Here is a 72,089-nt window from a genome sequence, read left to right on the forward strand (position 1 = left end):
ACTGGCTTAAACTGGGCACAGGCCCCTCTCCCCTCAGAGAACAAAGGATTTTGGGGTATAAGTATTGGGACCCTGAGCCCATGAAATTAGATCACTCCTGTTACTGACAAGAAGAAACCTCTGCTGAGGAGAAGGAACCTGAAGAAACTGAGGAGCGACTATTCCCAAGCTGAAGTGCTGCTTGGGGGATTGGCCTGCAGTGTTTGCCTAGCTGCCTAGAGAGGAGAAAGGATTTTGTGGATTTTACCTTTGCTTTTCAACTTGTGCTAAAAAGATCTCCAAGGTCCTGGAAGCGAGCTTACCCCCTGACCGAAGTCCCAGGACCTGTGGACTTCACCAGCCTTTGTGAATTGCTACTATTTCAGTGGCTACAGAGGCAGGGACCTGTGACCGACTCTCACGACCGGCCCGGTGTCCTGTTGGCACCGTACTGAGCAACGTCCACCTCGAACAACGCAAGCTCTGCGCTCACCGAGTCCGTATTGACGCTGTCAACGAGCCGTAGCCTGCACCACGACTGGAAGGACACCCAACATGCAATGCCTCGCTACACCGCATCGAACTGGTCTGACCGACGCGGTCACTGCTGCTGACTTCGAGTCCTGTGACCGCACCGGAGTTAGGCACTGCCTCGCACACTTCACGACGCACCGCCCGACTCGCACCGCCAGCTCCCGAACTCCAGCTCGAACGCCGCACTGTAAAGCTGGAAGCACCGCATCGAGCAACGTCCACCCCAAACAACGCAAGCTCTGAGCTCACCGACGCCGTCAACGAGCCGTAGCATGCACCGCGACGGAAGGGACACCGTGACCTGCAACGCTTTCTTTTCCTGCACCGCGACGATCACCGGAACCGGCACGCACATCTGTGCCGGACGCCCCAAGAAAAAGATACTGTGTTTGAGTCTGTCGACATTTGAGTGGGCCCGGACCGCCGCGGTCCGCTGGATTTGTTAGACTCTGTCTTCTCTCAGCATGCTGTAGCCGGACAAGGCTACCGACTCGCACAGAACTTTGATTCACACCGTTTTAACCAGAACTCTTGAAATTTGTTAGTACTGTGGATTCTTTTTGTTGTTTATTGGTCTTGTGGTAACTCTATATAAAGTATAACTTATTTTTGATACAAAACCTTGTGAGGTGTCCATTTGTAGTGTTGTCACTGGGTTACTGTATGTAGTCACAAACGCTTAACTTTCATCGCCTCTGAACTAGCCTTGACTGCTCGCGCCACGCCACCTAGAGGGTGAGCAGGGGTTATTTTAAGAGGGTAATTCCCTTGCCCTGACTAGAGGAGAGGGTCCCTTCTTGGCAGAAGTACCTACCTGTGTCAACCAGAGACCCCCAATTCTAACATTGGAAGTCAAGCGGAAAGCATTCCGAATTTGCATTTGTGACTCATGTACAGTGATTGGTGAACACTACTTATACCGCAGCCATGTATGTCTGATACTTGTTAGTGCCAAAATCTCCATTTTTTTAAAATCATGCCTGATCAGTCAGAATAGAAAAGGCAGCGTCCATTGCATCTGTTGACTGTGATTGGGAGGAAGAGAAACTAGAAAGCTTCACCAACAACCAGCTCAAGAGCTTCTGCAAAAAGTTTAAAATGTCAGTAGCTGGAATCACCAAAAAGGAGCAATACCACAAGGCGCTGAGGGCCTGGGTGGAAGCAAGGAATGACCCATGTGATTTGGGAGATTATGAGGATGCAGAGCAGCAGCTTGGTGAGCCACTGGGTCTTGAGAGGAGGGGTGCGCCCTCCCCAGTGGGTAGCAGTATGTCTGCCCGAGGTCTGTCCCCTGAAGAGTTGGCAGACAGAAAAGAAAACAGGATGCACGAATGGAGATGGCCAAGCTTAAATTAAATGGGCAATTGGAGCTAAAAGAAAGAAAATGGCTCTAGAAGTGGAGCTAGGGAGCAAGAAACTGGCTCTGGAAGAAAAGAGATTGCAATTGGAGCATGACCAAGTTTTGAGGGAGTTGGATCTGAAAGCCAGGAGCCTAGAGAGCACTTCCTCTCAAAGCAGCACACCGCCAGTGCATGGGGAAGGTAGAGTGTACATCCCCAAAGATGTGGTAAAGGAGTTTTTTAAGATTGATGATAGTGGGCAGTGGTTCAGAGCCTATGAGGTAGCCAAGTCTTCCCACCGGGTCCCTGAGAGAGATTGGGGAGCGGGGTTGTGGGTCAGGTTCCTTAGTGAGGGGCGGGACACACTGTTGGACTTGCCTTCTGAAGTCCATAACTCCTATATCCACATGAAAGAGGCACTCATGACTAGGTATGGTTTGCCCCTGAACTCTGTAGGCAGAGATGTTCAGGAAGTGCAAGAAGATAGATAGTACCTGGGTAGAGTATGTCACTTTCTTTTGCAGAGCATTGGATGGTTGGGTAAAGGGCAGCAAAGTTAATGATTTTCAAGGTCTCTTGGATTTGATTGCATGGTAGCACTTGTCTGATAATTGTTTTCCAGAGCTGCGTCAGCACCTGATTGATAGCAAGCTGACTAACCCTAGAAAGCTGGCTGAGGAGGCGGACCGCTGGGTCAGTACCAGGGTCCACAAGGGTCACATGGGAGACTCAGCCAAAGGTGGGCAGGGTCCCCAGCAAAAGAGTGGGGGGGACAAGGGTAAACAGAGGGAGTTCTGCAGAGGGCCCCAAAGTAATTCCCAAGGTAACCAAGTGAAGGGTTCCCAGCCTCCCCCTGAGAGAAAGCCAGTGGTCCCGACAGGTAATCCTGTTCCATAGGGACCCCTGAAATGTTACCGATGTGGGGACCTGGGTCATAAGGCGACTGATCCCAGGTGCCGCCTGTTTGGTAAACCAGCACCCACTGGTACTCCGCGCCGGCAGATTGCTAGTGTAGCCTTTGGGGAGGAGGTAGAAGTCCAAGGTGGGTGGGGGCCCGCAGAGATGTCCCTTGTCTCTTTAGGAGACTGTGAGGTGGTCCCAGAAAACCAACTGCCCAACATAACAAAGAAATATGGGCAGTGGGTGACCATCAATGGCCAAAAGGTGGAGGCTCTTAGAGACACAGGAGCCAGTGTGACAGCTGTCAGGTGTCACCTGGTGTCTCAAGAACAGGTTGTCCCACATACATTCTGCCGAGTTGTTAACGCCGACAACACAGAGAGTTATTGTCCAATGGTTCAGGTTCCCTTTGAGTGGGGGCGGGGGGTCCCTGGTACTCTTCAGGTATCTGTGAGGCCCGACCTGCCTGTTGACTGTTTGTTGGGGAACGATTTGGAGAGCTCACCTTGGGAGAAGGTGGAGAAGAGTACTCACCTGAGGATGGTGGGTCTGCCTGACTGGGCGTACGTGACCACCTGGTCAATGGCAGCCAGTAGGGGTGCTTAAGAGGACCTGGAGCCTGAGAGGGAGGCCCAGGAATCTGCCTTAGAGAGAAGTGGCAGGGGTCACGGGAAACCGGCCCCTGAAGTTCCCACGGCCCAGGAGGAGGTAGACCCTGAGGGGGATGCCCTGGAGCCTACTGGGGAACAAGTAGCTGAACTGGGGGACCTGCCTGAGCTGACCCATTGGCAGCAAGAAGGAGGACCCTCCAGGGAGGAATTCTGCAGGGAGCAGAGAGAATGCCCTTCTCTTGAGGGCTTGCGGCAGCAGGCTGCAAACCAGGCAGCAGGTGATCAGTCTGGGTCACATTGTATCTATTGGGAGAATGGCCTCCTGTATAGTGAGCCCAAGGTTGCTGAGCCTGGGTCAGCCTGTGTGCTGGTGGTAGCCCAGAGTTTCAGAGCCTTCCTACTGGGACTGGCTCATGATGTGTAATTGGCAGGACTTTTGGGGCAGGACAAGACCTTTGAGAGGCTTGTCACGCACTTTCATTGGCCCCAAATGCGCAAGGGTGGGAGGAAGCAGAAGGCTCCTCTCCAACCATTCCCTGTGGTCAGTACCCCCTTTGAGCGGGTGGGGATTGACATTGTGGGGCCACTGGACCCGAAGACAGCCATGGGCAACAGGTACATCCTGGTCTTGGTGGACCATGCCACCCGGTACCCGGAAGCCATACCTTTGAGGACAGTGACGGCCCCCATGGTGGGACGAGCACTGATGGGAATTTTCTCACGAGTAGGATTCCCTCAAGAGGTTGTGTCTGACCGGGGCACCAACTTCATTTCTAAGTATGTGAAGTCCCTGTGGCAGGAGTGTGGGGTAACCTACAAGTTCAGCACTGCTTACCACCCCCAAGGAAATGGGTTGGTTGAAAGGTTCAACCGAACCCCGAAGGGCATGATTATGGGTCTTGAGGAACCCATGAGGTGTAAGTGGGACGTCCTCTTACCATGGCTGTTGTTTGCATACCAGGAGGAGCCACAGAAATCTCTAGGGTTCAGTCCCTATGAGCTTCTCTGTGGACACCCGGTCAGAGGACCTCTGAGTCTGGTCAAGGAAGGCTGGGAGCAATCTCCCAGGAAACCTCCCCAGGATGTATATAGCTACATGCTGGCCTTCAGGAACCAGACTAGGCGTTTCAGGCAACTCGCTGAGGTGAATCTGGAAGCCAGCCAGGAGGAGATGAAGCGGTGGTACGATCAGAATGCCACTCTGGTAGGGCTTCAACCTGGCCAGAAAGTGTGTGTTCATGGCCCCAGTGGAGCCCTGCATGCTCCAAGATAAGTGGACCGGACCAATTGAGGTTCTGGAGCGCAAGAGTCCAGTTACCTGCTTGGTGGACTTGCGGTCTCCCAGGAACCCCTTGAGGGTCCTGCATGTCAACTGCCTTAAGCCCCACTTAGAGAGATCTGAAGTGGGCATGCTCTTGGTGACAGATGCTGGAATGGAAGAGGAGACTGAGCCTCTTCCTGACCTCCTGTCAGCCTCAGAGCAAGATGGGTCAGTGGATGGTGTTAACCTCTCTTCCACCCTGACCCCTGAGCAACAGAATGACTGCCGCCAGTTGCTGGGACAGTTTTCTGATCTACTCTCCCTGGTACTTAGTATCACAGATTGGTGTTTCCATGATGTGGATGCAGGATACAGCTTACCTGTGAAGCACAAGTTTTACAGGGTAACTGACAGGGTGAGGGCTTGCATCAAAGAGGTGGTCTCAAAGATGCTTGCACTTGCGGTGATTGAGTCCTCCAGCAGTCCTTCGGCCAGCCCTGTGGTCCTGGTCCCGAAGGCTGCAGCGCCGACACCCGAACTCCGGTTCTGTGTGGACTACCGAGGGCTCAATCCGGTCATGAAGACCGACGCTGAGCTGATGAGCTCATTGATCGGTTAGGGGCTGCACAGTACCTCAGCACTTTTGACTTGGCGTCTGGGTATTGGCAGATCACCTTGACTGATGGGGCAAAGGAGAGGTCAGCATTCTCCACACCAGATGGGCATTTCCAGTTCTGTGCTATGCCCTTTAGGATGAAGAATGCCCCTGACACCTTTCAGAGGTTGGTCAACCTGGTGTTGGTTGGACTGGATGAGTTCAGTGCCGCCTACCTGGATGACATTGCAGTGTTCAGTGTCATTTGAGAAGAACATCTGTACCACCTCTGGGAAGTGTTGTTGGCACTGCGGAAGGCAGGCCTCACAATCAAGGTGAGTAGGTGCCAGATCGGGCAGGGTTCTGTGGTGTACTTGGGACACCAAGTTGGGAGCGGCCAGGTGGTGCCCCTACAACCCAAAATTTAAACCATCCTGGCTTGGGAACCCCCCAAAACCCAGACCGAGGTGAGGGCCTTCTTAGGACTCACCGGGTACTACAGGAGGTTTATCAAGGGGTATGGCCCTCCTGACAGAGCTGACTTCCAAGAAGCAGCCCAAGAAAGTGATTTGGACTGACACCTGTCAGAAATCTTTTGAGGCCCTGAAAGCTGCCATGTGCATGGCGCCCGTGTTCCTGGCACCCAACTTCTCCAAAGAGTTCATCGTTCAAACAGACGCTTCAGAGCATGGTGTGGGGGCTGTTTTGTCACAAATGAATGAGGAGGGCATATATCAACCTATAGCCTTCATCAGTAGGAGCTTACTTCCACGGGAACAGAGGTGGAGTGCTATTGAGCGTGAGGCATTTGCTGTGGTCTGGGCACTGAAGAAGCTGAGACCATACCTGTTTGGGACTCACTTAAGGGTTCAGACAGACCACAGGCCCCTCAGATGGTTGATGCAGATGCAGGTGAGAATCCAAAGCTGTTAAGGTGGTCCATTTCCCTACAGGGTATGGACTTTACGGTGGAACACCGCCCTGGTACAGAACACGCCAGCGCTGATGGTCTGTCCAGATTTTTCCACCTTAGTGATGAGAACTCCCAGGAGGTATGGTTATCCCCACATTTCAGCTGAAGGGGACACTTGTTAGACCTGGCACCATTGGTGTGGGTCTCCCTTCCATTTTTGCTGTTGCCTCATGTTGCCTCATGTGTTTTTCTGGTGTTAGATGCTTTGGGCACTGTGCCACTGCTGTCCAGTGCCACAGTGTGAGTGCTCCCTACTGTAAATTGATGTATTGATTAGTGGTTCCATGATTGGATATTTGCTATACTTGTCAGACCCTAGTACAGTGCACTGAGTGTGCCCAGGGCGTAAATCCAAATGCTGCTAGAGGGCTTGCAGCAATGGTTTTGCCACCCACAGAAGCAGCCTTGTAGAATGTGTCTAAGGTCTGCCATTGCAGAGCCTCCGTGCAGTCTGGTACTGTCATGCTGACTGGGCAAGTGCACCCACTTGCCAGTCCCTAAACCTGCCCATGTCTTCATATTAGTCACCCCTATAGTAGGCCCAAGGGCAGGGTGCATTGTAAGCATAAGGTAGGACAAGCCCTGATGTGTGTGGCATGTCCTAATAGTGAATAACAGCCATTTTCGTTTTTCACTATTGCAAGGCTACCTGTTCCCCATAGGATAGAATGGGCTGCTGGATTGTTACATGTTTATAATCCTAGCAGACTCAGGGAACATGGTAGAAATTCGAGTTTAGTAGCCTGGACTCAGAATAATAAAATGCATCTTTTAGTAAAGTTTATTTTAATATTCTGTGTTTGCAAATACCACTTTTAGAAAGTAGGTATTTGCTTGCCTGACCATTTGAGCCTGCCTCTGCTAGGTTGTGGATTCCTTGTCTGGGTTTGTGTGTGACAGGACTGGGGAATTCCAGGAGACAGGCTGGGGCTGCCCGGTGGTGAATAGGGAGATCTGCACCCAAGATGGGAAGGAGGAGCTGCACCTGGGACCTGAATAGGGCTGGGCCTTCCCTCTACAATGCTGGCTCCACCCCCTGTGATGTGTCTGATGTCTCTGCCCTGCACACTGAAAGAAGAGAAGGAAGACTGTCAACAAAGTGATCCTGGCCTGTACTTGCCTTCCACAATTCTGGCTCCACCTCCTGTGGGGCGTCTGATGTGCCTGCCCAGTGCTGTGTAAGGAAAGGAGTAGTCTGGTAAACAGAGTGCTTCAAAACTGGCTTGAACTGGGCACCGGCACCTCTCCCCTCAGAGAACAAAGGATTTGGGGGTATAAGTATTGGGACCCTGAGCCCATGAAACTAGATCACTCCTGGAACTGACAAGAAGAAACCTCTGCTGAGGAGAAGGAACCTGAAGAAACTGAGGAGAGACTATTCCCAAGCTGAAGTGCTGCTTTGGGGGATTGGCCTGCAGTGGTTGCCTGGCTGCCTAGAGAGGAGAAAGGACTTTGTGGATTTTACCTTTGCTTTTCAACTTGTGCTAAAAAGATCTCCAAGGGCTTGGAAGAGAGCTTGCCCCCTGACCGAAGTCCCAGGACCAGTGGACTTCACCAGCCTTTGTGAATTGCTACTATTCAAGTGTCTACAGAGGCAGGGAGCTGTGACCGACTCTCACGACCGGCCCGGTGTCCTGTTGGCACCGCACTGAGCAACGTCCGCCTCGAACAACGCAAGCTCTGCGCTCACCGACTTCGTCTCGACGCCGTCAACAAGCCGTTGCCTGCACCGCGACTGGAAGGACACCGCAACATGCAACGCCTCGCTACACCGAATCAAACTGGTCTGACCGACGTGGTCACTGCTGCTGACTTCGAGTCCTGTGACCGCACCAGAGTTAGGCACCGCCTCGCACACTTAACGGCGCACCGCCCGACTTGCACCGCTGTCCGGACTGACTGACGCCAGCTCCCGAACTCTGGCTCGAACGCCGCACCGTTAAGCTAGAAGCACCGCAACGAGCCACGTCCATCCCGAACAACGCAAGCTCTGAGCTCACCGACGCTGTCAACGAGCCGTAGCCTGCACCGCGATGGAAGGAACACCGTGATCTGCAACGCTTTCTTTTCCTGCACCGCGACGATCACCGGAACCGGCTCACACATCCGTGCCGGCCGCCCCAAGGAAAAGATACTGTGTTTGAGTCTGTCGACATTTGAGTGGGCCCGGACCGCTGCGGTCCGCTGGATTTGTTAGACTCTGTGTTCTTTCAGCACGCTGTAGCCGGACAAGGCTACCGACTCGCGCAGAACTTTGATTCACACCGTTTTAACCAGAACTCTTGAAATTTGATTGTACTGTGGATTCTTTTTGTTGTTTATTGGTCTTGTGGCAACTCAATATAAAGTATAACTTATTGTTGATACAAAACATTGTGTGGTGTCCATTTGTAGTGTTGTCACTGGGTTACTGTATGAAGTCACAAATGCTTAACTCACATCGCCTCTGAACTAGAATTGACTGCTCACGCCACGCCACCTAGAGTGTGAGCAGGGGTTATTTTAAGAGGGTGATTCCCTTGCCCTGACTAGAGAAGAGGGTCCCTGCTTGGCACAAGTACCTACCTGCGCCAACCAGAGACCCCCAATTCTAACAGTTGTTTAGCCAGTTGACAAAGGCTAATACTGTGTCTGAATCACCTTTCCATATTAAAAGAACATCGTCTATATATCGCTTCAACAGCATGATGTGTGCATAATAGGGGTTTCTTTCATGTTTGATGCATTCCATTTCTAGATTCAATATATATAAACCTGCTACACTAGGAACAAAAATGCTTTCCATGGAAGTCCCGTGGGTCTGTTGGTAGAGGATTCCCTCAAATTCAAAGAAGTTTTTTGTCAGGGCAAGTGCAGCACATTCCAAAATGAATTCTTTCGGTGTTGTGTAGTGCCATTCTTCTTTTTCCAGAATTTGTCTAATTACTTCTAGTGTGTCGTCTCAGGGAAGGCTAGTGTATAGGCTTTCTACATCTAAGCTCATCAGCAAATGGTCCTGTTTGTTATACTCCAAGTCTTTGATTTGCGCCAAGAAGTCTTTTGTGTCTTTTATGTATGTTTGTGTTTTTTGTAGGATAGGTTTTAAAAAGTAATCGGAAATTTGTGATAATGGTTCTAGCAGTGACCCAATTCCAGACACTATAGGTCTTCCAAGAGGTGGGTCTCGGTTTTTATGGAATTTAGGAGGTAGGGTATAAAAATAGAGAGTTTTGGGGTTGGAGTTGCGTAAAAAGTCTCCCTCCTGTATACTAATCCAACCTTCTTGCGGTGCTTCTTCCACCGTGGTTGCAATTACTGTTGGGTCCTGGTTTAAGATCGTGTAATTTTGTTCATTGCTCAAGAGTCGTAGGCACTCTGTTCTATATGCCTTCATGGGTTGTAGCACAATACCACCCTCTTTGTCTGCTGGTTTGATTATTTTGTCTGTGTCATTTTGCAGTTCAGTGAGGGCAATTAATTATTTTTTGCTTTGATTTTGAAATGTCTTGAAATAGTTTGGGTCCATCTTTTCTATCTCTGAATATACAGCTTTTTTCAAAGGCCAGTTTTTCTACTGGAGTTGTGTGTGTCGGGGGAAAACAGTTAATTTCTTATGTAGCCCTGTGTCTGGGGTGGGTTCATCAGTATGATCCTGATTGTTTCTCTTAAAAGTCTGTAGTATCTTTGGGTCAAATGGTTGGCCCCAGAGAAGCATGTATTGTCTGTTTTGGGTGAAAGATGGTTGGTAGAAAGGTTGTGCGGGATAATTATACCCTTGCTAGGCTCATGTCCATGGTCTTCTCCTATTTATATTCCTATTACTCCATTTTAATTCTGTGTCACTGCCCCAGGCTTTTGAATCTGAGGTTCTGCTATCTGACGAATTATTGTCAGAATCATCTGAGTTGTAATTTGTCTGAATTTTGTAATCCGAGTTGGAGTACAGATATGTTTCACTAAAGGCGAATCATGTGACATCCTTCTGAAGTTTCTTTATTTTAGACTGGGTCAAACATTCTTTGTATTCATTCGCCTCTTTATTATTTTGTCCTGCCTTTTCCTAAATGCCTTTACTGTGGCCCTCATTTCCCCTTCGGTCATCTAGATTTCTACCAAGATCTTTTCTGATAATCCCTGTGCTGTTTTTATTATCAGTATTAACCAGTCTCTTGTAAATTGCCACGCTATCTGGAACCATTCTTTTGAAAAGATGGCATCTTCTAGGAATATTCTCGGTGCATTATTCACAATTAGGCCTTTTGGGGCCACATTGGTTCTCAGATATTCCGTCATTATGATACAGTGTAATATCACACGTATCGTATGTTTTTTCTTTTCTGTTAATGTGTCCCAATCATGAGTTTGGGCAATGGTTTGTGCCTCATTGATGTCGGTTGGAGTGATGGGCCAGCTAGAATTTGATTTACATCTTTGTCTGTGAATGTCAGTCTAATAATTTCCACCATGTTGTGTTTGTTATCATGTGCTTTTACCCAATCATTTGTTGTATAAAGTCAGTGTCAAGGTTTTTTGTGTGTGTATATTGTGTGGTATTTTTGATTCACATAAATAATAGGTCAGCTGGCATTTCCTGTCGATAGCGAGATATTAAGGGCAATTTAGTTTCTCTTTTATTTATTATAATGCTCCTGCAGCTGTATGCTGCCTTTAGACCTTTTAACTTTGTAAGTAGTAAGGGGACTGAACCTATACAGATGAAGCCATCCGGTAGGCTGGTTTAGTTAGTTCTTCTCCCTCTGCTGCAAAATCAGCCATGATGAATTTTGGAGAAATGGTGCTCTCTGGGAGAAAATAAGGGCACACTTTGGAGGATGTGGTTGTAGAATTAAAAGCCTTTTTAAGGGTTCACTGATGCACCTGGTCCTTAAACCAACAAAGAAGAGACTGGCACGGAAGCTGGAATATCAAAATAACAAGTTTATTAACCTCACATGAGGGAGACTGCACCCATACGGTACCCTCAGGCCACTGTATGAGACAGTCTAAGGAGTACAGAAACAAAGGGCCTTTTACATATTTTTGCTGCATAGTCAGCATGAGACCAAGGGGAGGTACTGACACATACAAGAATAGCTGTTGGCTAATATGGGTATAAAAAATTGCTTGCTCAACAAAGTGGGAGGGGAGGCATTTCTCTTTACATCAGTAAAAACAACCCGACAGTTATACACTAAAAGTAGGTGCATTCTACCTGCAAGGCCTTTCTGAGCATGTGCAAGGCTCTGGCTCAGTGCTAAAGGAGTTAATTGTAACTGATGACTCAAGCAGAATACAAGGGCAGGCAATAGTGAAGAGGGAGTTGTGTTTTTCTGGTGTTAGATGCTTTGGGCACGGTGCCACTGCTGTCCAGTGCCACAGTGTGAGTGCTCCCTACTGTAAATTGATGTATTGATTAGTGGTTCCATGATTGGATATTTGCTATACTTGTCAGACCCTAGTACAGTGCACTGAGTGTGCCCAGGGCGTAAATCCAAATGCTGCTAGAGGGCTTGCAGCAATGGTTTTGCCACCCACAGAAGCAGCCTTGTAGAATGTGTCTAAGGTCTGCCATTGCTGGGCCTCCGTGCAGTCTGGTACTGTCATCCTGACTGGGCAAGAAGAATACAAGGGCAGGCAATAGTGAAGAGGGAGAAGCACATGGCAAGCACATGGCTAACTGAAATGGCTGCCAGAAAACAAAATGGCTGCAGCTGATGCTAACAGCCATTGCAGCTAGTTTCCACATGGTTAAACCCTGCTGTGATGCCCTGCACCTCGTTGTACAGGAGTGACCTCCTGCTTGACCCAGAGAACTTGGGATAAGTATCTGAGAGGGACAGATCCTCTCAGATCTGAAGCTTGAAACTTGAGAGAAGAAGGGTCCCTGCTGAGGAGTTTGATTTGCCTCAAACAGACCTGAAAGCTACGGGTTAACAGACCCCACCTGCACCATCACCACCAAGAAAACCCAGTCTGGAGGACTACCATTGGATTTGTAAGGGTTTGGTCCCAAGTGGGTTGTGGGAACTGAAGTCCCAAACTTTCAAAGACCGTATTGGAGATTCCAGACCCTTGAAGTACGTTTTGGACACTTGGGGCCCCTTTGGAGAACTTCAGGAAGAAGTTCCAGAAGTTTGGAGCAACTTTGGAAAAAAGCTCCAGAAGTGGACCTCCTCGACCTGGCCTGCCAAGCCAGTGACCCTCAACTGCGAGCCAGTCTTCCATCCAGGTGTGTCCAGCTGAAAAGCTCCATAGATCCGACTACCAAAGTTTGATGGGGAGTAGGTGGAAACGGAAGCCGGCGAACCCTCACCGAAGCCGGCACGGTGAAGAGCAGTGAGGGACCCCTGAAGAAAAAGCTCTGTAAAAGTTTCTAAGTCCAAACCTAGAAAAGGTGCCCGGGGCCAACCACGAGAGCCAAGTTGCCCACCTTCAACCATGAGCCCGCCTGGATCCCTGGTTTGTCTCACTGGAAAGCTCCAGAGGTCGGACTTCCATAAGTTTGACCAGGAACTTGTCACAAGGCAAGCCGGTGAACCCTCACCAAATACGGATTGGCTGAGAGCTTCGAGGGACCCTGGGAAGAAAAGATCCAGAAAAGTTTCTAAGTCAAAGTAAAAACTTTGATTGGTCTAGCTTGAATAGATGTCCCAAAAGGCTCCAAAGGTTTCTATGTGTTACATAGTGCAATATCTTTAAAAAATCCCAGCCCTATACTGTGGTAGTGGCTTTATTGCCCCTACTAATAATTCACTTTACAACACCGTGCTATTCTTCTTTCTATGTTAAAATCTGCTACTGAAAGTGCAAATGAGTGGTGATTAGATGTGCATTCTGGTCTGGTTGAGATTCACAAGGGAAATTGAAAATTGTGTTGGAACCACTGAAACATGGCTAAGTTCAATAAAAAGATTGCTGCCCATCCTATTAGTCCAATTATAATCTAAACTAGTACCGCAGTCACCTTATTTGAGCAATTAATGGCTGATACAGTCAAATGCTTAAAAAATCAGGGCAAATTAGCTTTAAAGATGGAGGGCCTCTGAAGGATTACTCTGAAAGGTAACTATCTATTGAAATAAACCAGTTAATCCACAAACAATATATACTCTTCTCTCCAGAACGTGAAAAGAAAATCTTGCTCCTGGATGGGGTGGGAAAGGTCTTTATAATGAGCATTTGCAACATTTAGGGCCAGATGCATCATGCATTTTGCTCCTCGCAAACGGGCCGATTCGCAGAACCAGCCGTTTGCAATCGCAGTAACTGCATTTATGATGCAGCAAAACCAGATTTTGTGATTCGGTAACCTGTAACTGAATCGCAAAATGGGTTTGCTATTTGGAAGGGGCGTGTTTAGAGCGTCCCTTCCAAATAGAGAATCCTAACGGTATGCATGAATGTTTTGTGACCGTGAATTCGGTCGCAAAACATTCGCATTTTACCACCTACTTCAAGTAGGTGGTAACTCATTCGCAAATGGGAAGGGGTCCCCAAGGAATTTATGAATTTAAATTAGTGAATTTATTTATTTAAAGTTTAGTATAGCGCGAACATGACCCAAGTAGGTATCAGAGCGCTTCACATACGGTTGAGGGAGAAACAGCTAAGGGAGAAAAATCAAGGTAACAGTGGGACAATATACAACAAGGGCAAAGCTGACATTATGGTGGACAGAGGAAGAAGAACGAAAAGTAGGCAATATACATCAGGGCCAAAAATGACAATATGGCAGGCGACAATGGGTCGCAACAAATGATATGTATTAAGTAAGATAGAGGCAAGAGGAGAAAAGCTTCTAGTTCAGCGCACTGATTATTAGTAGAGCTTTAACTTCCCTTTTGAAGGGCAAGTGTAGAGGGAATAAGTCTTGTTTCCACTGGATGGAGTTCCAGATTCTCGGGGCGAAGCCAGAGAATGTACGATTGTAGGTTTTAAGCTTATTAAATTTCTTTGGCTTGAGCAGCAGTTTGCTGGTGCTCCTTGTGGTCCGGGAATGGTTGTATAATCATTTTTTAAGAGCAGGCAGTGGTCTCACGGGCTACTGCCTGCAATAAAAAAAAATGAAGTGAAAACTTTTCATTTTTGTTTTTGAAACGCATCCTGTTTTCCTTTAAGGAAAACGGGCTGCATTTAATAAAAAAAAAAAATTGCTTCATCCATGTGATTTTAGCGATTCCTAGAGGGTATCCAATTGCGACCTACCTCATTAATATTCATGAGGTAGGTCATTTGCGATCCCCTAGGAATTGCTAAAAGTGCTAAACACACTTTCATGCATGTCGTTTTGCGATTTCCTAATTGCGAATCGCAAAGATTCGCAATTTGGAAATAGCAAAACAGGGCCTTCATACATCTGGCCCTTAGACATTTGGTCATAGGAATCAAACATAATTTCTCTGGACAATCTGGCTTTAGAGATGATTGGTCAGTTATTCAATGGTTCTACAATTCCTAGTTGACAAATGTATATATAGCAGGGAAAATGTAATTTTTATTGACAGCTTTCATTGATTTTTCCCACTAAATTAGATTCTGTAGACAGACCAGTGCTATGGCTGAAGCTGTCTGCTCTACGGATTCCAAGAGAGTTATTGTAACTTTTTGTGTCTTTGCAGTATTCTAGGTGGTGTAAGGCTAGAAAGGGTCAATAATTATATCTATTTGGGTAGACCCATCTCTGATAATTTAAAGTATATGTTGTACTTCACATATCTTTGCAATAAGGCATTTGCTCATGCACACTCCTCACATATCTTGTATTTGTCCATGGGAAGAAGCCCTTTTGACCGCCTAACTCAAGTTAGTATAACAAAAATTCTACCTACACTAACTTATGCTTTACAGCATACCCCCTTTGGAGTTTGATCATTTTCAAATAGGAGTGAAGTGAAGATATTATGTTCAATACGTTTTTCCTTTGCCAATACAGTTAATAAATCTTGAATTTGGAATAATGGGTACATTTGTGCAGTCTGTAGCTAATATAATTAAATGGGATTATTAACTGCTATGGGGCAATATGGCCGCTGACTTGGGGCAAGATGGCCGCTGACTGATTGCAGCAAGAAGTCGCAGTTCTCCCTCCATCCTCCTAAGCCTTGATTATGCTATAAGTGCTGGAATGCTGGAGATCCCCAACCTAGGTAATTATCCGATAGCTGCATGGATTCGTGTTTTTTTTAATCTTCGGTGGATGCTGCGGATCACTGCAAATTTGAAGTACTGGCTCCCTCAGCAGTGGCAGCGGCTTAGAGGCAAGGACAGCATGGCACCTAGGGGGCCCAAGCAGCTGAAAGACGCTGATGTCCAGAAGGAGCAGCAGGTCAATGCTAGCAGCAAGGAGTCACTGAAAGATCCAGCAGCCTCTAACCAGCGCTGTTCAATGTAGCCACGGAGAAGCATCACTAAGAATCTAGAAGACCCACGAGGCAATGGCGGCTGTGGGCCGGCGACGATTAGCGGTGGAAAAGATATGAACGGAGCTATTCGTAAGTCGGCATCAGAAAAGTGTGGCGAAGATGTGGATAAATCTAAGGACCCCAAGGAACCTGTTCTACGGCAACCTACCTTGCAGTAATCCTTTTCCGCGAAGGCACCGGAGACAGCAGTGATCAACTCTGGAGCTGCAGCGTCGGAGGTCGCTGGAAGTGCGGTTGCTGGGCAACAAGCGGAAGTGGAGATGCAGGCAATTCCCAGCGAGAAGCAAGGCAGTTCGAGCGCTGTCTCTGTGGGGCCAACAGCCGATGTTCAGGACATACAGAGGATGGAAAAAGGCAAGTCTCCCAGTGGGAACACGATCACGATCTTGGCTGAAAGCAGAGTGAATGACAGTAGTGGTGCTAAACTCGAGCAAATTGCTGGTGCCGCTTTGGGGGCCGCTGGGGGTGCAGAAAGTTTGTCAAGTAACAAACTGACTGGGCTTGGGAAAATTCCCTCTGTGGTTCCTGCTGTGTTTGGACAGGATGGGGCGCAGGACAGGCTCACGTGTTAATACAAGACAGAGGGATTCCTGGTACCCCGGATGGGGAATGCTTTTTCTCTCTCAATGATGATACAGACTCCTTGCTATCAAGCGAGGGAAGCTTGGTTAGCAGTCCGATTCGGACTCTGCAGTAAGTTCGTCAGTTCAGAAGGCACCTGCGTCTCATAGGGGCTTTCAGCGGAAAAGAAGATCAAAGTCAAAATCAAAACCCTCTCTCAGTCCTTTAGACGCAGGGGCAAATAGGAAACTTTGCTGGGACTACTCTGCGACCTCACAGCTTTATCAAAAGGGTATGGTAGCTGACTCACAACTGGTCCAGGCCAATCTAAGTAGCCAGCCTCAGGCCACTTCACTGGATCTTCGGTACACCACCCTGAAGCAAATGCAGGGTGAAGCTAAATCAGAGAGCCGGAGAGCCAAGCAAGCGGCAAAGAAACTCCAGAGCTCCATGAGAAAGATGAATAAATTGTATGACGAGATGGCAGATAGGGTCACTCATGTTGAAGAAAGAACCGGGAGGCTGGAAGACGATGTCAGTAGATGGTAATCATTCAAGGAGGCACAGGAGAAGATGGCAGAGGACGTCCAATGGAAATTGGAGGATTTTGAGAACCGTCAAAGACGAAATAACATAAGACTCTTGGGGGTTGCGGAAGGGGCCGAAGGGCAGGATGTCAGGTCATGCCTTATCAATCTGTTTAAGGGGGCTTTTCCCGAGTTAACATCCTGGGGTGGCAGAGTGAAGTTCAGAGAGCACACCGCTTCCCACTGACTAAAAAAAAATCCTATGGCCCATCTCAGGTTGTAAAACCTCGGGCAATCCTTGTCTATGTCGGCAATTTTCTCTTAAAACAGGAGATTATGGAGAAGGCAAAACCAGAGGTTAGACGTACATTTGATGGGGTCACCTTCTTTGCCGGCCTGGATTTCTGCCATGCCACGGTAGAAAGAAGGTGGATGCTTGGACAGTTGATCACTCCCCTCCCGACTTTAGGTCATGAGGCATACCTATTGTATCCGGCAAGGCTTAAGATCATTGTTAAAGGGCATGTGAGAATTTTATTTTCTGAGATCAAGGCCCAACAGCATCTCGCAGAACTAAAGGAGCAGATCGAGGATAGGAGGGGAAGTTCTGTTGTGTCTTCTGTTGTTTTTGCTTTTTCTGGTAGATATGTTCTAGATAGAGAGGATCTTCCCTAGGAATTATTAGTATTATGGGTCACAAAGGGTGGAAGTTCTGGGAGGAGGAAGGGTTGCGACAGCTGCAGTCTAAGCTGTCACACATAGGTCATGAGTGACCTATTTGCCTGTAGGGGGGTGAGGGGACTGGGGGGTAGTTTTAACAGGGGGTTGGGGTGGGGGTGGGACGGGGGTTCACACCGCACAGCACAGCACCAAGTTTGCGATTGTTGAGCAGTCATATGAGGTGTATCAGTGAAAGAATGAAACATTTTTCACAGGAGATGAGTAAATTACGTAGTGATATATTGGCTATCTGGATGGGACAGGTATATGATGTATTCTAAATGAGTATAAGAATTGTTTCCCTTAATGTGTGCGGGTTGAATGACCATATGAAAAGACAGCATGTCGCGACTGCCCTGAGATTAATGCGGTTGGATTTTGTATGTCTCCAAGAGACACACATAGAAGGGACAAGGGCTTATTTAATGGAGCAGATGGGGTTTAGTCTACTTGCACACTCGAGACAGTGGACTAAGACCAGAGGGGTGGCTATTATTAAAAAAAAGGGATGTTAAGGTTTAAAGAAAGAAGGAAGATCAATGGGGAAGATGGGTGTTGGTGCAATGTATAATAAATGATCAAGTAGTTACTATAGGGTCGGTATACGGATCAACTGAAGATGATCCGGATGTTTTTGGATTTCGAGACTCAGAGGTGGCTTCCTGGCCCGAGCTGGTCATCTTGGGCGGTGATTTTAATATAAATGGAGTAGGGGGTCTGGGTACAGAGTATGGGCAGCGTTATGGAGGATGTAAGAAAAAAACATGCTGTGCAATACTTAATATTGCATAACTCCTGAACTGATGCATTGGCACGGCTGAATCCACTAGATGATGGAATTACCTATTATTCTGCTCCACCTAAGGTCTGTGTCAGATTGGATTATTTCTTCATACCAAACTCTCTATTGTCAGAAAGTCAAATAGAGAAGTTTCCTCACTTGGTCTCTGACCATAAGCCACTTGTTTTGTAGTGTAGTTCCTATTATCCCAATAGGCTCTGCGCATTGGAATAATACCTTCAATAGTATAGGCCTAGACCAGACGTTAACTAGGTCTACTACTGTCGATATTAGACTTAAAGTTTTGGGGTGGCCAGCTAGCTCAGAGTTCACTAGAAACTTTCTCGAATAGGCAAGGAGGAGTTGAACCTCCCTGGATAGACAAGAAGGGATTTAGTTTCTGACAACCATAGAACATGACAACTTTGCTCTCCCCTAATCAAGAGTGTATCTCGAGAGTCGTGTGAACAAAAGGCAATTTATTTTACTCAGTCAGTACGTGCATTCTTAGTCTCATCAGATTGTAGAGAAAAGGAAGAGACAGGCGTGTTCAATAAAAGATGTTATTTATTGATCAGTCTCTTTTCTCATACAAGAGAAATGGATCGATATTATTGCAATACTTATGGTTAAGTAAAGTGCATACATTAAAAGCAGAAGTATAAAATAATACTGTAAAAACATTGATATGGTTTCTAAGCCATATGAAGGTTTAAAATGAATAAGATATATTACATACACATATACATTTGACTAATCGTACTCAACTGGTGTTTCTAACTACGCCTACCCCGTGTACCTGACCTAAGTCTAATGCGTGGGCGGGAATAGAAAGTTACAGTTTAAGTTAAGTTTGTTTTGCCAAGTGACTGACTAAAGAATTCTCTGTGAGGGGTTATTCAGTTCTGTACCTGGAATCTAGGATGGATGAGGGATGGTATCTCTCGTCTCTGGTCTCGATATTCCAGGCTGCCTGCGAGGGCTACCCGGAAGCGCCGGTGCTGGATTTCTCTGCAGGAGAAAAACGGCTTCTCGTTCTCAGCGCGTCAGGAAGGCGGGGCTGCGCCAGCGGGGTCTGCTCTGCTTCGGCAAGTCTGGCTGCTCCGATCTCGTCACCACCGCGTGTGTTTGCATAGGGCAATATCGGTAATATTTATACCTTTAAGGTGCCGAGATTGACGTAAGGATGGACATAGATACGTCAATAAGGATGTCATACGACCAGGTCGTTAGCACATTCTTTTGCTGAAGTTCTCGGTGAAATCAAAACAATGGCCGCAGGGTTTTTCCCAGGTTGTCATAGGTTTGATTTGTTTTGAGAACTCCGTATGCCTTATCAGGGGCTGGAGGAATATCGCTTGTCTAATTAGATGGCAAGCGTTATGACCTAATCAGATAACACGTTCCTGTGCCGTAGTGTGGCTTTATCAGATAACGGTTCCTGCATCATGGGGGTTTTCTGCCTCATGGGATGGCTGCTAGTTAACTTGTTAGTTTGTTAACCAGAATAGGGTCAGGAATAGGGGGATCGATACAGAACCTATAGGAATACATCACACCCACTCCACGCTAACTATGGACATATTTACTAATCTATGCATAGTAAAACATACTGTAGAGTATCGTGTATACCTTACCACCCCAAAATACATAAATGCATTTTGAAATTACCAAATATACAGAAAAAAAGCATTTACATGTATCGTATGCACTCAACCTGTGAAATAATACTAAAGTAATCACGCATTTGTATACATTATTGCTAAATGGTATATGAGAATTTACACATGAAATGGCTCTTAATACAGAAAAAAATTCGAGACCATTCCATCACAGAATAAAATAATTATGAACATACCAGCGGGCAGCTAATGTCTATAAGCTGTCTAAAATTTAGAAATTTTAGTTCTCTAAGAATAGTTCTTACTTTAAGCAGAAGATAGTGTCCCGAAAAATATGCAAAAATATTTTGGGGCTGCTGAAAAAATCGCTGTCCGTGAACTGGAGGGAAAAATGTTCATGGTATTTTGCTATTCTAGTTGAAGGCCAAATTCAGGGAACGCCGTGTACGAGCTTGCTCAAAAGTCTCTATTTCTGCTCTGGTGAGAACATCATATCATTTAGACTCTCGAAAAAGTTGTCAACAGCTTCCTGGGAGAGTTCCACTAACTCGGAAATAGGTGTAACCATGCATTCGTGCGCATGATTGTCTCCATTGACATTCTGATTTGGATTGCTGACAGAAGGTCGTACCTGATCGATGCTGCTTTCATCTTGAACTTCACTACCCCTTAATCGTAGTGGTGAAGCTTCCACGAATGCCGTCATCAGGATTGGTAGCCGTTGAGGGCAGCACAAAGCATGAGCCTTTGTTGGACTCAACAATGTTTCTGCATCCATTGGCGCATCCGATTGTAGCGTCAGACAGGTGTCTAACACGCATTCTTCTCCACATAGCAGGCACCTTAATACAGGTAAAACACATCGATGCCACATTGGTCGAAATGAAAGAAACCAAGTCATGTTCAGGTCTCTAAGCCGGGATAGTCCCAGGATTTTTGATATCCGGTCCCGGTATCCAATGGCTAGGATTGTTTCTTCCCTTGTCGCAGGTGTTTTGTCTGTGACATGGTTTGCCATAACGAAATATAAGGACTAAGAATAGGATTCCTGCAATTAGTCCTAAAATGAGGGGAAGTCCGCCAAAAATCGAATGGACGAAATCTGGAAAAATACCCAGTATGGCTTTGAATGGTGTTAATGCCATCGAAAATACTGTCTTAAATACTTTTGAGACTCCACTGGTATCAGAAATATTTAAGATTTCATTCAGGATTTCTGCGAAATGTATGGGGGAATTAGTCGATAACAATGAATGTATCTCTGCAGTCGTCCTTGCGACTAGGAGATCATACGTTTCTTTTGATGACGTGAGTCTGGTCGGCGTCTGAAGAAGCACTGTTTTCATTCTGCTTAAAGTATCTATTCGAATAGAAGTAATTTTCAAGTTGGGCCATGCCCTGGCCTCCCTGTCTGGAAAGGAGCTGGGGAACAATAAGCGTCCACAGCACTTGACCTTCGCAGTCGTAGTTACGAGATAAGGAGTCCCGGGCATAAGACTACAGCATCTGTGGTCCACAATTAGAATGTAACTCCCATTATAGAGTCTTTGAAAGAATGGTTCTATCTCTGTCGCAGGTGTGCCTAGCTGGTGACATGAAAGGTTATTTGAGTTCCCTTCACAGGCTTCATGCAAACTAATTCCGTTACACAGAAGTGTACCGCTTAGTGACATCGCACAATTATTGCCACTAAGAAACAGTTTCTGTCCTTTATTACTGACACATGCATGTGAATAGGGCAGGTTCCATGTTGTTTTAATGTACCCCTTTCCCAATTTTTCGTACATGCCAGCCTGTATATATTTTTGGCAGTATTGAAACCTGAAGGTTGATATTGGAATATTAATTATCCCATGTATTATCCATTCACTGACAGGTCGTTCTGACATTGTCACTGGTAATCTTTCGAATTTCTCAATGCTCAGGATTGTATAATCAGCACCCTTCTGGGCCATACTGATTTGTTTATCAGTAAGGTTAAAGATATTGAAAAGTGACGTTGTGTTGATTAAACGCCAAGGCACATAGCCTGAACGCAGGTTTTGTAACGTCCAGCCAAGCTGTACAATAGAACGCAATTGAGACTGACCGTGTTGTAACAACAGTAAGTCTTGCGATATTATGTCGATTGTTGAAGACACAATGCTGTCCAGAGAAAAAATTCTGGAGGACAGAGTCATTAACCCATTGTCCACTACAGAAAGTGATTTTTCCAAATTAATATGGTCAATTTCCCGTATCCTTTCTGCTGTCTCAATTTGAGTAACCTTCCAGGCCTCATTGTATGCTGCATATACAGAGGCTGCTATGAAACGTTTCTGACGCTGTTCGCGCGGTCCCATAATGAAATCACGCAAGTCAGCACCATCAGTAAGTAAAGTTAGGTGTTGCTTAATTTCTGCCAGTGTGGAAGTCTGTAGCCATTGAAGGCATAATTTGCCCACACTGTAGGTGGTTAATATCCCTGGGTGATGTCTTTGGGGATATCTAGGGTCTGGCCTGGTCATTTTGAACCCCTGTGTTTTGTTCAGGAATCTGTCTTGACAGTTATTAGTATCTGTGGGCCAGATCAACCACTTTTTCCAATCAGGATGTGTTCTGTTTTGGTTTAATACATAATTTACGTCTATCTCCTCATCTGTAGAGCTATTGCTGTTCATTGTTGGTTTTGGAATAGACGGTTTATTTAAGTCTTTGATTTTGGCTAAGCCAAGACAGGTAGTTTGTTGAACAGTGTCATTTAAAAATATAATTTGTTCTGGGATCATGCAGGCTCTAAACAAAGATTCTATAAAGCAGTTTACAAATTGAAGGGCGTCAAAAAGAAGACTTTTGGTCGTAAACTATGGTTACCAATTGATAATTGGATTTAAATTGTATGATGATTGTTTTTTTTTTCCTGTAAAGCATTATGATGGTTTCCTCACTTTGTTTTATCCTTGTATGTATTACCTCTGCCAGAAAATAATAAAAAATATTTAAAAAAAACAAAACAAAGATTCTATACCCTGTACTTGCCATTCTTATGTGCCCCAAACACTTTTCAATTCAACATTTTTGTCCCAATAATCAAAACCAAAAGTATTCATTTGTTTAAAGAATGAGTCTGAATATATCAATTTTGTGTTGGTTATCATGGTCTTTGTCCCTGTCTTATTTGACAATTTGAAATAAAATGTTTCAGCATTACTTATGTTAAAACCTGAAAAGTATGAATATTTGTCATAAACGGTTCTTGAGCTTCCTTTTGGAGGGGTTGCACAATGTTCCCATTGATTATAATTTAAAACATTTCTAGGTTGTGCAGATCTATGTAAAAAATGGTTACCATAGTGGTTGTAGCAATACATACTATCATAATTTGTAGAACCCTGCAAATAATCATGTTTGGTAAATTTAGCAGACATCACTAAGTCAGACATCATATTGTTTATACTTTCAAAGTCCCAATCATCAGCAAATGTGCTTGGTTTTACGAAGTCACTCAATGAGATTTTAATTTGGTGTGGATATTTCAGGATTTCAACCGGACCATAGATTTCGTAGTCAGTGTTGTCCCATGCTACCCCACCCGGTATAGGATTGGCTGTGAAGTTGACTGAAGAAAGTTCTCTTTTCTCGACGTGTGAAGATGTGTGTGGTTTGAGGATCAAGTTGATTTTCTGACTTGCTGTGTCCATTTTAGCATATTTTCCCTCAATGAAGCGTCCCAAAGTTAGTATCATGATGAGCCAAAGTATGAGGATAAATGCACCAAAACCCACCCAAAATTCAATCCATGGAGAAATCAGATATGTTTCTTTCAGTTGTTTCAAAAGTTCTTTAGCTTTATCTTTAAAGGTTTTTGATGATGGCTGTGTTTTTGATTCAGTGAAGCCTTCGGAGGAATCATCGAAGTTTATGAAGTAGCCGGATGCAGTTCTGTCAATTGTTCCAATTGCTTCAGGATTACTGTTTCTTGCATAGTCGTTTGTTACTTCATTATAGGTTGGTGTGTCTCTGCTAAATGTTTTTATTTGGGTGTTCAGAGGTCTAAGTTCCATTGCATTGTTGCATAGTCCTTGTTGTTCTTCTGTAGGCGTTTCGAATGTGATTAGCCTCTTTGTTAGGACCTCTGTACTGGTAGCGAACCTTGGTGTTCTGCTACTTATGGGGAGTCCACTTGGCCTACTATTTGTTATCGGCCACATGATTGTGGTTTTACCAGGTCGATGGATACAACTCGGTTCTCCTTTTTACCAGCAAGCGGCGGTAGTACTACTGATCTTGTCCCGTTGACAGACAAGACAGGAACTGCTTTTCTGTAAGAAAGCCCAAATTCCTTCTTTACCGCGATCTTTTCTCTGACTAGATCCCCGACTTTTGGAATCCAGACAGGTCTTGCTGGGACAGGTGGTGGTTCTTCAGTGGTTGTTGGCTGCTGTTACAACTTTATGTTGCTCAGGTTTTTTCTTGTTTCGTTTAAGTCCTGTAAAATAGCCAAACGATCTTTGATATCAATGCTTTTTTCCTTTACCACTGAAGTCTGACTGTCAAGGTCAGAGATTAACATCCTAGTTCCAAATAATAATTCGTACGGACTGAATCCCTTCAGAGAATTTCTTGGCAGGTTATTTAGACTACGTTGGACACTTATTAGATGTTTGACCCACCCAGCTCCCGAACCTAATATCCTTTCCGTTATAGATTGCTTTATGCCTTGGTTTTTTCTTTACACCATCCCGTATCCCTCAGGAAGGAAGTGAGAAGATTCCCGCTGTGCTATGCTCATTTGGCCATGTTTCCCCTCAGGCTGGAGGGCTAGAGTGAAAACAATGGTCAAACGTAGCATGCTCTTAGCGTATATGCCATTTAGACTCGCAAATCTTTGTATAACAGTCCAGACGTCAGCCGAGTGCTGGTGATCTACATTATAAGTGGAAACTAGCCTGTATATGTTAATCGCAAGCCTTGCTTTTTACTGTTGATTTTTTCTGGAGTGAAACGACACGGTATTACACCGTTTCTCTCACCACTGCGATTCCTGTTGCAGTTTGGGCACTTTTTTACAAACATGGTGTGATGCAGGCTCATGCCTGGCCACCAGTACCTTGATTGTAATTCTTCCAGAGAATCTTTTAGTTTGAGGTGTCTGAGACCCTCGCCCATATGTGCGTCTGCGATTAACAAGTTTCTCCTGTCCATGTTTGGAATCACTCTATCCCCCACTCCAGGGATTCGAGCAAATGGGACGGAGTTTGCATCGATTATGTATGTATAATTGAGTGGATAGTTGATCGGTAGCGCTGAGCAGTCGCCTTTTGATGACGTTTTCACTGCCAGCACTGTTTCACCGTCAATATACTTCACTGTACGCTTTTTTCGAACTACGGAAGCCGATTTAGTTGCTACCGCTGTGGCTGTCTCAGCCAATGAATTCCCTGCAACGTGAACGCCATCACGCTGATGACTCAGTAAATGTGTGTCACGTGAGTCTTTGGTAGTTCTTTTTGTAAAAGAGCTATTTGTTCCCAGAGCAGTTTCTGCTTTATTGTTGCATCTGTGTCATCTTTGTAACCGTTTTGAATCCATGTCTGCAAATCGTTGTTATATGATTTGACGCAGTAATATGAATCGGACACTATAAGTGTCGGGAATTCGCGATCCGCATTATCTAGCGCCATTTTTAATGATATTATTTCAGTCTGTTGTTCTGAATTAGTTTCTACTGAGTGTGTTTTTGTTAATAGGGGTTTTAGTTTACCTCCGCGCCACACTTCTTTTGTTATCTCACATGTGGGATTATATGCCTTTTCTCCCCAAACGGAGGGTTGAGCATGTCCGTCTGTATAGATTACACAAGCGTATTGTCGTAAGGGCAGAATGTCGATTGGCAGAGGGAATGTTCTTTCATATTCTAGATTTTTTTGTTCCTCTAGTTCTGGATCAAAGTAGTAGTATACTTTGTCCTTTGTAATGGAATTCACCCATTGTATCCATTCCGGATTCAATGTTGGTGTTGGTAAATTACACGGTGTTGTTAATGCCTCAAAGGCTGATTCTGCTGTTCTGACTGTGATACGTCTACCGTCAGCTTGATCCTTTTCTCTAGCTATTGCGGTTTGAACTGCATGAACAATTTTTTCTTTAATGCTGAATTTCTGTTCAGCTTCTGTGTACAAGTGTGATTTGAATGCAATTGGTACCTTTTCTCCCTCATTAGAGGTCAGGTATGTGAATCCGCATCTTCCTGGGATTACTCGAATCACAAGATTGCGTGTGTTATCACGTGTTTCTAATTTTGTTTTAATTAGCATGTCTGTTTGTAAGGATCTCAGAATTTCTGTGTGTATTTGAGTCCAATTGGTTCTTTTAAAATCTGGTTTTATTAGATCTTAAAGGGGTTTGACCCTTTCTGCGTGATTTGCAATATATGTTCTTCCGAAATTTAGGAAGCCTAGAATTGACTGTAGGTTTTTTAGTGTTCTAGGTGCTTGGAGTACGGCACATTTCTCTAGAAAATTGTCAGCCAGGCTTTTGCCTTCACTTGATAATTCATATCCTAAGAACAGGACTGTCAGATGGGCAATTCTGGATTTTTTAAAGTTGAATTTGTAACCCTCTGCTGCGAACCCAAGTATTATGGTGTTCACTCTCTTCAAGTGAGTCTCCAAGTCATCATCTGTTAAGTATATGTCGTCGATATACGATAATGCTTCGTCATCATATGTTTGTAGTAATTCTGTTACTCTCGCTGAGAATACTCCCGGGCTGGTCTTGTACCCCTGGGCTAACCGACAGAATTGTTTTTGAGTGCCATTTATTGAGAATGCAGACAAATATCTGCTCTCTGGTGCTATGTTTTGACAAAAGAATCCATTAGAGATGTCTAATGTTGTTTTGTATTTTTTGCGCACTATGTTATTCATTAGTGCAGCACTATGCGAGTTTTGCACTGCAAAAGTTTTGCAACATGAGTTAAGGTGTCGGTAATCCAAAACTAGACGATATGAATTGTCTGGTTTGGAGACCGGAAACAAAGGGTTGTTCATTTGTGAGATGCAAGTTTCAATCACCCCCTGGTATTCTAGCTGATCTAGGATTTCTTTTACCTGTTTTTTAGCTTCTTGCTTAATTGGGTACTGCCTCTGTGCAGTAGGTTGTGATTTTAACTGGATTTTGTGAGGAGGAGAGTCCTCATCCCATCCTACGTGATTTTTATATAAAGCAGGAGCTAGGGCTACTGCCCACTTTCTAGCAAGTGTGTATTTTTTATGAATTGGGATGTGATTTGAGAAGGCAGGCATAATTATTTCTTCGCCATGAGGGCAATCCCTGACAAACTCTGGTGGCCAGTCTTTTTCAGCTAGAAGGATGTCATAGCCCTTGGAGAGATTATCCCAAAATAGTCCCCTTATTTTTCTAGTCTTATCCCCCTCTATACGTAAAGTTATTTCATATATTTTGTGAGGTTTGCTAACTCTGGTGTCTGCAGTTTCCACTTGAAGATATTCATTCGTGTCCACTGTCTCCAGATGATTCATAAGGACTTTGCGAGCTATGCTCACTTCTGCTGCGCTGTCTAGCATTGTCTGAGCCCATTCTCCGTTTTTCAGTTGTGTCCTCAGTATTCTCGGCATTGTTAACTACCTTGATACTGGCTACCTTCTTTTTTGGAAATTGTAATTTCTTTTTTAGCTGAGCAGGTTCCTTGTCTTTGGACTTGGCGTGCTCTTCTCTTTGTTCTGATCGTCCTCTTCTTTCCGATTTCTGCGAGGAAGTCTGAAAAGATTGAGAGGGACGTGTATCAATGTCTTGATATCTATCAGGCTTCTTTATATTATCCCTATTTCTAAGGTTATATCTTTTCCCAGAGGGGTCACTCTGGGGTGACCTGTGTCTTTGGTTCGGAGATTTTTCTCTTCGCCTAGGAGACCTTCCTCTGGACTGGAATTTCTTTTCTTTAGGATTGGATTGTTTGTTTCCATCCCAGCTCTTTTTTTGTGATGTTGAGTTATTATTAAAAAATATTTTTTCAGGACTTTCAATCAGTTGTGGTTTTACTGGTATTCCACCTAAACTATCTCTACCTAGTTCCTCATAGGATTTTTCTATGATTCTGGCAATTTCAGCTGGTTGGTCTGCTATATCTGTCTCTTTTAACCTCTGGCGGATCGCCACGTTTGCTGCTTCTCCCTTTATGTTGGCTAATAATATAGCCGAGACCTGCTTGAAGTCTTTTAGTAATTTCATACCAAGAGTTAAAGCGGGTTCTGGACCATATTCGTCTTGAATTTGTTTTAGCACATCTGGTATTACCGAAATGGATGGAACACCGTGCGTTTTTGTGTAGATGGAAGCAAAGACTGTACCCCAAGTGTCACAGTCCTCAATGTGTGGTGCGATTCCCATTGGAAGACAAATAGTCAGAATCCTGTGTTTTTCTAACGGGGTGGTGTCTGGAAACACAGCCTCTATTTGGGTGATTTTTTGTGCTAACCAGAATGGTATTTGTTCCCGTTTAGCTGGTACTTTACCTAGGCAGGATTGTATGTTCTGTGGTGTAATTTTATTTGTGTTCCCCTGGTGAGGGGTCAGCTGTGGAATTTTAATTGCTGGCTGAATTGTTGAAGTCCGCATCACATATTGGACTAATTGTCTATGTATCTTTATTAATTGTTTTAGTTGTACTAAAAGATCTGCTGCAGGCATTCTTTCGAACTCTGGATGTGGTGTGTATCCGGCTAGGACCGGCCACGTTGCTCCTGGTCTACCTAAAGGACCGAGCCTGGTGATGTGATTATTGTGTTTTAGGGCGCCATTAAATAAGAGCAGGTGCTCTTGAAATTTAAGTGGTACTTCCACCTCCTCGAAAGGAGTATAATCTTCAGGAGGTTCCTCTGTTTTGTAATAGTGGAAGTACTTTGTTACAGCATTTGCTGCTGGAAAATGTATCCATGAATAGTATACCTCTGTCTGCCGATATTCGTGTGCCTCAATTACGAATATGACTGTACCACCTCTAGGTGTCAGTCCATTTTCTATAAGTTTTAAGGTTATAGATTTCCTTTTGATGACCGGGATGAGTATTATATCCTGGTCTGCTTCTTGCAGTGCAGTATCAGCTGCTGCGAGTTCAGTTGCTAATCTAACTGCCTCTCTTTCATCATCACTGTCTACCATTTTACCGACAGGATGGTTACTTTGTTTGTTTGCAGATCAGGTTTCTTATGGAAACAAAGATTAGATGCACAATATTTTGGAACGGTTTATCCTTCAACGTTGACTAAACCAAGTACCATACATAGGAGTTTCCTCCTGCGAGGTTTGGCGGATATTACCTTTCACCCACTCCAGACGTCTTTGGAGTATTATGGGAAAAAGGGGTCTGAGTGAGAAAGCACGACTGAGTTACTCTAAATGTCTTACGTTAGCTTTATCGCCCTTCCAAACGCGTTGGGCGCCATGTAGTGTAGTTCCTATTATCCCAATAGGCTCTGCGCATTGGAATAATACCTTCAATAGTATAGGCCTAGACCAGACGTTAACTAGGTCTACTACTGTCGATATTAGACTTAAAGTTTTGGGTTTGCCAGCTAGCTCAGAGTTCACTAGAAACTTTCTCGAATAGGCAAGGAGGAGTTGAACCTCCCTGGATAGACAAGAAGGGATTTAGTTTCTGACAACCATAGAACATGACAACTTTGCTCTCCCCTAATCAAGAGTGTATCTCGAGAGTCGTGTGAACAAAAGGCAATTTATTTTACTCAGTCAGTATGTGCATTCTTAGTCTCATCAGATTGTAGAGAAAAGGAAGAGACGGGCGTGTTCAATAAAAGATGTTATTTATTGATCAGTCTCTTTTCTCATACAAGAGAAATGGATCGATATTATTGCAATACTTATGGTTAAGTAAAGTGCATACATTAAAAGCAGAAGTATAAAATAATACTGTAAAAACATTGATATGGTTTCTAAGCCATATGAAGGTTTAAAATGAATAAGATATATTACATACACATATACATTTGACTAATCGTACTCAACTGGTGTTTCTAACTACGCCTACCCCGTGTACCTGACCTAAGTCTAATGCGTGGGCGGGAATAGAAAGTTACAGTTTAAGTTAAGTTTGTTTTGCCAAGTGACTGACTAAAGAATTCTCTGTGAGGGGTTATTCAGTTCTGTACCTGGAATCTAGGATGGATGAGGGATGGTATCTCTCGTCTCTGGTCTCGATATTCCAGGCTGCCTGCGAGGGCTACCCGGAAGCGCCGGTGCTGGATTTCTCTGCAGGAGAAAAACGGCTTCTCGTTCTCAGCGCGTCAGGAAGGCGGGGCTGCGCCAGCGGGGTCTGCTCTGCTCTGGGCTTCGGCAAGTCTGGCTGCTCCGATCTCGTCACCACCGCGTGTGTTTGCATAGGGCAATATCGGTAATATTTATACCTTTAAGGTGCCGAGATTGACGTAAGGATGGACATAGATACGTCAATAAGGATGTCATACGACCAGGTCGTTAGCACATTCTTTTGCTGAAGTTCTCAGTGAAATCAAAACAATGGCCGCAGGGTTTTTCCCAGGTTGTCATAGGTTTGATTTGTTTTGAGAACTCCGTATGCCTTATCAGGGGCTGGAGGAATATCGCTTGTCTAATTAGATGGCAAGCGTTATGACCTAATCAGATAACACGTTCCTGTGCCGTAGTGTGGCTTTATCAGATAACGGTTCCTGCATCATGGGGGTTTTCTGCCTCATGGGATGGCTGCTAGTTAACTTGTTAGTTTGTTAACCAGAATAGGGTCAGGAATAGGGGGATCGATACAGAACCTATAGGAATACATCACAGTTTTAACCTTGAAATTGGCAGGAGGGTGCAAACATGGACTTTTGAAAGAAGGCTGCTCGTGGACGATGGGTACCTTAAACACATGAACGATTGGATATCAACTTTCTGGGAGAATAACCATAGTAGTACTTCCTCAGGGGTAATCTGTGATGCTTTTAAAGGTGGCATTTGTGGCGAAACATTAAGTTATAATCTGCATAGACAAAAACAAGAAGAGGTTAGAGTTAATAGGTTGGTCAAAGCAGTCTCGGAGGCAGAGGAAGACTCAGCACTTTTAAAAATGTTGCGTACTAAAGCAGAGGTGAATGAGGGCTTTGCTATCAAGGCAGCTGTGAGCTACTTAACAAAAATGGAGCAATGCCATGAACTAAGTGAGCGAGTGGGACATACCCTTGCGGTTCGCACAAAACAGAGAGCGGCTTCGTGGGAAATCAAAGACATATCAGATGGCAAAGGAGGTACAGTCGTTGATGCTGAGGGTGTTAGGGAGGTATTTAGACAGTTTGTTGCTAAACTGTACAGTGAGGATCAGCCAGGGGACCCACTAGATATCCAATGGTACCTAGGGGATGCTGCTGCTCCTCAGCTCTCCGAAGGAGACAGGGAGGTGCTTTATGCACCTCTCAACCTGGAGGAGATCACAGCAGCACTTAACAGTCTTCCTTCAGGTAAGGCGGCGGGACCTGACCAGGATCAGCTTGGAAACTCTGAGCCGGATTCTTGGGCAGGTGCTGACATCGTTGCGATCCCTAAAAAAGGGAAATCAACTATGGAACAGGGATCATTCAGACCTAGTACCCTTATGAACTCGGATGTCAAGATCTTCTCTGAGGCGTTGGCTCTCAAACTGTGTGAGATTATAGGGCAATTGGTTAGTCCTACCCAACATGGTTTTATTCCCGGGAGGGGTACTACACAACACATCAGTAAGTTTATTACCCTATTTGATGCCATGGAAGTCTCAGGAGACCCCAAGCCGGTTATGTTTCTGGATGCAGAAAAAGCATTCGATTGGGTCTCCTTGGACTTTCTCTGGACAGCTTTAACTTGGGCTGGTATTGGGGAAGTGTTCATCAGGGCAGTTCAGGCACTTTATCAATCCCCTACAGCTTGGCTTTGACTCAACGGAGGGTATACCTCGTCAGTGCAGATCAAACGGGGCACTCGACAAGTGTGCCCATGTTCACCTTTATTTGCGGCATACATGGATCCGTTGATCCGCAGACTGGAAGCAAATGATCAGATCCTACCAATTAGGGCTCAGGGCCAATTTTTCAAAACTCTGGTTTATGCAGAGGATGTTGCGATAGTGACTCCTTCTCCTGTTACTGCTATCCCGGAAGATGAAAAGGAGGCTGCGATATTTGGTCGTATCTCAGGCTATGCATTAAATGGTCCAAAGACACAGATTATTAAGAATAGCCAGGTTGTATGCCTTGATATACAGGTGGTTAATTCTGCTGTGTATTGGGGGATTAGCATTTCAGCAGATCTGGATAAAATTGTGGAGCACAATATTGAACCTATAATGGCTAAAAGTAAGAAAGATCTTGATAGAATCCACAACCTTCATCTCTCTCTGGTTGGGAGCGCTAATGTTGCGAAAATAATAATTTTGCCTAAATTCCTTTATTTATTTAGGACAATCCAACGTATCTTTGGAGGCAAATGGTTTGTTGCAATTGAGCACCTAATTAGTAGATTTATTAGGGCACAAGGGAAGACCAGGAGATCCCTTTGTTTTATAACTCTCCGTAAGGACAGGGGAGGATGGGTGGTTTCGATTTTAAGTTGTATTATTGTGCAGCGGCCTTCCAGTACATGTGTGGGCTGATGGGGGGAGATACCTCAGACCCGCAGGTTAAGATAGGCTCGACAAATATATACGCAATACTTATTGGTGAGAATGCAGAAAACAGCTTTTTGAAATATACTGACCCGAGGTATTTTAAAAGAACTAGGTTTAAGACACTTACGGCAGCTTATAAAATTTGGGCGGCATTCTGCAAAAAACTGGGTCTGGGAAGATTTAACGCCTATACTCGGATTGATAGGAATTCTTCTCTCCCGGCAGAAATATGCGCAGATTCGGTTATGGCGGATTGGGGGCGATGGGGGATTTGGAGAGTGGGTGATCTAATGGGGGCTAACGGAGTCCTCCAGTTCACTGATATCCAGGAGAGGTATGGCGTGGCTAGTAAAAATGTTTGTAAGTTCTTACAAGTTCAGAGTTATCTAATAAATAAACAGGGAGGATCTGCTGGGTTTGGGAAAAATAGGATTTTGGATGTAATCGAGGGTGGGGCAGAGTGCTCCATTAGAAGGTTCTACTCAGAGCTGTCCGCCTTAAAAAGTGACGACCTGGAAAAACATGGAATGAAATGGGCAGATAAGCTTCAGGTGGACCAGAATTGTTTTCAGGACTCTCTTGAGTTGGGGCGGACTATACTCTGCTCGGCAACATTGCAGGCCCAACACTACAAAACTATATACTCCCTGTACCATACACCCGCTAGGATTGCTCAGTGGCGGGGGGGACGGCAGGAATTACCTGTCCTCGGTGTAATAGCAACGAAGCGGATATCATTCATGTCTTTGCATTATTTCCTCAACTACAGGTGCTGCATAGAGTCATTGAATCCTTTCTAGGTCAAACTCTAAGAATTAATGTTGCCCTTACGCCAGCATGGATCATTCTCAGGGTAGGTAGGTACAACGAGCAAAGTCGTTTGCATTATTTTTTGTTTATGGCCATGTCAGTTTTAAGAATCTGTGTGGCAACAGCCTGGCTGGATAAGGTAGCCCCAACCTTCCATCAATGGTTGGCTAGACTGTATCGGTGTATAATCTGGAAAAAGGGATTTATGATAGGAAGGGGAAAAAAGGTAGAATGCTTCGAAAACGCATTTGGGATCCTATTACGAGGTGGAAGGAGGATGTCTGAAAACAAATTCTCTTTGAATTTATGTTTTTCTTTGTGATTAATGACTGTTTTTGTACACCTCGGATAAGTGACTGTGCTATATGTAAAATCATTTGATTTATTGTTCGGAAATAGATTAAAAAAAAGGATTATTAACTGCTGCATGCTCCTACTCCTTCTCTGTGATCCATTCTTAGGGCAGAAATAATGCAAGATTCCACACATATTTAGGGGCATTTTATCCAATACAACGCATTCCTGTCCACTTCCCTTGTGCCTGTGCTGTTTGGCAGCCTAGTGTCAGCAAAGGTGCCTGTGTTGTCGGCAGGAGGATTTTTGTGCAGGAAAGGACACCTCCTTGGACCATGAACAAAATGTTGGCACTTTGGCATTGAGAAAGGTCACAGAAAGATCTTTCACTGCGACTCACCACTGATCTGTTATATGTACGCACATCCTGCGCTGGAAATAAAAATTCACAGAAGATGGAATATGCCTGCTGAGATTGCCTGATATGGTATTTGACACCCTCTGAATGTGAATCCCAGACACTGACAATAGTCTAGGCTCCACCCAATGAAACAGTGTGCTTGCAATCTTTGCCAGGGAAAAAAAAGACTTGCCCCTCCATCTTTTCACATAAGCCATTGCTGTAGCATTGTCTGTCCTTATTAGAACAACTGCCCCTTCAGATACGGAGAAAATGCCCTCAGTGACAATTGGACTGCTTCCAGTTCCCTCCAATTCAGCGGCGGCTCCTCCGCTAAGGCAGAAGAACGTCACCCCACAGGAAAAATAAAATGATAATAACGATGTTATTATTATTTTATTTTTCACTATTGTGCTCTGTAAATGTAAGGGTGGGGTGGGGCTGTGCTTCCCGCAAAGCAGGAGGGAAGAATGCTGGGACTCTCTTAAGTGCACATAAATGTTTGGCCGCCCGTCTTGGGCCGGCCAAAAAGCTCTGTGCACTTTGTATGTGCTCCACTGGCTATAAAGCACAGCCTAGGTGGAGAACATTCACAGCCTCCCAGTCCCTCTCTGAGCATCGAACAACAGCACTCAGACCAATCACAACGCTGCTGTAAGGCAGCGTGGTGATTGACTAGGGGAGTCTAGAAGCTAGGGTGCTTCCTGCTTTGTGGACCGAAGAGAGGACAGAGGAGAGGTGGCCACCAGAAAGGTAAGTGAATTTTTTTTTCTTTTTTTGTTTCCCTTTTCTTTTTTCTTTTTTTTTACCCCCCCCCCTCCCCCAACCGCACCTTAAAAACTACTGCTTGGTAGCAATCGCTACTGCTCCAATGCCATAAACTCCTCCTCTGAGAAGGGGACCTAGAACCCCTGATCTGATGTGCCCCCATCCACCCCCCCCCCGCCCAACAGACTGGCATCTGCTGTGATCATTCTGGGAGCGGGAAGGGAGAGAGTGATTCCTTTAAGGATATGCTCCTTTTTCAGCCACCAACCCAGGTCCTTCCTGACCTGAGGAGAGAGAGGAATCTGAAAAGACAGAGGTTGACAAATGGGAAAGCAATAAGCCAGGATGAGTGCCATCAACTTTTGTAAAGGAAAGTGAGCCCTGGAAACCAGAAACACTATCGCTGCCAAATTCCCCATAACCTTTTGCCAAATTGCTGCTTCCTGAATGGACTGGGATAAAAGATTCAAAATGCGGGATTGAATCTTGGTTACTCTCTTATCTTGCAAGGTGATCAACCCCAAATCTGCAGGAATCCTTGCCCCAATAAACTGACGGTCTTGTTCGAGCACAAGGTTGGATTTTCCCTGATTGATAAGAAAGCTCTGCCCTTGCAAAATGTAAAGTTCCTCCCCATGTGTTTGTAAGCGAAAGCATTTGTGGGATCAGGAACTAGCCAATTGTCCAGGTAGGAATGAAGAAATATCCCTTGACGGTGAGCCAACACCACCAAGGGGGCCAGAACCTTCGTAAACACCCTTAGGGCTGACTTCAGACTGAATGTAAATGTAAATGTAAATGTATTTCGATTTATATAGCGCACTAATCACCCAGGGGTCTCAAGGCGCTTGCTTAGGGAACCCGTCCTGGTATTCCCCTGTGAGATACCCGGCAGGGTATTCACAAGGTGAAAGCCAGGCATCCCGCCGCGAGGGGCCGTAGTGGAGATTAAGCAAGCTATTGCCCAGAGTCGCAGAGTGTGACCCCGTGAGTCGAGTAGGCACCGGAGTGAGAATTGTCGAGTCCGTGGAATTTTTGAGCCCGAGACCCGCCAAGGCGGGGAATCGAACCCTGGTCCACGGCTGATCTCAGCTTCCGGGTCTGCCGCCTCTAACCACTGAGCCACGCTTCTCCACCGAATGGCAATACTGTGAATTGAAAAATGATCTTCTATTGTCTTTTTACCTAGGAACATTCACGTAACTGGTTATTTGAGTGTGCTACCTCTGAAATCATGGGCCACATAGGGAGTGCCAAGAATTGCATTGGGAAACAAGGGGTTGCAGCTGTGACCCCTGTCTACCCCTAAATATGTCCATGCTCACAAATCCTGTATATACATTATTATCCTTTGACTAAGGCTTTACAACAGAAACTACATTCAAAAACTATTATAATTGCAATATCTGGTCATAGTTTGTAGCTAGTTCATACAACCTTTGATTGAAAGACAGTTGGCAGTGACTTTTGGGTTATATATCCAAAAAGTGATTTCTAGAAATCATTTGGCTAGTGGTTTTAAAGAACGGCAAACGTCAGCTAACAGTGATGTTTGAGGTTGTGTGTTCTAAAAGTTATTTCTGTAAATCATTGGTCTAGTGGTTGTGCAAATGGGTTGGAGGAGTGGAGATTGACTAATCACCTTATGTTAAATGAGCACAGAAATCCTAACTTTTCCGCTCATGTCTATCCATGAGCTAGACTTGTCGAACAAATAGGCTTCAGATTAATTTTCTATAATTAAAGTCTTTTACTGAATGTTGTAAAATGTATTTTAATTGTTAAATCAATTTATGTTTTTTAACAGAGATTATATGTTGTTTATAATTTAGGTTACCTCGTGGCTTTTCCTGAAGAAGGCGCTGGTCGCCGAAACACGCGTCGAGAATATACATTATTGTGCCACATTTTTATTTTATATTGTGTTTTTTATTCATTTATTCTTGTTTCTTGTATATGTTGTTGCATATGTATTGTATGCCCCTAGTAGGGTCATTTTTATTATTTGGCTTCATTAAACGACTGTTTTTAATAAGTTTTATGTACTTATGTAATGTCAATAAAATTGTAGTACCATATCTTTGAGAATGGTCTTTAGCCTTTAATCCTTTTCTTGAGACAAGCGATTGCAATTGCCTAGATATAAACTTACACACATGATTTTACCCTGACCTACGAATTTTCTATTCTTTATTGCTCAGGGGGCCTTTGTTTCATTCACTATTGTTACCCCTAAATTATGTCCATGCTCACAAATCCTGTATATACATTATTATCCTTTGACTAAGGCTTTACAACAGAAACTACATTCAAAAACTATTATAATTGCAATATCTGGTCATAGTTTGTAGCTAGTTCCTACAACCTTTGATTGAAAGCCAGTTGGCAGTGACTTTTGCGTCATATATCCAAAAAGTGATTTCTAGAAATCATTTGGCTAGTGGTTTTAAAGAACGGCAAACGTCAGCTAACAGTGATGTTTGAGGTCGTGTGTTCTAAAAGTTATTTCTGTAAATCATTGCTCGAGTGGTTGTGCAAATGGGTTGGAGGAGTGGAGATTGACTAATCAAGTGGGCACTCAACCCCTGCTGTGCATTGTACAGTCGAAGTTGAAGGCAGGGATTGGCAATTGGCCAACACCTATAACAAAACACCCATGGTGCTTTGCTATGAAAGGCCCAAGGCAGTGTGCAGTGAGTGTTTGCATTATGGGTTGGCATTTGGCCAAGCTCTGTGCCCAACTACACTTGCACACAACCACTGCTGCTCATGACAAAACACCATAGACAGAGTTGATTGGTTGCAAAACCTGGACTGCAACTAGGCCTTTGTCCAACCTGCCACATGCTCATCCTCTGAAGTGCACCGACAAAAGCCAGTGGCTGTGCACAATGTGGCTTAGCTTCAGAAGTTGGCTTTCATCCAGGTAACCTCCTTCACTCCCAATCTCCTCTTCACATGGTTGAAGGTCCTGTACAGCTGGGATTTTCCACAGGGCTTTCAACTAGGCCATGCACCCAACGTCCCACATGCTCACCACCCTGCAAAGGTTTATCATGGATCCTGCCCACAAACAGCTGTGTGCCCAAACTAAGGCTCTGGAGCAAACCTCCCAAAGGCCAAAACACCTCTATTCACTGCCTTCAGCTATGGCCAGGCCTTGGTACCAGCTCCTCAGTTACCACCTCTCCTGTGCTTAACCCTTGGCTGTGCATAGGTGGGTGAGATGCCGCATGTGCAAGGTCTGGCCCATGTAGGCATATGGTTTTGTTAATTGCTTTTGAGTTTGTAAACCCCAGCACCAGCCAGAGAGATTGCAACCCTCCATCATGTATGAGATCTTTAATCCCAGTTACCTTCTGTTGACCACAACATAAATACTGCATTTCTGTACTATTTAAGGAACTGTATCTCCCACACATTATCCTGGGGCAAGTGGGTCGTCTATGAAACCCTTTTTCACTTTCTTCCATTCTTTTTTCAAGATGTGGGGAGAGAGACCCATAATGTGTAATGGTGACAGCAAGGCAAATTCTTCTCTCTTAGTCAGCCAATCGCAGTGCTCAAATACACAGACATTAGCTGAGGTCTGCAGGCTAACATTGGATAACGGGAGAATATGTTCTCTCATACAGTCACATTCAATTATGTTTTCTAAAATTCAGTGTTGCTGACCATCTGCAGTCTGAAACTTGTAACCAGTCTGCAAACGAAAAAATATGGTAACAAAGTCCCTCTCTGATTGACAGCTCAAAGGCACCTAGCACCTAAAACAGATATGTCTGAACATCTTTACACCAAATCACAAAAACGTCCTATTTTGAGCAAAGTTCTAGTTTCAAGCCAGGTTTGGTGTAATTCTGCTCAGCACTTTTGCTGCAGCACTGATAGGACTGTCCTATCTTTTTATGTTCTGAGACTCTGCAGTCATAAAGATACTACTAGTAAAATACCTTTGCAAATAGCAAACAATCATAAACGCACGCAAAAGTGTATGTTTATCTTTGTGAATTAGGGCCTATGTGCATAGTATTTTGTTTGCAGCCAAGCCCTATTGTCAATTCACCAGGAGCCCCGCACCCTCTCTGCACCGCCTCCCACTCTGCATATTAAAGGTTGGAAGCACTGTCTGTCACAGGTCAGGCTCTTTGCACAATGAATGGTGTATGTATGTACATCTGCTAGGCTCAGCTATCGGACAAGTGCAGCAACTAAGGCAGGTGGCCTCTGAGCATTGCACCTAGTGTAATGAATTTTGAGGTATATTTCTAAGATTCAGGGCCAGATATACGACACATTTGCCGTTTGTGACCATTAAATGGCATTTTCTTATGTACCAACACTATTTTGCAAGTTGGTAACCTATTACTGATTCGCAAAATAGAGTTTGCAAGTCGCTATTATGAAGGGTGTAAAAGAGTGTAACGGGCGTCCCTTACCAATAGCGAGTCAGATTGGTATGTATGAATGTTTTGTGACTGGAAATGCAGTCGCAAACATTTGCAGATTACCTCCAATCACAAAATCGTGGTAATCTATTTGCAAAGGGGAAGGGGTCCCCAAGGGACCACTTCCCCTTTGTGAATGGGTGCGCCAATATTTTTACAGAGCAGGCAGTGGTCCCACGGACCACTTCCCGCTGTAAAGAAATTAAAAGAAAACTTTTCATTTTGATTTTTGAAATGCATCCTGTTTTGTTAGGGACAACAGGCTGCATTTTTTTAAAAGTGCTTTATTTAAAAGGGTTTCACAGACATTGTGGTCTGCTGACCCCAACAGGCCTCCATCCCTGTGAGTGCCGGACAATCCAATTGGTCCCAAATTGCGACCTGCCTCTTGAATATTAATGAGGCAGGTCCATTGCGACCCATTTGGGAATCTCAAACAGTGCCTGAGACACTGTTGTGCATCAGGTTTTGCGACTCGCAAATTGCGAGACACTAAAAATCCGAATTTGCAAGTTGGTAAACCTGACGGTTGTAGATGTGGCCCTCACCCCAGTGTTGGCACAACAAAAGTGACCTAAATTGATGCAAAATCTTTTTTTACTAATTTACTTTCCAGCGCAAAACTTTTTTTCTGCTGAAAAATCACTGGAAAGATAGCACTGCTTTGAATTACTTAGCTCCAAGGGGGCGTTCCATGGGTGGTGCATGGGCGTTCCCATGCAACCAACCAAGGTTTCTGACAGAAAACCCTATTTCCTAAAAAAAGTAGACAGGGTTTTGCATAAAAAAATAGTGCCCACTTCAACCAGGTGCTATCAAGGAGAAATGCTTTTATTTCACCTTTCTTTTCTGAATTTACATATGCGCTGCACTGTACAGGACACATTCAAGGTGGGGAAAGTTTCAAAGGTAGTCTAAGCATAGTATTTTGTACTGGGAGGGAAATCTTCCAGTGCAAAACCTATGCTAGACTCACACAGACACCCTTGCACTATGGTACAAAGGTATGTGCTTGGCTCACAGCAGCACATTTCTGCACCGGCGTTAGGGATAGGGGAGGAGAGTGCCATATTTCTGTAAATATGGCGCTCTCCTGCTTTCTTCTTCCAACGAAGTGCAGCATTTGTGGCTGCTGCACTATGCTGCCTGATAATGTAGTAAACATGTGCCATCATATAAAATAGAAATATATATTTGTATATTAATGAGCCCGTCGTTTCTCTGGTTTTGCTAAAAAACAAACGTATGCTTATTTTCGTATTTTTTAGCTCTTCAAAAACCTTTTTTAGTGTTCAATTGGTAATTTGTGGATGTGTGTGCTTTTCCAAAGGTGAACACATGAACATTTGCGTTTGGGACATAACAATGTATTGCAGGCATTGTGGACATTATTGTATCTGTAGGCAAATCATAAACAAATAAATGCCCACAACGAGAAATGCAAGACTTATTTTTGTATTTGTTGGTTCTTCTCCTTTTGTTTTCTCCCACTTCATTCTCTATGCAACCAGTTGTTCAGTGGTTTCTCTGGAAAAAGCAAAACCATCAGAAAAAAATATGAAAACCAATTTTATAGATTAAAGAAACTGTTACCGTTTCTATAGGTTTTTTTTTTTTTTTATTTTTTTTTTTTTTATTACGGCTTTGCACCTAGTGGGTGATTATACATTTTTGCTTATGCAGAGTTATGAAATTATGCATGTCAAAGAACTAGTCAGAGCTTGAAGTGGGACACCATAGCCTTAGTGCAAAAGCCACTGCACACACACGCACAACAGACAGCAGAGACATTTGGAGACACATATCTTTAAACTTGATTTCTATAAATTATTTAACCAGTGGCTGTGTGCAGCAAGGGTTGACCCACACGGCATGGCCTTTGGCACAGAGCCTGCCCTTCGCACGGGCACTGTGACCAACCACCCACGTAGGCCTCCTACTGCCACTGTGCACCGACTTTGACCCTGCACTCTAGTAGTTAGTCCAAGTCATCAAGTAGATACTTAAGGCATGGGCATGGACTTCTCTCCTTCCAAGGAGAACCCTAGGAAGCGTAACTTTCTCTCTTTGATCTCTGTCCAGTCTATTTCTCTATCTAAACCTCCTCCTTCTCTGCCTACCTCTCCTTCTGACTCTCTACTCTACCCTGTGTAATCTTCAGAATTATTGGGGTCGTGGGCAAGACAGAATTCAAATTTTTTTGTGTGACCTTGTTAAAGTTTAACATATAATTTAGTATTGTGTAGCATCATGCAGGCTTGAATTACCTGGAAATCCTTCATTAAATTAAAAAAATGTTTCGCACCAAGACCCCCAAAATAATTCCTGCCCTTCCCCCCAAAAACCCATAAGATGACACGGAACATGGATTTTTGGACTGCAGAGCAAAGTATGATTTGCAGATACCACAGTTCTACAGGCTGTAATTTGAAAGCATTGTTGGAATGTAATGTGGGTAGGCATTACAGGCCAGACCAAGTGACTTGGAGTTTTTGCTGTATGACTGGTATATGTTGGGCTTTCTGTGTAAGATAGTTCCCACTCGTGCATAATGCTTACATTACCTTAAGTGTATTATTTCTTGACATATTTTCAGTACTTTTTGCACAACAGCAAATACTCCTAGTGCAATGGTCCCAATGACAAAATGGTGGCAATTATTTATGTATTGTGGCCACTCTTTGCACAGTGGTGCCATCCCTGATGTAATAAATTGTGCTGGTATGATATTGCTACTACTTTAGTCTGAAGTATTAGCGGGTGAGATTGATGCAACATCCTTCCAGGCAGTCACTTGTCATTCACATACTCATCGATTTATCCAGCCCTTCATCTATTCACTATTCAAACATTCATTCTCATCCCATTACCATTCAACTGTAGACTGCGCGACTTAATAATTATCCTTGCACCCAGTCACCCACATAATCTTCCATCCAAACGCTCAGCCATTCATCAAAGACTTGACTACTCCTCACATTCACCGACTCATCCTTACACACAACCATACTCAATTCGCTAATGAATTAAGCAACAATTTCACTTACAAAATAAGCAGCCCTTTTGGCATTGCCAGTGCTCTTTTGAATTTTGGATTTCTAAATTCCCTTCAATTGATTTAGGTAGAACACAGTGTTGTGTTCGTTAAAAACTTTGTGTTTCTTTGGGAATTAGTCAAATCAGCTCTAAATAAATTTATTGCTAAAAGTCAACCAAGATTTCGATGAGAGATTGCTAAATGTACACAAACTCGAAACTCAGAGTAAATGTCTGCAAAGATGTTAGTAGCCTGCTTCATTATTTACATTCACATGCAGCTGGTGTTCTGTGTATATATGCTAATTTTCTAATTAACAAGTCTCTCGGTCTGTTGTCCATTTCAGATGCTGTATTGACCTTATTAGTAATTCCGGATGAAACCATATACAGTAATAATAATAATAATATTAATAAAAACATTTATAAAGCGCCTGGCTGCACAAACAGTGTGTCCCCGCGCTGACTGCAGACTCAACTAACAGAGGGAAAGGACGGAAGAGGAGTAGGGCACTATTACAGTGGCGTTGGAATAACTTTAGTAGGGGTTCTGGCCATCAACGTTACTGCTCTAAAGACGTAGGGGCTCACTTACAATCCCTTTGCACTGCAGGAATGCCACTTTTTGTCATGTTCCAGTGGCGCACAGGGCTTAGCCATATCTTCAAGGCCACATGAAGCCTCCCTGTGTGGCTTTTCATACCTTGTAGATATGGAGTGAGGCAATTCAGTGCAAGTTGCTGCGTTGCCTCACACTACGATGGGGAGGTGTGCCATTGGCGTTACAGTGGTTGTTCCCATGGCATTTGACACATTCCCTGATTTACAACAAGTTGTAGACCTAGGAATGCGTCAAAAGCCTATAGGGGAGGTGCAACAAGGAGAAATATCATTTCTCCTTGTTTTTTCCTCTTTTTATGTATCCTGCATTCTTCAGCACATATAAAAATAGGAAATCGCCTCCATTGACTGTTTTTGTGCAGAAAGATGTCCCTTCCTGCACAAAACAATCATCCCTGCAACGCAGACACCCTTGCACCATGTTGTAAGGGTGCCTGAATTGGTGCATGGCAGCCAATTGAGTGCCAGAACAGGGAAAGAGGCCATGAATGCAGTGTATCTGATAAATATGGCACATTACTTCCCTTTTCCTTTGCCATATGGCAGCGCAGCAGAAAGTCTTGAGATGCTGCCCTGTGACAAAATATTGTAAATGAGGCTTAGGGCCTCATTTACAATATTTTACCATGGTGCATGGATGTCTGTGTTGTGGGACTGATTCTTTTTGTGCAGGAAGGGACACCTTCCAGCACAAAAACAATCAATGGAGTTGACTTACTTCTACTATGTGTACTACTGAATGGAGCACACATAGAAAGAGCACACATTGAGGATAAATAAAGTTATTTCTCCTCTTTGTGCCTTGCCTATGTTTGCCCTAGGGTGACATAGGCTTTTGACACATTCCCAGGCTTACAGAACATTGTAAATCTCTGAATGTGTCAAATGGCATCAGTGTTACATGGTAACACCCACCGTAATGCCCATGGCATGCCTCCCCAACGCACTGTGAGGAAACCCAGGGACTTGCGCTGCATTGCCTCACACCATATCAATGAGGCCATGAAAAGCCACGCAGGGTGGCTTTACGTGGCCTTGGAGATATGGCACTGCACTTTGTACCACCAGAACGTCAAAAGAGGAGACATTCCCGCAGCACACAGGGGATTGTAAAGGTGGCCCAAAGGGTTTGTGAAAATGGACAAAATGAGACACATACATTCTTTGGTAAAATGGCGGGGTGAGGAAGCATCCACTGGTGCATTTTGGACTGCGACTACATTTCCAGAAATGGTTGGCTCAACGTGATTGCCATATGGTAAAGAGATATTGGCTTTATATATAGTACGTTCACTCCATACAAAGGCCTTTTTTGTGCACCTGAATCACTCAAAACAATTTCTTGTCTGGCAACTCAGTTTTCACTGGAAAAGAGAAATGTTCAAATCATTTTCTCTTGGCCTAACGGCTAAGGTGCTCGACCTCGGACCTGGGGATCTGGGTTCCAGTCTCGGTAACGACGCCAAAAACCCCCTTGTGATTCTGGGCAAATCACTTAATCTCGCCGTGCCTAAAAAAAAAAAAAAAAAAATGAAAGTGTGTCCTCATGTAACGTAACTGGTGCTATGTAAAGCGCTCTGATAACTGATTCGGTTCGGTTCTAGTTCGCGCTATATAAAACTCTGCAAAAAAAAAAAAGTTTTTAGGGCAAACCTGGAGAACCCTTATGTCTTAACATGCAGAGAGACTGTGCTATAAGTCAGCTCAATGATCCAAATACACTGATTATGAGCCTGCCTCATGATTAGTGTCCTTGCAAGCTTGGGTCTTAGTGCTAACCATTACTAAATATTCTCAGCATATTGTCTGCTGTCTTTTGGCTGGGTGTGATCTATGCTGATAAAACAGACACAGTTGCTGAGGGGAGACTCTACTGGATATTGGGACTTTCAAAAGGGTTTCCGCTCTTCTTTTCTCTCTCTCTCACTATGGGGCACATGCATTAAGGTATGCTTTCGCGATTCCTTAATTGTCATTATTAAGGAATCGCAATTCTGGGATCGCAAAAGCCTATGCATGTAGGAGTCGCTAAAAAAATAGCGATACCTACACATTCCTTAATTGCGACTCGCAAATTGCGAGTCGAAATTAAGGAATGGTTTCCAATTCATACTTATTGGCCTACAGGCCCATAGCAATGAATGGGAATTGCAAGCGTAATTTGAGATTACCCAATAGGTACTCGCAAATTGCGCATGCAATTTCATGGGTGCAAGGGTATCAAAAGGACACCCTTTTGCACCCCTGAAATATGCATGTGTGCAGATGTTGCGCACACACATGCCCAAAGGAACATGGAACTTTTAAAAATGCAGTTTAGCATATTTTTCAAAGTTTTTGATAATTACCATCAAGTTCATATTGATGGTAATTTGCCACCCCTAATAGCGAAATCGCAATTTGCAATTGAATCATGCATTGCATTTAGGGAATCGCAATTTGCGATTCCCTAAATGCAATCGCAATTTAATTAATCGCTATTTTAGCGATTACTTGAATTGCAATTTTTGCATTTGAGATGATGCCTCCCAAATGCAAAAACACTGGTCGCACAATAGCAGATTCTGCACGTTTGAGACCGGTTTTTCGGTTGATGCATGGGGACCTCTATTTCGTAAGGAAATCCTTCAGATTCTTCGAAGCAAAGAATTTTTGGCAAAAGGAAAAATTCTTGCTAACATGTTATGTTAGGTTATATTTATGTTATGTTAGCTTATATTTATAGAGCCCCAAATCACAAAAAGGTCTCTAGGCGACCAAAATACCAGGGCAATTGTAGAAACATATTTTCTTAATTCGGCTTCTAGAGTTGTAAAAGACCGCATGAAAATGTGATACAGTAAGAAGTCATAGCGAAGTTGAGAATTCATTTTTTACATAAAAAATGTCCAGCAGTGCCCCTGATTGCATTAATTTAGGTACCTCCAAACATTTGTGTTTGCATGAGAAGCATTTTAGGTCCACTAAAATGGTTTTATACAGAAACAGTGAGACATTGCATAAATCCTGTGTCAGGGGAAATAAGGGCCTTCAAAATATTGTTATTGTAACAATAACATATAAAGGCCTAATTAAAGAGACTGATTCTGGGAACGTGGGAGAATTTCATTCACACAATCTGCCAGGGGGCTGCTCTATATTAACAAAACCGGTATATTAATAAAGGAGAATTCATATATAGGAGCAGTTTTAACCTTGTTTGGATCCTGTAAAGTAACCATAGCTTGTCTTGGTTTATTTTGACTGTCAGTCGGGTATTTTGAACGCAGCTGGAATTTTCCAAAAGAGATGAAAGTTTAGTTTCTGGAGCAACCAGATGCTTTTATTTATAGGCATGTTAGAAAACCTTCGACAAGCTGCAGCGTTGTCCTTTCACACACTCTTGTACAGCAGTGAGAGAGTAACGAGGTAAAGGTTACAAAATATCTACACTTTGTAGTCAGAGAAAATAAAATAAAAATCCTACATCTCTCCCTGTTAAAATATTTAGGAGTAGTTTGTCAAAAGAAGTTGCCTAATATGGGCCAGGAAATGTTGCTGGGAGAAAAATACTTCAAGGGATTTTTATTTTAATTCACCATCGGAATTCTTTCTAGGGTAACTGAGGGGTGCTGCTGGACTTCCCAATCCCCTAGTTCCAGTGCCACTGGCAATATCTAAGATATATTTCATATATCATTGCTTCGAGTTTTGCTTCTTATTGCACTGCACTTTTAGTAGAACATTTAGGCCCTTGTTATAAGTGGCCTCTTTATCCAATGGAACCGGTAACAACAGCAGTTACTGGACCTTTCCGATTGTGAGACCCGTGGGAACACTGCACATCTGTTTACTTTTACACTTATATTTCAGCTTCTTAAAGTAGCCAAAATCTCCACATGAAAGTTTTTGAAACATGAGGAATTACAGGGATAGTAAGCTGGAACTAACAATTTCAAGGTGATGCTTAATGGGCATTGATTATCAACGCCGTTGGAGATACCAATAACCCTGTATCAGAAACTCTGGGTGTAGGGAAACTGAGGCCTATTTTCAGGGCCACTGGCAATGAAGAACCTAGTGTCAAAACAGTATATTCTCAGAAAAATTAGACACGAAGATATTTTTTACAGCGGACCAAGGGGAAAGTAGCTGTTAAGTGATAGAGCTCAGTCAAAAGTAAATCAGAGAATGTATGCACTGCCCTAAGACAAAAGGTCCATGACTATGAAGTGACTAAAGAGACTGCAGGCATATTTACAATAAAGTGGGGAAGAGTGTTGTTAAGCCAAGAAGGCTTACAACACGCTTCGTCACTTTAGAAATGCAGGGCCGCAACATATTTACTAGAATATGTTACAGCCCTGCTTTTCCCCCTGCGCTGGTGCTAACTTTAGCTGCCTAGCGCCAACGCAGGCACCTTTGCACCATAGTGCAAGGGTGCATGTGTTGAGGGGAAGATTGTTTATGTGCAGTAAGGTCGCCCTTCCTGCACATAAACATTCTTTAAATGCCGTTTTGTAACTTCTATGTGTGCTGCTTAATGCAGCACACATAGAAGTTGCAAAATAGCATTTTTTTAAAAATGATTGTTTATGTGCAAGAAGGGGGACCTTCCTGCACATAAACAATAATTGGTGTTTTGCTGTTTCTACGTGTGCTGCACAACGCAGCACACATGGAAAAAGCAAAAACGAGGAGAAATAAAGCATTTCGCCTCCTTTTACCTGTTTATGACCAGGGTCTTAATTTTGGCGCTGAGTGTAGCATGAAAGGGGCCTTATTTACGAGGCAGCGTTAAGCCACGTTAGGTGGCTTAATGCTGCTTTGTAAATAAGGCAAAGCCCCTATTGCCAACACAATGTCACTGAAAGTGACGTCATGGTGGTGATAGAGTCTTGTAAAAATGCCGCCATGAGTGAGGTGTCATAAGCCAGTGTTCAACAAAACATACAAATAAATAAAGTGGCCAGTCCATGAGCAGTTCCCCATGCAACCAGCAGAAATGCACACCCATTAGATTCAGCAAAGTGTTACCCATACAGGGTCAACGTCAACGGATGTACGACATTACAACGCATGCTTTTACATCGCATGCTTTTACAACGCGAGTTTTACAACGCATACCATTACAACGCATAGTGCTTTGGGGCGCTGGATAGTGAATTATTTAATTTACTATTCCAACTCCAGTCCCCGTAGATAGTAGGGAAGGTGTTGGATAGTAAATTAAATATATTCCCTATCCTAGAGCGCCCCCCAGCGCAATGCGTTGTAATGGTTTGCGTTGTAAAAGCTGCGATGTAAAAGCATTGCGTGGTAAAAGTTGTGTTGTAAGTGATGTTTCCCACGTCAACTTACTATGCCCAAGAAATAAGTCACTTTCCTGAAACCTTAATACTATGCAGGCAGTTTTGGGAATTGATAGACCCGTCAACCTTAGGGTGGTCTTCCCCCAAACCTTTTACCTTACTTATCTATATTTTTCTGATATCTCGATTCTTTGGCCTTAGGACTCTGTGCACTTTACCACCACTAACCAATGCTAAAGTACAACATGCTCACTCCCTAAAAACATTGTAACATTGGCTTATACGCAATTGGCATATTTTATTTACCTGTAAATTCCTAAGAAAGGGGTACTACATGTACCCAGTTCTTGTAAATCAAATACTACAAATGGGCCTGCAGTGCTTATTATGCCACCCTATTAAGTAGCATCTGCAACCTGTCTCAGGTCTGCCAATGCAGTCTATGTGTGCAGTTTTAAGCTGCCATTTCGACCTGGTAAAGTAAACCTCAGCCAGACCTAAAACATTTTAATACATATATGTCACTCCTAGGCTAGGCCCGACAAAACCCCAAGAGTATGATGCCGTAGGACATGTACTTTTAACTTTTACATGTCCTGGTTGTGAAAAACTCTACAATTTGTTATTCACTACTGCAAGAACCTGCCTCTCTCATAGAATAACATTGGAAATACCTTATTACATTTAACAAGCTATAAAATCCAATTGGGAATAGGTAGACAATTCATGTTTGGTGTCTTTGGAATTATAATGAAAAATCCTCTTTAATGGTAAAGTCAGATTTTGAATTGCAATTTCGAAAATGCCACTAACAAGAAACAAACTGCTGAACCATGTGGTTCAACAGTCACATGGTGCACAGCCTAAATGTGAGGCCAGTAGGCCCATGTAACTCCAAGTGATCCTTATTTTTATCTGTTATCAACTTTAAACCTGTCCATTTCTTTGTCCAATTTCAACAAGATGAAACATGAATATTCAAATTCTTCATATTTTATGAATGCTGAGATGATAACAGATCATAACTCTCCACAAAAGTTTTTCCCATTATCTGTGACAGCGAGAATTTCATCCTTTAAATTAAGACCAATGCATTTCTAGAGACCACTCTCTTCTTCAGGCCCAACTGTGAAAAATATTTAAGGAAAACATTATAATATAATCAGCACCATCACATCCTGTCTAACCCAAACAAATAAACACCTCATATAACTTTCTTATATTAACCCTACACATTTTGCTACTCAAGTAATACTCCCAGATAGCAGTATTTACATTCAAATTGATAATATGATTAATGGCTAAACGTCCCCACAACAAAACTAGTGGTTTAATAAAATGACACCAAAGTGCCCAAACAACTTTGACCCAAACCAAACTGATAAACTTGATAAACTCCATGAAAGTGACCGTGCTTCATTCAAGAAAATCATGCTTGTGATACTTCTCAAATGTCTGTGCATTTAAATCATGCATAATTGTGTAGCGCCTCACATCTAACTAGAAGTACAACCCACCCTACCTAATGACATGAAAACAAAGAAGTAACATAACTTACTACGTGCATATACTCAAGGAAACTCTCCCTGTGATCAAAGAAACCCGTGAACAAGTTGAATATTGGAGTTCCCAAAACAGCCGTTTGAAACATGATTAATCCAAAGATGTCTTAAGAAGAAATACCGTAAGTTTGCAAAGCACCCGTAACCATGTGGCCCCCTCACACCCTACGTGTGTGTGCCTAATTTTAGCCCGAGCTCCTAAACCTGAATTCAGTTAGTACCATGTGACCCCAGAGTTCCACTAAATTAAAGAAGACAAGTGAAAAACAAAGAATGATACTCAAATGTGGATCACCCTTCCCTCATGAACCAATAATAAATCAGCTCTAAAATGTAGATAACATTATGAACATGATGAATTGTACCAGCTGTGTCATCATAAAAAATACTGCACATTAATATAGGATATATTTTTGGAAAAACGCAGTTGAAAATGAATATCAGTAATAAGCTTAAAAAATATATTATTTTCTTCATTTTATGGGTTGCAAACCGTTAGTTGCACAGAAAAACAAGTATATCACAATATAATGCAGAATGCACACCGAAATGTAAACATATTTTTTTATCAAAGGCCCGTGCACGCAGGAATACTTAGCGCATACTTATGTGAAGTTTTCCTCAAATATATTTGTCGCAGTTGCCCCAGTTGAAATGAGTGGTCTTTTGAAATGCATTGGGCTTAATTTAAAGGATGAATTCTTGCTGTAAATTACAATTGAACAAATCTTTGTGGAGTGTTATGTTCTGAAGGATGAAATTCTCGCTGTCACGTATAATGGAGCAAGCAATTGTGGTGAGTTACGATCTGGAATCATCTCAACATTAATAAAATATGAAGAATTTGAATATTCACTTTTTTATCTTGTTGAATTTGGACAAAAATAATGTACACGTTTATAGTTAAGAGCAGATAAAAATAAGGATCACTTTGAGTTACATGGGCCTACGAGCTTCACCTTTAGGCTGTGCTCCCTGTGACTGTTGAACCACATGGTTCAGCAGTAAATTATTGAAGTATTCCTGCACACACGGGCAGAGCGTGTTCCAGGAGCTGCACGCTATTAATTACAGCCTGAAAACTTTTGATTAAAAAATACGTTGACATTTTGGTGTGCATTATATTGATATTTTCCTGACTTAACCATTTAGAGCTTGCAGCTTGGTCCTGGTGCACATGACCAGATGTAGTTGGCAGTTAGACTTTGTGTATTCCTCCCAGTTGGCAACTCATAGTAGAGACCTTAGGTGTGCCTGGATGAGCCATCACTGCATGATCGATGTGAAGATCTGGGCACAGTCCCACTTACACCTGAAATGGCTGTGTCCTGCCTTCACACAAAGGATTTCGTACCCCCTGTAGTTAGTCTGGGGCCAGGGCAGGGGAGGCAAGAAACCTGAGCACTTCAGAGGGAATTCTCTAGAAGCTTTGCCCACTTCAAAGGAGGCACAAGGTATATATATTGAATCTCAGACACCAACTCTTCAGTACATTTCTGGACCTATGGAAGACTGCCAGGAAGAAGGACTGCTGTGCTGCTGGAAGGACACGCCGCACCTACGGAAAAGGTTACCAAGATATTGACAAAGATTGGTGCTAATAAAGAATTCAGAACTTCTTAGCGACAAACGAGGCACATATACCAGCATATTATACGTGTGGTACATTTCAGTTCGGAAACACGACTTACTGAGAGACAAATTGACACTTGGAAGAAACTTGTCCCTGAGAAAGGGACCCCGGAGTCCCGAAATGCACTGGGCTTTGTGACAGCAATGTGAAAATTTGTTTAAGCTGTGTCAACTAAAGATTTTTTCTGCACATATAGATATTTGCATTGTACATAACAAAGATTTTTTCTGTTAGTCATTTTGTTCACACAATGTTGTGAAAATATATAAAACACATGCATTGAATTAATTTACATGATTTATTGTCAAAAACAATTCTTTGACAAAATGACTGTGTACATTTGTTTTTGATTGTATCAATTGGAAAAACTGTTCTAAAAAGGTTAAAGATACAGAACAATTGTTCTATAGGAACAGTCCTCACTGCATCCAGATTCTTATCCTGTTAGACTAGTAGTTTATGTATGCATGTCAACACAACACATTGCAGCAGTGAAGCACCCTTTGTTTACTTTCAGTTTATCTTAAAAAAAAAATAGATAAGCATAGTAGGTTTGAGTGCTCCTCTAACCCCCAGATTTATTTATCACTGCTGGAAGGACAGCCACTCTGATGGACTGCTGCCATGCTGGATTGCTGCACTGCTGCCCTCCTTCCTGGGTCCGGGCTCAAATGATCACATTGGGGCAGAGTCAAGACTAATTTGCATTTGGCTGAGACCAAATTGAGGTGGCATGGTGGGTGAAATACAATGTATTGGGATGCGGCCCCAAGCTATTGGCAGTGACTAAGAATAATTGAAGAATCCCATTCATTACCCTGTTTTTGTTGCCCTGAGTGCTACAGGTGTCCTAGACATGTGTCCAGTGCTCTTTGTGGCAATGAAACCAAGCTATACCTAGGCGATGAGCTCTTAACAGGATGAAACTAGTTCTGAGTTGCCAATGTTCCAGTTCAGGGAAGACCTTGCTTGGCAGGTCAGGCTGGACTGTTACCAAAAGAGCAGTGTCAAGACTGATTTGCATATGGCTGAGTCCTAACTGATATGGCATGGCGGGCGATAAAGATGGATTACGATGCTACCCAACCACTTGCCAGTGGCTGAGATTCATTCAAGTATTCTATTCATCACCCTGCTCTTCTGGCTCTAAGTCTTATGAAAATGCTCAGACATGAGTTCCATGCTCCATATGCCAGTGGAACTAAGCTAAACCTGACCATTGAGCCGTTAAAAAGACAAAACTGATCCTGAGCTTCTTGTGTCTAGCTCAGGGAGGACCTGGCCTGGCAGTTCGAGCTGGACTGTTTCCACTGGAGCAGGGCCCAAACTGAGGTTGCGGGGTGGGCGAAAAATGATACATTGGGATGTGGGCTTGATCGATTGCCAGTGGCTGAGATTATTTCAAGCATTCCATCCATCACCTTGTTGTTGTTGCAGTTCATGTCCTAAGTGCAATAGGTATGCCCAGACCTGGGTCCCTTGCTCACTGTGCCACTGGAATCAAACTATACCTGGCTGATGAGCCCTTATCAGGGTGAAACCAGTCCTAGGTTGAGCGAGGAACTGGCTTGGCAGTTCAGGCTGGACTGTTGTGATGAGGAAGAGGGTCAAGTCAAAATGATATTTATTAATTTATATAGCGCCCGAATCACCCCGTTAAGGGTATCTCCGCGCTTAGGTTGGTATGCTACAGCCAAACCAGAGGGCCTCAGAAAAGATAGGTTTTTAATAGCTTCCTGAAGTTGGGAAGGCTCTGGCAGTCGCAAAGCTGGCAGGGGAGTTCGTTCCAGAAAGTCGGGGCAAGGTGAGTGAATGTTTTGCTACCCTTGCGAGACTTTTTAATTCCTCTGAGTAAAAAGGAGTAGCTTGGATCCTGATTGAAGGGGCCGAGAGGTAGTGTACTTAGTCAGTGTGTCAGACAGATAGGAAGGCCCCAGGCCATTGAGGGCTTTAAAAACAATGCAACCGATCTTGAATGTCATCCGCTTTCTTACAGGGAGCCAGTGAAGTTTGTTAAGAAGTAAAATGGAGGCCATTCTGGGAGGGGCATTTGCTACTAGTCAGGCTGCCGTATTCTGAACTACTTGTAACTTGTTTAAGGAAGCCACGTTGGCCGAGGCCACAAGTGTTTTGCAGTAGTCCAGACGGCTTAACACTAGAGCTTGCATCAGTGTTTTTCATGTGGAGGAAGGTAACTGAGGAAATACTTTTGTAAGTAGGCCGAGTGTGTGAAAGCAGGGTCCAGCGGTGGTAGCAGAAGGAGTTTCGAGCGTAAGATTCTGGTAAAAAAGGATTCCTAAATTCTTGTCCACTTCTTTTGGAGAGGGGCCATGCCCAGCTCCTCCAGCCACCACCTGGGAGTCCAGCTTATGGCTGCTCCTCCAAACAACATGATCTCCGATTTCTTGTCATTCAGTTGAAGGAAGTTGGTCCTCATCCAGGCTGCAATGGTCTTCATGCCCTCTGAAAAGATGAGTTATATGTCAGGGCTGGATTTATCAAAGGTGAGAAGGAGCTGGGTGTCGTCCACATAGGAGATGGGACTGAACCCTAGGTTTCTCATTAGTTTAGCCAAGGGACTAACATAAATGTTGAAAAAGGTAGGGCTCAAATAGGAGCCCTGCGGTACTCCCTTGGTAACTTTGGTGGTTTTAGATCTAAAGATACCCAATGTGACTGTCTGGGTTCTGTCAGCCATTTTAGTGCAACCCCCTGTACCCTGATCTCCTGAAGTCTCTCCAGTAGAATATGGAGCGAGATGGTGTCAAATGTCGCCGATATGTCGAGCGCATAAACAACAGTTGATGGACAGAATGCAGAACAATGTCATACATTCACCCCAGTACAGAGATCTGGATCTGGGCCTAAATCCATTGTTTTTTTGCACTCCAAACCACCCCAGTTCAGACATGGCCATATGCAAATCAGCCTTGAACCTGTGCCTCATGGGAACAGTCCAGCCCGAACTGCGAAGCCATGTCTACCCTGGACCAGAATCAAGCATCCTAAGACCGGTTTCTGGCTATCAGCCGTCATCAGCCAGGATAGCTTGACTACAGTGGTGTGGAGAGCACGGGACTCACGTCTGAGCATACCCGTCCCACTCGGGGTGACAAATGCAAAAACAACAGTTGATGGACAGAATGCAGAACAATGTCATACAGCAAAAAAAACATGGATTTAGGCCCAGATCTCTGTACTGGGGTGAATGTATGACATTGACATGCTGCGTCACTCCTTACGCCTGCTTAAAGCAGGTGTAAGGTTTTGACACAGCATGGACGAAAAAGTGACTCAGTGAAATCTTGTTGATTTCACTGCGTCACATTTACAAGGCTTCTTTGCGACGGAATGCCCCCCTGCATACATTATAACTGACACAGGTATAATGTAGCGCAGGACTTTACAACGTGACACATCTCACTAGATGCGTCACATTGTAAATATGTTGCATAATGGTGCATTGTTTACGCCGCCGCTGCGTCACAGAAGTGACACAATGGTGTTGTAGAGATGAGTCAAGGGGCTTGTAAATCTGCCCCCAGATTTTTATTGGGTACATCTTCAAGTCTTGCAGTTATTTTAAATAATGCTGCATATCTACATGGTTTTAGATGTGTGTGAAGCCATTCTTGTTCTGTTCATTTTACAGTGAATAACAATAAACAACTCATTTACAAATGCCAATAAACTGTAAGTAGCAGGAGTAGCTTAGCAGAGTGCAACGTTAAAAAAAAAAAGCATTCTTCTTTTGGTATTTGTAAATTTGACCACAAAGCCACGGAGGGTTGATCGAGTGACATTACAAGCACTGAGCAGTTTGCAATCTATGATCTTTTTATAGCAGCAAACATATTGACGCGGCTCACTCTTAGCATGGACTTAAAGGTAAATTGTAGCCAAGGTGCTGTCATGTTTGCCACAATCAGCCCTTCCCGCTTTGTAGCCTGCAGCAATTTTTAAGAACAAAACTACAAATTCCAGAATACAACATTGCTGTTGGCTAAAAACCCAGGTAATGGTTGAAGGTGTTACCCAACAATTTCTGAAATGTATCTCATTAGGTAGGCACATCTACTTTGCTCTACTCGTTCGAAAGCATCACTCATAGGCCCCCATTAGGATGGCGGGCGGATCACACCCGCCAGACCGGCCTGGCGGGGGCGATACGCCCGCCATCCGTGCCGGAATGACCCCCTGCCATATTAGCATGGCTGGGGTGTCCGCGGCGGACAGAAAGACCGTCTGCCACTTTTCTTCCCCTGTCGCCTTGTGACCAGGGCGGAAAAGGGTTTATATGGTGGCGGTGTCTATCAGACACCACGAGCCATATTCGGATGGGCATTTACCAATGCATTTCCTTGGCGGCAATGCCACCACGGAAAGGCATGCGGAGTCTGGTTATCAAAGGATAACTTGGCAGGCACCGCGTGGTGCCTGTCACGTTGTGCTTTGAAATGTACAATATGTATTTTTAACATTGCGGCGGGCGGTGCATTCAGCACTGCCCGCCGCAATGTTAAAAATATAGGATGAGCCCGCCACTGTGGCGGGCGCATCCTAATTCCCCCCATGGGACCCCGGCCCTTATGACCGGCGGTCCTTTTCCACGATGGGGGCCATAGAGTCACTCATAAAGAATTTGAAAGTCACATATGAACACAGGCAAAAAATTGAAATGTCACACTGAAGCAGTCTTAAAACTTGTCAGCTATGCAAGGAAAGATAGCAAAAGGGCTTGACACATCCTCTTGCATGAAGGGTAACTATCTATTAAGGCAGAGTTTCAAACAGGGGTGAGCTTGTGAGAATTTGGTCCCTGAGAATGTATTTAAAATAAAATTATACATTTTCTAGAACATTGTTTTACGAATTTGACTAAAGAGACACTCATTAAATATTTCAGTAACTAGCTTGACCAGAACCCCATCCTCCTAAAAGATTTAGATACCAGGGAGGAAAAGCTAGTGGATATTGTAAAAAGGCAACGGAATGATGCATTAAGCAAATTTTCCCAACAAAATAAGCTCAAAAGCAAATGAAGTTCCTTGATGGTTTTTGCTGGCCTTTACACTGTCTTCCCTTTACTCCAGGTAACCAAAGGTAAACAGCCCAAGCTCCCCCTTTCAATCCGATGAAATTGACATATGCCTGCTTCGTATATTTACATTAGCTAATTCACTGGTGATAAGCATTTTGAAGGCCACTCCTTCTCTTGCGCCCTGTTAGTGGTGTCTAATTCATGATACTCTTTCTGGGAGACTACAGGCTCCAGTTCTAGGTCTTTGCTGTTTATCTTTTGACCTGGTGCATATTCTGGAGCATTTGTTTCAGTTTGAATTTATGGTGCAGTCAAGGATTACTAGGAAATAATAGCCATCTATTTACCACTGGCGTCTCAGAGTCTGCTTTATTTTAATTTGATGATGATGTTTCTACCTTTGTGCCCCAGGCTTTCTAAAGCTGCAAAGTTGAGAAGTCAAAGGTTACTTCAGGCTGTGGTAAAGGTTTTGGAATTCAGATGGGGTATGTTGTAAGCCAGAATCCCATGAACAGAAATGTCTTCTTAAGGCACGGTCTGGAGCCAACTCCCATTGTTTCCATCCATAAAATAATAGAACTTCACAACACAATATAGTTAAAACACATATCTAACAACTGAATTAAACTGTATCAAAAGTCATGTCATTGATAATGTCAATGGAGAGGTGATATGTAATTTGACTAGTGATCACATCTGTAATGTCAATAAAAGAGTGACAGTAGGAATGCTCGATTTAATCTGACCTCTAGCAATTGCTCGGGCCGCATTCCAATCCATCATTTCTTGCCCACCACCCTCCATTAGGACCCAGCCATACACAAATCAGTCTTGATCCTCCTCCAGTTGGAGCAGTCCAGGCAGAACTGCCAGGCCAGGTCCATCCTGATACAAAACGCAAGCAATTCATGACCACTTTCATCCTTATTAGGGCTCATCAGCAGGTTTAGCTTGGTTCCAGTGGCACAGTGAGCATAGGACCCAGATCTGGGCATACCTGTCAGACTTAAACCATAAAAATAAAGTGTTAGAAAAATTGATTGAATTAATCTCAGCCACTTGCAATTGATCTGGCCACATCTCAATCAATTGTTTTTTGCCGACCATGCCACCTCAGTTTGGACCCAGTCATAATCAAATTAGTCTTGATCCTACTCTACTGGGATCAGTCCAGCCCGAACTGCCAGGAAGGTCCTACCTGAACTGAAATACAATCAACTCAGAACGTGTTTAACCCTTATTATGGCTCATAGGCTAGTTAAAACGTGGTTGCAGAACCACAGACAGCACACCCGTCACACTTAGGGCATAAAAAAAAGTGATGGGAAGAATGCTTGGATTAATATCAGCCACAGACACTCACTCAAGCCGCATTCCAATCCATTTTTTTCTCTCACCATGCCACCTCAGTTCAGACTCAGTAAATCAGTTCTGACCCTGCCCTAATGGGAATAGTCAAACTTGAACTGCCAAGCTTGAACTCCCTGTTCCAAAACACAAGCAACCCAGGACCAGTTTCACCCTTATTAGGACTTATCAGCCATATATAGCTTGGCTTCAGAGGCACAGTGAGAATTGAACCTACATCTGGGTATACCTATCACACTAAGGACACCAAAAACAGAGTTATCAAAGGAATGTTTGAATTAATCTCAGCTACTGGTAATCGCTCAGGCCAGATCCCAATTCATCAATGTTCTCCCACCATACCTCCTCAGTTTGGACCCAGCTATATGCAAGTCAGTCTTGACCTAACTCCAATGAGAATAGTCCAGGCCCAAAACTGCCAATCCAGGTCCTCCGTGAGCCAAAACAAAAGCAACCCAGGACAGTTTTATCCCTTGTTAAGTCCAATCAGCTCATTTCAGTGGCACAGTGAGCTTCTGTGCGTACCTGTCACACTTAGGGCATCAAAAAACAAAGCGATGGAAGGAATGCTTTAAATAATCTCAGCCACTGGCAATTGCTCGGGTTCCGCTGAGGAAAATGATATTTTGCCTGACCAAATATGACCAAATATGTCCACTACATATACCCTATGTTACATGTCATGTGCATGTCACCCATGCATATTTCCCGTAGTGGCCTGAATCACTAGGCCTCTGCAATCATGTCCTGCAAGTCAAGTCATCCAGTCTCCCAAACATTAAGTTAGCATAAGGCCCATGTATTTGCATTGCATTGTGCACTGTTAAATAAATATTCTAATGAACCCATTTTGTGGCGCAGCCCGAGCCACTTTTCTGAAATAAGGGTGTTTCATGACTCCTGACACACTAAGGCTGCAGTTACGTCCCTCCGACCTCGCAAGAGGCCTGCCAAGACAGTATTATTTATGAATAACAGTTATCTGAGGAAAAGTACACAGAACCCGTCCGAGGGAGATAGGCCTAGCCATTCTGTCTCCATATAAGTAAATCACAGTGCTTGCACCCATAGAAAGCTCATGCAACGAATAAATATGCCCTCTCTGTCTTTTAGTGACGAAAAACCTTTGCTTCAGATAATACATTCCCTGACTCTAGATATCAGTTGTACTAGATGTGCTGGTCGCCTTGACATAAGAGATCTCTCTACTAGGTTGAAAGTCAGCTTCCTCCCAGTTACACGTCAATTGCACGTCATGCTCAAAGTTGCACAATTAGGACACAGTTCGAGCTGGTCATGCAAACTCCTCCTCTGTGTACCACCCACCTATGACACCTACCTATCACCTACCTATGACTCATCAAAGTACACACCCTCATGCACACCCACATGTTCGTATCTCATTTTCTGTCTTGCGCCTGCCCCTATGTACAAGGAGTGAAAAGTATATAATATAATGTTTTGTTATTAAATGTTAGAAGACTCTTCCTGAACCTATGTGGTGATGGAACATATTCTCCCTTTGACTCGAGTTATTGGAATAAAGCCCATTTTAACTCAGATACCACGGACTCTGCTTCTCACTTGATGCATGCTAATTGTTAATGCCTAGAAATTCAGCCAGGGTAATATTTTATTTACCACATAATTTGGCGCCCTTTCAGGGACATATCCCTTTCCCCACTCGCCGGAGTTGTGGGTCTAGTCTTTGCCCCCTTCTACAGCCGTGACGGACTTCAAAGCGCACCAGCAGGTCTTCCTGCCACTCCCTCAGGCCCACGGAGGAGGACGGACTGCGACCAGGCATCCATGTGAGGCGGTGAGGAAAGCGGATCGTCTCAACCAGAGGCCCAGCCCGTGAGAGAGCAAGGTCCGAGGTCTCCAGAGGTCCACCTGTTCCAAGGCGCAAGCGTAGTCAAGTCAAGTTTCCGAGGCCTTCAAGTTTCAAGTTCTGCTTTCCCGGTGAGTACCACTATGGGGATTGCATCTAGTTTCAAGACGGGCTCATTTTAAATGAGAACGGTAAAGACGTGTCCACGGTTAAGTTAAACGTGGGCCCGGTAAAGACGTGTCTCAATTTTTTGGGACCGGTATGGTTGTACTGTATTTTCAGTGCACAAACTGTTTTTCAAGTACATGTTTAACTCTCTGTATCAGTTTAGGTTGTATCTGTATCTGTTTCAGTGTTTAAATTGTTTTAGTGTGAATGATTGTTGATTGTTACAGTCTATTTTTGTGTATTGTGTTTCCATTGTATTGGTTTCTGTTTTCAAGATTACGTCAGATAGGGACCAGAAAGGGTATACTAGAATAGACAGTTAAAATACGGCCTAGAGACACACCTGGTCATTTTATGTATAATAAGCATGGGCTAAACGCCATTTGGAAAAAGAAGTCAAGACCCTCTCAGAAAGACGCCATTGAGTTATGGCGCAAAGAGTCACATAGGAGAACAGAGAAAGAATTCAATAAAGCAGAGAGAACTAAACAAGCCAAGAAATGCCGTTGTTAACTGGAATTTATCCCGTTCTGTCAGAAAAACTAGCTAAAGTGACCACCTCAGAAAGACCCAGTAGGTAGAGAACGCCACCACCTGTACCCTTTAGAGTATGTAGAATTAAAGCCAACAACATCTGAAGAGTTCATTTCCTTGTATCTAGACAAGTCCCTTCTGGACTGCACAAGTGCCTTGTGAGTAACTAGTTGGTTTATTTGTGAATTGCGCTTTGTGCTTAAGACTTGTGAATAGTTTGTTACATCCATGTGTGTAACGCCTTGTGAATGGCTTGTAGTTGCTTGTGAATAGCGACTTGAGATTAAGACTTGTGAGTAGTATGTTGAATTTTCTTAAGTATAGCTCCTTGTAAATATGCCTTGTGAATAGCGTGCCATTTTTGTGACTTGTTGAGTTTCTTGTAAAGATGTAAATGTAAATTGATACTTGTATAGCGCACTACTCACCCGCAAGGGTCTCAAGGCGCTTGTACGAATACCGCTGTGGAACCCATCCTGGCTTTCCCTGTGAGGTGTCCACTCCTGGGCACCCCCAAGGTGGAGGCCAGGCATCCTTAGCGTTGTGGGGGCCGTTGTGGAGATTAAGCAAGCTATTGCCAAGAGTTGCAGAGTGGGACTCAATGATTGGAATAGGCACCGAGGCGAGAATTATCAGGTCCGTGGAATTTTGAGCCCAAGACCTGCCGAGGCGGGGAATTGAACCCTGGTCCCGGGCTAGACCTCTGCATCAGGGTCTGCCGCTCTAACCATTGAGCCACACTTCTCATATGGCTTGTAAATAGCGCCATGTAGTTATGTTTTGTGCAGAGCATGTTATCATCAGGTCCCTAGCCATTACGTTTGGCAGGAGAGAGCTGGATCTCTTTCAAGTGCTTAGAGAAAATGTTTTGAAGATGTGCGTATGTGTTATGTGATAACGTGGAGAGATGAGTTCATGACTTTCCCATGTACTGCAGTCATTGGGGAATGATTGTGCTTCGGCTGCCAAAGAGTTAATATCTTTTATTGAGAAGGCAGTATTTGTTTTAACAAGGTGTTGAGGAATTTTTTTGTTTTTTTATTTTTGGTGTTTGCGGGGGGGGCGGGTTTTTGAGCGGAAATTCGTACCCGTTCCAGTGGAGGGATTTGGTTGCTTTTTGGTGATGATTTAGGGAATAGCTTGAACTACTGTGATGCAAAATTTGAAAAGGATCTGAGCTGTGGAAGTGGTGGAAAAAGCATGTTTTGTGCGGGGGTGCGATTTGCCATGTTATCCAATGGGCGTATTCAGTTTGCAGATTGAATGGTAAAATGTTGCATGGAGAGTAAAGAAGTGTATTTGTAAGGGTTTTGCCTTAAGGGTGTTTGGCTCAGAGGTCGGTATAGTTGTAAATAGACCAGTCGAATTGAGATAAAGGTTTGCACAAAGAGTGCTTCAATGTTTTCACGGTTGGAAAGAAAATATGAAACAGACCCATCTTAGAATGTGCTTTAAATTAGTGTAATGCAACAGTGTTTTTTGTTTAAATAGGGATGTTTCTACAAAATATGAATTATTATTTTTCCCAATGCAAGCTGCCCTTTAGAATAGCGTGTGACAGTTATCCCACTCACTTAGGAAAGTGGCTATTTGTAAATTAATGAACGTGGCCCTTTTTGATAGCTATAATACACTACCATCTTAGTGTATTGCTAAGAGTCCCCTACATTAGTTTGATTTGCTTTCATTTAATTTCAAGGCTCACCTATGTACTTTGACAGACTGCTTCAATTAATATGTGCAGAGAACAGTCCCCACTAAAATTAGAAAACATGGCCTTTTGAAAAAGTATGAATCTGGCCCTTTTAATAGGTAGAATAGAAAAGGTTGCACACTTACTTATGAAAATATTGGTTATGCAATGCAGAATTAAGGAGTTCGCCATGTTATTTTCAAAAAAGTAAAATATGGTGTGTTTCCATGCCATGATTGTTTTGTTCTGTTTATTGTTTCCCTTGCAGCTAGTAGCAGTACAGAATAATTTAAAATGCTAGCATGTCACTCAGTTACAGAAATATATATGTCTTTATTAATTTACTTTTTACCACGTTTTAAAGTTTGCTTCAGTTAAAGTTAGAAAAGCTCTGGCCTGGGAAGAGATATGTTATGACGTACAAGGAATGTGTTTTTTAACCTTGAGACAGTCCGTCCGAGACAGAGATGGCCTGGTTCCCAGTAATTGTTTATGTAAAGGGAGGGCTTTTTCTCTCTTGGAGTGCCTGTCTGTTGATATTGGCCATCCTCCAATTCTTTTCCGCGGACAATTATTGGCTGTCCTCCAGCTGAGTCAGGCTCTTCCTTGCAGCCAGCTTCATTGACTTCAGATAAAGTCACGCTTGCAAATGGATAGTTATTCCCCCAGTAGTGTAAACAGAATAATTGGCAGGAGTCTTGCTCTTGCAATGAGTTCAGCATCTGGCAGTCATTCAATTTTAGATCTCAGTGTAGCCCGGCTTGGAATTGATTCAAAACTCCGAGCGCGAACATAATTCTAGAGGGAGGGGCTGTTTCTCACAGAGGCTCCAGCCTTCTGTCTATGACAAGATTACTTTGGTTTTATTCAAATACATTTTGAGAACATATTGTAGGTAGTATGGTCATACTGTTCCCAAGATCTAGAGTAGGATTTCTTTTTTTTTTTTTGTAAACTGCAGAGCTTTTGAATTGAAAATTCATTTTTATTTATTTATTTATTTTTATATAATTATTTTTGCTAGATTGATGACAGTGAGCCCTAGCATTTGCAGTCAGACACTAAAGACGGTTGGACAGTGTTTACATGCCTACCAACACAAACGACATTCTATTACAGCAAGATCAGAACCAGACTGTGACATTGCATCTCTGACAGTCTTGCACTTTCTGTGTAAAGCAAGTGGTGTACAACACTTGCTTTCCAAGGAGGGTACACACGGTAGACAGCTAACACAAGAATCATACAGCTCATTACTAACCTTTCACAGCCCAGGACACAAAAGGAAGTACGTGCCTTTATTGGCCTCACTTCTTACTGTAGGCAATGGATTCCCCAGTATGCATATCTAGCAAACCACTCATACAGTTAACTACACAGGAGGCAGCCATTTTGACTGTTCTCCCTAGGACACAAGAACACACCTTGGCATTTGAGGAATTAAAAAGAGCATTATGTCAAGCGCCAGTTTTAAGCGACTCCATGTTACAGTAAACATTTTATGCTTTTTTAATGCTTTTTTATTTTTTATTTATTTTTACATTGACTGTAGCGAGACTGACAGGATATGAACTGACATTATTTCAACCACACATAAGAGATCAGACGTTGTAACATTCTGAATCCTGCAACGCTTTTGCCCTCAAGTACAGTACATGCATCACCACATGACTATGTGGACGTAATGAATAAACCAAGACAAGACCTGACAGATATTGCACTTCTAAACCCAGACCTGACACTCTATGTAGATGGATCATGCATGAGAACAAGTACAGGAGACTTAGTAGCAGCGTATGCCGTGACCACAGAAGTCATAGAGACACAGAAAATAGACACACTGTCTGCTCAAGCAGCAGAGCTCATTGCTCTGACACAAGCCTGCATAAGAGCAAAGCACTTGAAAGTAAACATTTATACGGAATCACAATATGCCTATGGCGTTGTTCATGATTTAGGGGTCCTGAGGAGGAAGAGAGAGGTTTCTTGACCTCTCATGGTGCCAAGATTCAGCATGAGCCAGCTTATTCAAGCCCTGTTAGAAGCCATACATTTACCTACAGCCATTTCTATCCTGAAATATAAAGCTCATTCCAAAGTTACAGACACCATTACCCAGGGTAATGACCTGGCAGACCGAACAGCTCAGACAGTACAGACACCAACAGACACGACAAAGACAGAGGTACCATTACTGACAACATGTATGACAGTCAGGGATCCCACTCAAGATGTACTTGACATACAGACACATGCCACAACAGATGAGATAATGAATTGGACTGAACAAGGAGGGGTCCAGACTAACCAAGGTTGGATGACTAAGGAAAAAAAGCACATGGTTTCTTTCAGATTCTATGGTACAAATAATCAACACAACACATAGTCCCACACACTTGGGAGAGAAGGCAATGCTAGACAGCTTACGGAACATTTGGTTTAACAAGCAGCGAACATGTATGATCTATTACCAGTTCAATCCAGGTAAAGGCATTCCGGTGGAACAAGGCGGATTTCATCCTCCTGACCACCCTTTTGAAGTTCTCCAGATGGATTATATCCAAATGGCCAGATGTACCTTTCCCCTGGCCACTCCCTCGGCTAATCCATCTGCTAAACCTCTACCATCTGAGGGACTGCATTCCTTTCCGATTTTAACATCTGATAGCCTAGACACATTGGCCCGTCAAGTGAAGTCTGGGTCCCCAGAGGATCCACTTTGCCCAGATGTGTTCAAAGACCTAGCGGTTCATGATATCTCGCCGCTATGCTCTCTGATCAATTCGTCATTAACATCTGGCGAGGTTCCACTGAAGTGGAAGCGAGCCATGGTCCGGCCTATCCTTAAGAAACCCAGCCTGGACGGTAGCAAGCCGGAGAGCTATCGGCCGATTTCACTCTTGCCGTGGCCGGCTAAGGTTACGGAGGCTCACGTAAACGCTGTCCTCTCGGAACATCTCCGCCGCGCAGATATCCTCGACGCGACGCAGAATGGGTTTAGGGCTGGTCACAGCACGGAGACGGCTCTGCTTTATATGGTGGAGCACCTTCGCTCCGTGCTTGACGCGGGACAAACGGCAGCGCTTGTGCTATTAGATCTGAGCGCTGCCTTTGACACCGTCTCGCACCCGATCCTTCTGCTGCGCCTAGAGGAGGCTGGTGTGACCGGCATCGCTCTCCAGTGGTTCTGGTCGTTCTTAGCCAACCGGGCCTTTAGCGTGACCGTCCCACCTCACCAGTCCAAATTCCATCCGTTGAACCTGGGGGTTCCCCAAGGCTCCTCGCTGAGTCCTACGTTGTTTAATCTGTACGTAAGGCCGCTAGCTGAGGTTGTCAGGCAATGGGGTATGACGATGGTGTCATATGCCGATGACACCCAGCTAGCGGTTACGATCAGCGGGGACGCCGAAGTAGATGCCCCCAGGTTTCAACAAGGACTGCGGGCGGTCGCCAGCTGGATGACGTCCAACTGTCTCCAGCTGAACGCTAGCAAGACGAGGTCATGGTTTTTGGCAGACAGCCGGATCTTTGGGGAGAGAGATGGTGGCCTGGGGATTTGGGTCCTGCTCCCATCCCAGTCGCCGAGCTTAAGAACCTCGGGGTCTGGCTGGACCCTTCCCTTACAGTTGTGTGTCATACCAAACGCACGGCGGCCTGCTGCTTTGGCATCCTGCGCGGGCTCCGTCCAGTGCTTAAATTCTTCGATGCCCCTACCAGGCAACTCATGATCCAAGCCACAGTCATCTCGAGGCTGGATTATGCGAGCTCCTTACTAGTTGGTCTGAACCAAGCGGAGATTGGGTGCTTACAACGGATTAAGAACGCCGCTGCAAGAGCGGTGGTAGGCCTCCCAAGATTCTGTCCCACCTCCAGTACCCTGCGGTCATTGCATTGGCTACCGGTGGCCCAGCGGATCCAGTTTAAGGTCCTCTGTGTCGCCTACAAAATTCTGAAGAGGTCCCCAGCAACGATCCTTCTGGCCCTTCTCGCCCATTATACCCCAGCTCGACTCTTAAGATCTGCGGACCTAGAACTAGCTGTCGTGCCGCGCTTCAAGCGGAGTCGAGCTGGAGGACGCTCGTTTCGAGTGCGTGCGGCGGTCCTATGGAATTCCCTGCCCCCGGCGATCCGCGCTATGAGGGATTTGCTTTCCTTTCGCCGTGCGGTGAAAACCTTTTTATTCCCTTAGTTTGTGTACATTGCTTGTTTATTGTTTAGTTGTGTTGTGCAGCTGCCTTGTCGGGCGCCAGGACGCTCCTTAGCTGGAGCATCTGTGCGCCAAATAAAAACGCATAACATAACATAACATAACATGTAGAGGATCAAGGAATCAACAAATATGTCTTAGTTGTTGTGCACTGTCTAGATGGACAGAAGCATATCCAGTTCCAGATTATACAGCTGTTACAACAGCCAGACAATTAGTGTGCAGTACTTCCCCAGATATGAATTACCTCATGTGATCTATTCAGATAACGATCAGCCATTCTCCTCTGAATTAATGAAACAAGTGTCCCTTCGAGGAAATTCCATTGTGTCAGACACCCAGAAGCCGCAGGCCTTGTAGAAAGACAAACCAGACAATTAAGACAAAAGTTGCTGAGATCTGTACAGAAAAAGGCGTGGATTGGATGGTGGCCTTGCCGGTCGCCCTCTTTTACATGCTTATGGTAGCTCATTCCAGAACAGGCCTATCTCCTTATGGAGTATATATGTGGGGTACGCCTATGCCTAAAAATGAAAAACTAACTGATGTTGACAGTAACATGCTGACAGATTACCTGGCTTCCTTGATTTCTGCACTACTCTCTTTTCATTCACAGGTTGCTGCCGCCTTCCCTGACAAACACCCAGGTCAAGGAACATGCCATAGCACCAGGAGAATTTGGACTCCTCAGGATCTTTGATCGTTCAAGTCCCCTTGAGCCACGTTGGAAGACGCCGAAGTTGATGGAAGGACGTAAAGGCCGAACTAACCTTCATCACTACAAAAGACACTTTGAAACTTTAAACAAAAAGAACACTGACCTTTGCTAGACAATACCCCTCAGCAAGAGTATAGGTCTAGAGTAAGATCTAGTAAGTCAGACGTAGTTTAATTGTTTAAGCCCACCCGGTGGTGAATCGGTTAGACTCGATTCTGACATGCATAAGATCACATATGAGAATAGCAAGAAGAGAGATAAGAAGGAAGAGTACTGCAAGGTATTACGCAGTAGATGTATAGTTACTTTGATCATCCTTTTTATTCTGTGCATTGTTATAATTGGTGTCAGTTTATTGCTACATGTTTTCTTTCCCATTTCCTCACATATACACTTTTCCAGTAACAGCACCGCAGAGCACACATTTAGTGACCTGCCTCCCCATGAACTGTCATATCGACTTGCACTACATAACAATACATTTATTCGAATGTTACACCATTCTCATCAGACCAGCAATGCGACCGATTGCTGGGTATGTGGCCAACTGCCTCCTTATCAAGAAACGAAGGGAGTCTTGCCCTTCTACCCTTTACCGTTCTCACACAATGGTTCGTGTGGAGCATGGTTTGCTCTAATAACCTCAATAGATAGAAAGTACATAGCTTATCCAGGTGGCTGGATATATGGAAACCTGAATAAAGTAATGAATGAAGCATGCTTTCCAGACAAAGACGGATTCCCCCAAAGAAAGGGATCCGATTTAGAGAATGAAGAGTACGAACAGGGAAATGCATCTGTTAATTTTATAATGTTAAATGTTCAGCCCAAGCAAAATACAGGTCCACCGTTTATTTCAGTCCTGCCAGCAAAAGGTGATTTATGTGTTAGTAAGAAAGGCTCAGTACATATGGGACACAGCAAGTGTAACACTGTAGTAGAGTTTGATGATAACGGACTTTCTTCTTTCAAAACATCACGCCATACCTATTTCATTTGTGGTCAGACAGCCTATGTACATCTGCCCTTAGACTGGGGTGGGACTTGTTATATAGCATTCTTATTGCCACCCGTTTTTCTAGCCCCATCAAATTATTATAGAGATTCACGACTAGAACATGTTAGACAAAAGAGAGAGACAGATTCTGCAGGGATCGATCAGACTGAAACAGCATGGGAGCAATATACAGATTTCAACAGAGGATTCTTTTTCTTCATAGGTCCCATCCAAAACAGTAAACTGATACGCAGGTTAACAAGGACTCTTGAAACAGTTGTAAATGTAACTGCATCTGCCCTGGCGAACTTAACCCAGGAACAGTCTGCTATTAGACTTGTCGTTCTTCAAAACCGCCTCGTTCTAGACGTCATCTTGGCGGATAGGGGCGGAGCCTGTAGAGTCATCCGATCTAGTTGTTGCGTTTTCATCCCAGATAATGCACCATCTGTGTACGAAGCTATAGCAAGACTCCACAAGATTGCTAATGCCATACATCAAGATCCAGGCACATGGACTTGGTCCAGTTGGTTCTGGGGTGTAATATCTGCATGGGGATGGAAAGTTATGTCCTTCCTAGGAATGGCCCTACTTATGGTATTTGGTTGCTGTCTCTGTCTGCAGTGCGGCCCGGCGATTTGCAGCCTGTGTGCTACTGCCTGTATTCCCCATCCACTCAAACAAAGAGTTAAAGATGAACAAATGATTCTGTATGATGAACTATACGGTCTCATGAATATAGATGTATCCTAAAGGGTTATGTAGGGAACAAGGAGGGAATGAGGAAAATGATATTTTGCCTGACCAAATATGACCAAATATGTCCACTACATATACCCTATGTTACATGTCATGTGCATGTCACCCATGCATATTTCCCGTAGTGGCCTGAATCACTAGGCCTCTGCAATCATGTCCTGCAAGTCAAGTCATCCAGTCTCCCAAACATTAAGTTAGCATAAGGCCCATGTATTTGCATTGCATTGTGCACTGTTAAATAAATATTCTAATGAACCCATTTTGTGGCGCAGCCCGTGCCACTTTTCTGAAATAAGGGTGTTTCATGACTCCTGACACACTGAAGCTGCAGTTACGTCCCTCCGACCTCGCAAGAGGCCTGCCAAGACAGTATTATTTATGAATAACAGTTATCTGAGGAAAAGTACACAGAACCCATCCGAGGGAGATAGGCCTAGCCATTCTGTCTCCATATAAGTAAATCACAGTGCTTGCACCCATAGAAAGCTCATGCAACGAATAAATATGCCCTCTCTGTCTTTTAGTGACGAACAACCTTTGCTTCAGATAATACATTCCCTGACTCTAGATATCAGTTGTACTAGATGTGCTGGTCGCCTTGACATAAGAGATCTCTCTACTAGGTTGAAAGTCAGCTTCCTCCCAGTTACACGTCAATTGCACGTCATGCTCAAAGTTGCACAATTAGGACACAGTTCGAGCTGGTCATGCAAACTCCTCCTCTGTGTACCACCCACCTATGACACCTACCTATCACCTACCTATGACTCATCAAAGTACACACCCTCATGCACACCCACATGTTCTTATCTCATTTTCTGTCTTGCGCCTGCTCCTATGTACAAGGAGTGAAAAGTATATAATATAATGTTTTGTTATTAAATGTTAGAAGACTCTTCCTGAACCTCTGTGGTGATGGAACATATTCTCCCTTTGACTCGAGTTATTGGAATAAAGCCCATTTTAACTCAGATACCACGGACTCTGCTTCTCACTTGATGCATGCTAATTGTTAATGCCTAGAAATTCAGCCAGGGTAATATTTTATTTACCACACCGCTAAGGAGGCACGGTGTGCAAAATACCGATGGACTGGGATGCATCCTTGAGTATTGGCCAGTGGCTGAGATTAATTCAAGCATTCCATCCGTCACTTTTAAATATACTTCAGTGTGACACCATTTGTGATGGCACTGTCACATCATATGTGAGATCATCAATCAATCAATCAGAGGGTCTTGTAGAGTGCAGCTTGTCACCCTGGGGGGCCTCCAGGTGCAGGTGGTTGTGAAAGCCTTTGTCAGAGAGGTGGTGGTCGAAAAAGCCTGGAGTCGGCATTGATCTATTGCTCCATGGTGAGTTGAGTGCCCAGGATGATTCAGAGGTTGTGAGCGTGATCAGTAGGGGTGGGTGCGGGCCGAGAGTGGGGGGGCCACCAGGTGTCATTCCAGCAGGAGGGTTTGCTGCCGAAGTTGATTACTTCTGTCTTGTCCGAGTTGAGTTTCAGGCAGTTGGTCCTCATCCAGGTGGTGATGTCTGTCATGGTGTTTTGAAAGTTGATTCTTGTGGTGTCTGCATCTTCTGTGAGGGATAGGATGAGCTGGGTGTCATTGGCGTAGGGGATGATATTGAGTCCGTGGGTGCGGGTGATGTCCAACTGCATGAAGGGCATGGCATCAGCTTATGGACGTCTTTTGGACAGACTGTTTCCAGGATTAGAGCTGGCAAGACAAGAGATCAACCGGTGTGAATTTCGTGTGACAGTATAAGATACCAGCAACATAATATTGTATCGAGGCATGCTGTTAAATATTTTAAACTCCACCTGCATTACTAAGGGACAGGGAGGAATTAGAGAACTTTTTCATCTCTCAGTAGGTGTTCTTGAGTCCTGCTCGACAAGCAATTAAAAAAATTCAGGAGGTATTGAATAATTACTGTTTCAGGAATCTCTCATTTTGTTTATTGAAGGATAAATAGTTGCAAGTTCTGATATATGGATCCTGTCTTGCATTCATCATTAAAAGCAGGAAGTATTTTCAAAATAAGTCCAAAATGGTTCTCCTGATGAAGGCTTTTGTGCCAAAACGTGCATAGAGAAAGATCTTCTAAGTGCAACATGCACTCCAACCACATCTCAAATATCAGCGATATGTGATAATTCATCTCTGGATCCTAGCCCATGTGTCATTTTTGTTCTTCATATATTGATATGAAAGTATATATTTTAGAAACTATTGTCTATATCTATCAAGATCTGTTAAATAATAAGACACTGAATGATACACAAAATTGAATTCATTGAGAGATTAGTGAATACATTTCATGTATGTGTATGGGTTATGATAGATGTGGATGCGTGAATTGTACTGTTTTAGAGCTTACTTGTATGCATATTTAGGTACATGTTAATTGTCTGTCTCAGTTATATGTGAATTATAAAATAATTGTGATAATGTTTTACACTAATGTGTTGATGATCTCTGTTGATTACTGAATAATATGTTAATATATATAGAGAATGGTTGCCTGAGGATCTTCATTATAGTTCATGTTCGCCAAAGGTGCTGTGTATGTGTTGAAGAGGGTGGGGTTGAGGTAGGAGCCCTGGAGGATGTTACATATGATGTCTTTGGGTGCGGAGAAGGGTGTTAGGTGGATCATCTGTGTTCAGCCGGAGAGGGAGGAGGAGATCCATGCGAGTGCTTCGCCCTGGATGACTATGTGGTGGAGTTTGGTGATGATGGTGTGGTGGGAGATGGTGTTGAAGGCTGCTGATATGTCAAGGAGGATGAGGGCGGCTGATTAGCTGTGGGTTCCTTCAGAAGAGGTTTGACCTTGGTGTACTTCCAAGCATTGGCTGTGGTGACAGAGGTGTTGAAGAGTCCTGAAACTGAGCATCTGATATCTTCCCTTCCAAGATTGTAGATTTGGTTGGGGCAGGGATCCGAGTGAGATCTGGAGTGGATGATTGAAATGATGTCTTCAGTTAAAAAATGCTTCCAGTCGGTGATTTTGTAGGGATGGGAGGAGTTGGTTATAGTGCAAAGGTGGGTGAGGGTGATGGGTTGGTATTCTCAGTTGCCGTAGATATCAGAGATCTTGCACTGAGGGTAGTCTGATAAAGAGTCACAGAGGAATTGGGATGGGTGGATTGTGTTCTTAGTGGCGGAAGGGCAGGAGAATTCTAGGATGATGCAGAAAAGTTCCTTGGTGTGGGTGACACTCTCCTTGATGCAGGTGGTGAGGGCTTCTTTCTTGGTTTCTCTGAGCTGGTGGTGGTAGTTGTTGCGGGAGGTCCTGAAGGAGTCAACCTTGACGGGGTCTTGTTGGAATGCCAGTTTCTCTCCATGTTCTTACAGTGGCACCTGAGGGTCAGTAGTTCTGGGGTGAACCAGCTGGATTGCTTGGTGGGTCTTTTGCTGGCGGTGT

This window comes from Lissotriton helveticus, chromosome 2_1, assembly GCF_964261635.1.
Source record: "Lissotriton helveticus chromosome 2_1, aLisHel1.1, whole genome shotgun sequence".
Classification (NCBI taxonomy): domain Eukaryota; kingdom Metazoa; phylum Chordata; class Amphibia; order Caudata; family Salamandridae; genus Lissotriton; species Lissotriton helveticus.